General features: G+C 55.4%; 3 protein-coding genes across 10 annotated transcripts in view; 1 reads left to right on the forward strand and 2 right to left on the reverse strand.

The window, feature by feature from the left end:
- Positions 1-5420: 5420 nt before the first annotated feature.
- RIPOR1 (RHO family interacting cell polarization regulator 1) lies at positions 5421-38473 on the reverse strand. 8 transcript variants are annotated; one of them, XM_080638570.1, is made up of 24 exons: positions 38390-38473; positions 37319-37659; positions 18268-18394; positions 16036-16185; positions 15630-15708; positions 15335-15358; positions 14796-14849; positions 14541-14693; positions 14393-14456; positions 14268-14311; positions 13932-14057; positions 13576-13724; positions 13223-13352; positions 12897-13043; positions 11315-12103; positions 10616-10755; positions 9660-9834; positions 9393-9528; positions 9147-9308; positions 8857-9015; positions 8206-8402; positions 8029-8112; positions 7653-7743; positions 5820-6264 (listed from the first exon to the last, which is right to left on the reverse strand). In XM_080638570.1, the coding sequence occupies exons 3-24, from the start codon at positions 18366-18368 to the stop codon at positions 6167-6169; spliced, it is 3252 nt and encodes a 1083-aa protein (XP_080494696.1). In that variant the 5' UTR covers positions 18369-18394; positions 37319-37659; positions 38390-38473; the 3' UTR covers positions 5820-6166. The 8 variants fall into 8 exon arrangements, 7 of the variants coding, with proteins under 7 accessions (XP_080494699.1, XP_080494701.1, XP_080494698.1 ...); XM_080638569.1 differs by lacking the exons at positions 37319-37659; positions 38390-38473 and adding an exon at positions 23920-24057; XM_080638573.1 differs by lacking the exons at positions 12897-13043; positions 37319-37659; positions 38390-38473 and adding an exon at positions 23920-24057 and having other exon boundaries at positions 5421-5949; positions 9660-9831.
- Positions 38474-41998: 3525 nt separating this feature from the next.
- On the reverse strand, positions 41999-49742 carry LOC308232408 (C-signal-like; the record flags this gene model as incomplete). Its single annotated transcript, XM_080638597.1, has 6 exons — positions 41999-42248; positions 45353-45463; positions 45729-45887; positions 46762-46952; positions 47776-47827; positions 49605-49742. The coding sequence occupies 6 exons, from the start codon at positions 49740-49742 to the stop codon at positions 42135-42137; spliced, it is 765 nt and encodes a 254-aa protein (XP_080494723.1). The 3' UTR covers positions 41999-42134.
- Positions 49743-59516: 9774 nt separating this feature from the next.
- LOC308232409 (C-signal-like) overlaps positions 59517-59569 on the forward strand; it is a gene marked incomplete at both ends in the record, with an annotated part of 2103 nt that continues 2050 nt past the window's right edge. The window contains one exon of the mRNA XM_080638598.1: positions 59517-59569. This exon is cut by the window's right edge and continues 94 nt beyond it. Within this exon, the coding sequence (XP_080494724.1) occupies positions 59517-59569 (53 nt within the window).

The raw sequence follows: 59569 nt of genomic DNA on the forward strand, positions 1-59569 counted from the left end.
AGCAATTTTACAAATACCAACAAGTTTCTGGAATTAGGCAGTGTTTGCCTGGTGGTTTTAAAGGACCTTCGACTTGCCAAGCTTGTAATCTAGTGAAACAAACTGCTCAAGTTTCAGTGCTGCAGGAAGGGTGAATGCGGTGCCAGGGATTTAGTGGGGAGCTTCTAAGGAAGCGAAAAGCCCATCAGAAGTTTGACTCCACAGCATTTTCTGCCTGTCCGCAACTTTCCCCTCTACGTTCCAAAGGTGAAACCAGCCACAGCATACAGTGTGAATTCGTATGAGAAAGCACAGCGGCTGTCTTTAATTTTCTGCAATTTCTTTCTGGGCTTAACATACTTTCTCATCTCTGGTAGTGTTGTTGCAGACCCATAGCTGATTGACAGGCAAGCTGAGGGGAGGAAAGAATTCAGTGAGCTCGTCTGCATCCTCTTTATATCCTCTTGCCATAAAAACATGTGAAATGGAGTTTGAGTGATGGGTTAAAATATTAGTGGTTCAAAAATAAGATGCATTGGAGAGCTGTGGTTTTTACTCACCTATCAGTCCCTAGGGGACAATAAGGCCAGGGATTCAGAGAGAGGACTAAACATAAAGAAACCTCAACACAAACCCATGCTAGTAGAACTGACAAGTTATAAGGCTGTTACAGTTGAAATCGGTATGAACAATCTTGCCCCAAATTTTTTCATCTTGAGATGTCACTGCAGGGCAGAGTAAAAGCTTTTCAGCAGCCTAGGCTTTACCCCAGCCTGCTTAGCAAGCGACAAAGCCACCAGGCAAAAGTAGCATACATTAGCATGTGTAACCTGGCCCCTAAATCCTATTCTGAATAATGTTTATGTTGAATAATCCTTATGTTGAGCTGCATCATGGAGAGGAGAAGTGTCTGCCGTGCTGCTGATCTGTGAGGATGGAGTTGGGCTGAGAGGTGGTGACGAGCAAGAAGGTCCAGATTCTGACCCTGCTTTACAGGTTTCTTCTACCAAAGCTCTCCTGGTCCTTGCAAAAAAACAGAGCACGGTTGGCAGTGCTGCGGGCTGCATTCTGAGTACCGATACTCCTGTTGGGGCTGTTGACATCTGAGACCAAGTTCCCTTCTGAGGGTTGTGACACCAGGCTGAGCCCATTAATTTGTTGCAGTGGGGAGCTATAGCTTGAGAGCGGCCAGAGGGGGTGAGCTGTTTTGAGTCCCAAGGATGTAGCTCTGTTTCTGCAGCCTTGGCTGAAGGAGTGAAAAATGAGTTACACAGCAATGGCAAAAAGTGGCCGTTAATTTTGGTAGGTGACAGGGTGTAGCTCATGGCATAACCCCTGGGGTCTTCCTTGCATGAGAGATCTGAATCACAGAAATAGAATATCCAGAATTGGAAGGAACCCACAAGGATCTTGGAGTCCAACTCCTGTTGGCCTATCAAAAGCTTTGTTAAAATCCCAAAATACCCCACACCCATTGCCTTCCCTTCGTTGCTGTAAAAGGAAATTAAGTCAGTACAGAATGAAGAACATTTCTGTGGAAATGAGATTCTGCAGTGTGAATTCTTTCAAAATCAGTTACATTTATTCTAAACTGTCAACCCATCAATCTGTGTGCTATAATGCTTGGGAGAGTAGCACATCTTTTATGTGTAGCCATGAATCCTGCTTTAAGCTCAAGACTTAGTTCAGGCACAGCTCAGAGTGGGAGGGAGCACTGGTTATATGTAAAATTGTTTCTTATGCTCCTTTAAAAACTCACCCAGGGCTGAGAGTAAATGGGTGCTAATGATCCCTCTGCCTTTTGTTTGCAGCCGTCTTATGACAAATGGTCACTTGTCTTTTGTAGTAGTAGTGTTGCCCTTTAGGAAACAGAAGCTGTATTGGCAAATACCTATTCCTGGACTTCTTCTGCCAGAAGTGTCCCTAACTATCTCTACTAGCATGTGCTGTGGGTCTGACATATCCTGGTTTATCACTTGAAGTTTTTTTTGAAGCTGATTTGCGGATGATTCAAGCCCCAGCTTCAATCTTAATTGTAGATGCTCCTGAAAATCGGCCTCCAAGCCTGTCCAAACTACACACCCAGAGGCAGATGCTCCTTCTGGAAAAGCTGCCCGAGTGAGATCTTTCCCATAGACCCCTTGCCCATGAGCAGAATGGCAATAACTGAAGCCAAGGAGCTCCTGACTGCCTCACTGAGGCCCCAGAGTGAGCTCACCCACCTCTTTCCCTGCTTTTCTTAGCGCTGTGCTTCCATCACGCTGTACAAGCCCTCAGGAGTCTCCTCACTCAGCTCTAAAGAAGACTGTTGTAGTCAAGTTTGAGAGCAGCATTAAGTCTTGGAGATCGCCTGGAGCACATGAAATGTGCAGAATGAAATGAGGCCCCAGTTTTCACCTGTTAGTGATCCTTGAAGAACAAGCCTGTACGTATGTGCCAGACAGCCCTGTGAGGAACATGTCAGTGATCATGAGGAGGTAGCTGTTCAGCACAGAGTACTTAGCTGTTGGAATCATTTCTAAGCGCCCTAGTGAATGCCTTGGGATTTCATGATTTCATACAAGCCTGGGATGAGATGAGACGTCCAACACTGAGGCTGCTCACACCAGACATTCCCAAACTACAACCCTCTAAAAGTGATTTTGCATCAAGAGTTAAGTTTTTTCTTGCCCAATGGCTGGCCAGAGCTTATGGCGTTTCAAAGTGGCAGTAGCACTTTGGGGTGATTCTGGCTTGTGGCTGCTGTTGGTATCGTCACAACAGCACCAGCCCTGATGCTGTTCAAGAGGAGGGTGTGTTGATTCATCAGTTATTTTGTGTTGATGATCTGCAGGGGCTCCTCAGGATGCAGGTACAAACTGATACCCCAGAGTGCTCCAGAATCCGGCTGCACCCCTGTGATTAAAAGAAAACCAGCAGTAAGTGGGGCAAAGGAACATCTTTCCAAAGTCAGAGCATGTGGGTAATGCAGGCGTGACACAAACACCCTCCCACAGGCTGCAGCTCCTACAAGAAGAGCAAGTAGCTGCTGAGCACCAGCACGTCAGTACGAGAGGGAGATGGTTTAAGCACTGACAGAGATTTGGCTGACAAACGTGGTGCTGGCACACTGTCTCCTTTGAAACAGCAAACACGCTGCTGCAAAATCCCTCTGTGGTGCTGTGTGTGTCCCTGTGTGCTGTGGGAGTGGCTCCCAGGGACTTCACCCCGTGCAGCGCTGCAATTCCTGCGCAATGGCTGGACAAGATGTCAAGTCTCAGAGGGAAAAGTTGAGTCCCCTGCCTGCTTTGAAACAGCTGGCTCATGTGATGCTTGTCCTACTTCTTCCCAGCCCTAAAAGAACCCCAAACGAAGCAGGATGCAAACTGCAGTGAATGTTTTCATTGAGTGCTGTCCAAAAACCAAGTATTTTTGGAGTTTATTCCAGTTAAAATGGCAATCCTGCAATTCCAGGTGACCTGGCAATGTCCATGGGGCAGAGGTCTTTGGTGATGCAGGCATAGACCCATTCAGAGCAAAGGGCTGGGCAATAGATTCCTAAATTAATCTGTTTTGTTCTTTTCTTCACCACCACTCCCGATGTTCTTAAAGGCACATAAATAATGAGATTATTCCTTGCAGTTCCAGGAGCAGAGATACTTTGTCCTGACCTGCAGCTCCCTGCCTGCCCTGACAGAAGGCTGCTTTCCTGCTTCTGTCTCTACAGCCAAGGAGTAGCTTATCTGAAAAGATGGAATTGTGCTGCAGGGATGGGGCTAGGTTTTGGTAGGGTGAGGAGGACACACACATAGGCGAGTTAATTGAATTTGTGGCTCTGGCCACTGGAGTCCTGGGCTGGTTTTATGTCCAGGAGTTATTCAGGGGAAAACAAACCGAAACAGGCTCAGGAGAAACCTTAGAGCAGCTTCCAATACCTAAAGGGGCCAACAAAACATCTGGAGAGGGACTTTTGACAAGGGCCTCTAGGGACAGGACAAGGGCTTTAACCTGACAGAGGGGACACTGAGATGAGATCTTAGGCAGAAGTTCTTCCCTGTGAGGGTGGTGAGGCCCTGGCACAGGTTGCCCAGAGAAGCTGTGGCTGCCCCATCCCTGGCAGTGTTCAAGGCCGGGTTGGATGGGGCTTGGAGCAACCTGGTCTAGTGGAAGGTGTCCCTGCCCATGGCAGGAGTTGGAACTGAATGAGCTTTAAGGTCCCTTCCAACCCAAACCATTCTATGATTCTGTGACATAAAATGGCTGGGGCACTTTCCACCTCTCAGGGGCTCTTGTCCATAGTTGTATGTGCCAGCTGCGACCCACATCCCAGATCTCTTGCTGCCTGCAGCAGACAGTGTGATGCAGTGCTTTGGGAGAAACTCTGATTCCCTGCTGGGGCTTGTCCAGCCTTCAAACCAGGTGGAAGAAGGCTTAGCAAGCAGTGATGCAGTAAAGTGTCCCCTTATTACACCCTTCCTGCAATCCCATCTGCAGATAAAACCACATCCCGAAGTGGTTACTCCATGCACCAGGACATGCTTTGCAGCCCGCTCCAGCATGGGTAGCTGATGGTGCCATTGGGGTCCCTGCCCTTGCTGCCGTTTGGGGTGTCTTTGCTGCTCTAACTCCCCTCCCAGGACCATAAGATGATTAAGGGATTGGAGCAGCTGCCATGTAAGAAGAGGCTGAGGGAGATGGGACTGTTTAGCTTGAAAAAAAGAAGGCTCGGGTGGGTTCTTATCCATGGCTGGTGGGGGGTGACAAAAGGAGAGGCTGATGCTCCTCAGTGGTGCCCAGTGAAAGACCAAGTGCAAAGTAAAGCTGAAATACAGATTAAACTTCAGAGAAGCTTCCTCGGTGAGGGTAGTTAAGCACTGGCAGGTTGGCCAGAGAAGTTCAGGCATCTCCATCCTCGGAGATACTCAAAATCCAACCAGATGTGGTCCCAGGCTCTAGCTGACCCTGCTTTCAGCAGCAGGGAGTAGATGAAAGATGAGCATTTCTAAAGGTCCCTTCCCACCTTAACTATTCTGTGAGGCTTTGATCTGTGTGCCTCAATGATGAGATGAGCACCAAGAGGTGCCAGCTCTTTATGGGAGGGCTTTTGAAAACCCAGTTTAGTTGTGTGAGGTCTGTCCCCACTGGATCCCTGCTTGGGCGCTGTGGTGTTTTCCCACTGCAGGTACAGAAGACAGAAGAAACCACGGCTGCCTGTGCCGAGCAGCCCAACCAGTTAGCCTCAGTGTAGCCACCTAGTGTCACCTAGGATGGTGCTTCTAATACCCAGCACCCAAATTTTGGCAACACTTGGCTGAGCTGTGGGGCAGGGATGCACCCGGGCGATGTCAGAAATCAGTTATACCCCATGAGACCCACCACCACCCTCAAGCCTGCTGCACTGACCCCCAGCTTCCTCTGCCCCCGGGCAGTGGGGGCAAAGAAACACCTGCACAACGATGCCATCACTTATTAAAGGTTTGGTTTTATTTCTGGTTTAAATCAAAATTAGTTGCTCTCTGTAATTACATTATATATAGATTTATAGAGACATTATAGAAAAGGATTTTTTGCTTTTTTTCTGAAAAAATCTGTAAATAAAAAATAAACCAATCAAACAAAAACAAAAGGTCGCAGCTTCTGACCGTGGGTCTGGCCATCCTTCTGCTGCTCCTCCTGCCCCTGCCCTCCACGGCGCTTCCCAGCAGATCAGGAAAGGCTCTGGGCTGGGGCCACATCTCACTAACATTCCCTACAGCCACAGGCGGGGAGGGACAGGAGCGTGTGGAGCTGGAAAGAAGAAACGCCAGCAGAATATATTAATATCTCATATCTCATTTTATTGAAGTCCTGGGGACTCCGGGTGGCAAAGAGCGGCAATCCCCATGGCCCAGGCAAAACAAACAGCTTGGTTTCCCCAAAGTGCAGCTCCAGAAATCCGGTAGTCTCCATGCTGCTCCAGCAGCCAATGAGGGGGGCAGGACGGGTGGGTGCCTGGTGTGGTTTAAATAGCAATCAGAGGGTGGGATGTGCAGCGAGTACTCCCCTGCCATGGGTGCTCCATTAGTGTGCGGCTGCAGCAAGCTGCCGTGCGGGTGATGCTGTGGTGCGCTGCCGGGAGCGACATGGGCCAGGCAGCCCCAGCTTGTGCCAGGCTGGTGCCCAGCAGTGCCTTGGCCCTCAAGGGGTGGCAGAGGGGTTGCATGGTGTCTCAGAAAGCTGTGCTGGCCATGCTGGCTGGGGCAAAGATCCGCGGGAGGCTGTCTAGGGTCTCCTCCAGCCGCCGGTGAGCTGATTTGCCATCTTCCCCTGGAAGCACATGCTGTGATCAGGGAAGCGAGCTCTGGAAGCATTGTCCTGTTCCCATACCCAGCCACCTTCCTTGGCCTTTCCAGGGAAATGTGGCTAATGCCAGGCAGAGCTGAGCCTGCATGCTAAAAGCCCACAGAGTGGAGAACTCCCTTGTCCTCCTTAGTACACTCTTGGGCAAATCCCAGCTGGGATCTGGCTCAAAAAGCCCCCAGAGCTGATGAGGATGTTGTACATCCTGTTCTTCAGCTGCCTGCCCTACCCCTGCCCACACAGAGGAGGGATTAGGGATCACCCATGTTTGGGCTGCAGGAGAGCCTGGCTTGGGGGAAAGGGGCCAGGGCTTGGAGCTCTGCCAGCTCCAGCATCTCAGATGGCTATGCACATCTGCATACATCTTGTAGGCCCCTTCCAATACCTAAAGGAGCTACAAGAAATCTGCAGAGGGGCTTTGGACAAGGGCCTGTAGGGACAGGACAAGGGGGAATGGCTTTAACCTGACAGAGGGGAGATTGAGATGAGCTCTTAGGCAGAAGTTCTTCCCTATGAGGGTGCTGAGGCCCTGACACAGGTTGCCCAGAGAAGCTGTGGCTGCCCCATCCCTGGCAGTGTTCAAGGCCAGGTTGGACGGGGCTTGGAGCAACCTGATCTAGTGGAAGGTGTCCCTGCCCATGGCAGGGGGTTGGAACTGAGTGAGCTTTAAGGTCCCTTCCAACCCAAACCAGGCTGTGATTCTGTGATTCACTGGACCAGGGATCCCAAGGGCTTCCCCGGGATCCCAAGGGCTTCCCCAGGACCCCAGGCACACACAGGGATACATCCATCCATCCATGCTACAAGCTGGCTGTAGTCAGCACCCCCACCCACAGCAGCCATCCCCAGCAAGGTGTGGTGACATGGACAATCTGCTGGGACATGGGACACCCGTCTTCTATATGTGCTGGGTGCCAGGGGGATGGGCTTTATGAACAACCAAGACACACAAAATCCAAACATGACATGGCTGACAGGCTCTAAGACGGAGACATTCGTGAGCAAAGCGGCCAGAGCGGGGACAGGGAATGAGGACAGCTCACGTGTCCCAACCTGTGCAGCAGCTGCCGCGCCCTGGAGGCCTAGAAACCCACTCAGATGGTTCTCTCAGTGCCATCTAGCAAATAACAAATGACAACCAGGCTTAGTGCTCCATGGCCGCAGGAGCTTGGCCCTCACTGCCCACTGCCATCTTGCTGTTGCCTGACAGAACTTGGGGCACGATGAGCCAGGATGTGTGGGATAGGCAGCGACCAGCCCAAGACCCCCATCTCCCACGGGCTCTGCTGGCACCAGGAGATTCCATTTGGGATAACGTGTGGGAAGGGAGCAGGGAGGAGCAGCGGGACACTCACCACACAGCATCAGGCTCTGCTTGGCTGCCTCCCGCACAGGCTCCTTGTCGGTTTGGCACAAGTAAACCAGCTGCTCGATGCTTTCCTTGGCCTGCAGGAAAAGAGACAAGGGGTTCAGTGTAGCTGGCAGCAGGGACATAGCAGAGGGGAAGGCAGCACAGGGAGTTGCAGCCCCATGGTGCAGGAAAATCCTTGTCCTGTTCCTTCCCTCCTCACTTCCCTTCCTGCCCTGCCCCTGCTTGCTGCTCCAGCATATGTGGGGCACCCCCAGCTCCTCTTATCAAGGGAGCTGGTGTGTCTGGAGCCACCGGCCACATACAGTTCCTCTTGCTCTGGGGGATGCAGCTCTGCTGTCTGCTTCCCACATCACTCTCACCTTCAGGCAGCCCAGCGCTGCACACCCTGCCACGCGTGTCTGCACCTCCTCATCCTCCAGCTGCTCCAGGTAGCACACAAGGGCCTGGGGGAGAACGTGGGGGTCAGTGTCACCACCCTGCAGAGCCAGGGGTCAGCACCCACATCCCACCTCATCCTTGGCTACCCCAGCACATACCCGTTGTCGGAAGTGGGGGTTTTCTGCCAGGCTGCGGAGGTGGGCCGACACGGCGCTCACCACCTTGCTGTTGCCCTCCACAATGAGCAGGCTCAGCGCTTTCAGTCCCTCCTTCTTGAGGCGGCCTTCAGGCATGCGCTTCAGGGCACGCAGCACCACGTCCTGGTCGTCCGAGTTGAGGTTCTGTGCCAGCATCACTGTGGGGAACCATGGGCTGAGCCGGGGTGTGGGGAGCCCAGCTGCACTGCCCTTCTGCCACAGGGAACCCAGCTCGGGCACCCTGCACCCGTGCCTGGTAGAGCTGGCCCCACACAGGCTGCCAATGCATGGGGGCACCCAAGCCAAGGTGCTGCAGATCTACAGCAAGGACCTAAGGTGATCAGGAAGGCAGCATGGGTGTGGGATGTGCACTGGATCAGAACAACTTGTCCACCCCAAGGATGGCAGAGCCTCTGGGGGATGCCCCAAGGCCATCATGGTGGTAGTGCAGGGTGATCCCCTGTGGTGATGCTCCAGCACCCCATAGAATTATGGGATAGTTCAAGTTGGAAGGGACCTTCAAAGCTCATCTAGTCCAACCCCCCCTGCAGTGAGCAGTGACATCTTCAACACCCTCATACCAGGGTTTAGGGAGCGTGAGAGGGCACCCACCTTCCTCTGCCAGCTCCATCATGTAGGTGTCGAGCACCAGAGCGCCAAGTGACTCAAAGTGGCTCCAGTACTGGAAGATAGTGACCTGCTCGCCCTGGGCACTGCCGGGCCGCCGGGGCAGCCGCCGATTCAGCACATCCTCCACCAGTTTCACACAAACTGCAGGAAAGGGCTGAGCTCAGGATGTGCAGCAGCCACGGCCGCCCCTCTGCGGGGCTCCTGGCACCCATAGGCCCTCACACATGGTCACTGTGTGGGGCTGGTAACTCTCCAAACATCTCTGTGCTCACCAGCATCAGCCAGGCCAGGGTGCTGCTCACTGATGGGTGCTGCGTACTGTGTGCTGAGCACCTGCAGGAACCGCTCCACGGGGCAGGAGTAGACGTTGGGGGCCTCCACACAGCAGTCCCAGAGGGGCAGCACACCCTCCTTTCGCGTCGAGAACTGCACCACTGCAGGGACAGGCACTGTCAAACACCCGGGGACACCATGCCACGTGCAGCCCCAGTGCGGTCCCCTTGGCTGTGTGGCTTTACCTTCGGTGGCAGAGGTAGCTGCTCCCGCTCGTTCCTCTGTGAGCTGGCACACGATCTCCAGAACCTGCGCCTCCCGCAGCAGCCTGTCCAGGGCATACATCTCCTGGCACCGCAGGGGACCGAAGGTGCCCAGTTTCTGCAAGGCACAGCCAAAACAGACACCTCAGAGACAGAGCTCACCACATGCTGCAGCAAGACACCCCTCAAAGGGGAACTCACAGCTCACCCCAAATCTTCCATCCCCAGCACATCTGCCCCTGTCCTCACCAGCAGCAAGCGATTGCAGTTGTTGAGGTGAAGCACCAGGGCCTTATCCAGGAACTCATTGCCAGTGCTCAGGGGGTCAGTGCTGGCCTCAGAGCCACTGCACATGCCGGTGTCATCTGCACCAGTCTCGCCAGCGCTGGGGTCCTTGCTGCCACGCTGCGGTCTGCCAGACCTTCTGCAAGCCAGGGAGAAATGGAGACAGAGATCAGAATGGGAAACCTGGGCCTGGACATTCCCCATGGGAATTCTGAAGGACCTACAGTATCACAGCATGAGGGCTGGGCAAACGAGCAGGTCCCAGAGGCGTAAGGCATGGGGGCTGCCTCGCAGCCCAGCACCCATGGAGAGATGCAGGGTGGCACTGTGCCACCAGAATCAGAGAACCACAGACTGGTTTGGGTTGGAAAGGACCTTAAGATCATCTAGTTCCACCCCCCTGCCATGATGTGGGGGATGCCTCACACTATACTGTATCATACAAAGCCCTGTACAACCTGGCCTTAAACACTGCCAAGCATAGAGTATTCACAGGCTCCTTGTGCAGCCTGTTCCAGGGCCTCACCACCCTCACAGTAAAAAACTTTTTCCTTACATCCAACCTGAATCTCACCCTGTTTCAGTTTAAACCCATCACCCCTTGTCCTACCACTACAGTCCCTAATGAAGGGCCCCTCTCCAGCATCCTGTAGGCCCCCTTCAGATACTGGAAGGCTGCTACGAAGTCTCTACACAGCTTCTCCACCAGGCTGAACAGCCCCAACTTTCTTAGCTTGTCTTCATATGGGAGGTGCTCTAGAAGGGCCAGATCCTGTTGCTTCTCAACCTGGACCTGCCCTGGCCTATGATGGGATGTTCTAAATGTGTTTGGCCAGTCTCGCAAAGCTGGGCATCCCCCATCCCAACTGCACCAGGGCTGCATCCTGCCCTGCGCCGCATCCCATGACCCTGCTGTGCACCTCTCTTCTTGGAGAGGCTCTTCCTCAGAGCCCTCGGAGTCCTCCATGTCCGAGGTGTTGAGGAAGCTGAAGCTCTCCAGCGCGTGCTCCACTGTCAGGCTGATGCTGGAGGCCCGGCTGAGGAAGACACCTTGCTTCTGCTGCAGAGGAAAGCATGGTGGGGTCAGATTCTGGCTCATCAGCCAGACATCCCCACCTTCCGCATCCCCATGCATCGCCATCAGGAATCATGGAATCACAGCCAGGTTTAGGTTGGAAGGGATCTTAAAGCTGATCCAGCTCCAGCCCCCTGCCATGGGCAGGGACACCTTCCACTAGACCAGGTCGCTCCAAGCCCCATCCAACCTGGCTTTGAACACTGCCAGGGATGGGGCAGCCACAGCTTCTCTGGGCAACCTGTGCCAGGGCCTCAGCACCCTCACAGGGAAGAACTTCTGCCTAAGGCCTCATCTCAATCTCCCCTCTGTCAGGTTAAAGCCATTCCCCCTTGTCCTGTCCCTACAGGCCCTCGTCCAAAGCCCCTCTGCAGCTTTCTGACAGCAAAATGGCCCCGTCCCTGTTATCCCTTGGCACTGCCATCAGAGGTGGCTCCATCACCCTTGTCCCCAGGCACAGCCAGCCCTGTCTCCACAGTCCCCAGGCACTGCAAGCCAGGACAAGCCTATCCCCCTTGTCCAGGTGCTGCAGGGAGCTCCTCACCAGCAGCATCTCCTCCAGGTGCTTGAGCTCCCGTTCAAGGGGATGCAGCTCTGGGAACTGCCCCCGATAGTCATCCAAGGCCGAGCCCAGGAGGCTGATGGCCTCCTCCAGACCCGAATCCACCATCTTCCCCTGGGGCACCTCAGGAACACTGATGGGCAGCGGTGTGGTTGTCACCGGGCTCTCATCTGTGGACGCTTGTGCTGGTGCCATGAGGACACCAGTGCTGCAGCCGCCCCGTGACGGTGCCTGGCTCTGCACTGGCTCGGCCTCACTGAAGGTGGCCCATGCCACAGAGGCACAAGGCTTGGCCTTGACACTCCTATCATGTGCTGGTGCCACTGCTGCCACTGAGGTGCCAGGGACGGGGTCCATGTCCTGCTCGGCAGTCCCTGTGTCCTGTGGGCTAGGCCCAAGCTCCCAGGGGCTCTCTGCAGCCTTGGCCTCCATTGTGGCATCCACGCTGGCCTCGCTGATGTGGCTCAGAGTCCGGGAGTAGGGCACGTGCCCATTGGCCACCACTTCCTTCTTGCGGCTGCCTGGCTCCTCTGGCTGGCTCTCAGCAGTGGGAATGCTGGCCCCAGTGCCGGGCTCAGCCTCCTGCGGCTGCTGGGAGAAGGAGATCTCGATGGCAGGTGCTGAGGCCTGCAGCTCCGGCTGTACTATGGGCTTGTGCACAGCATGGCGGGCACTGCCGGGCAGCTGTGGGCTGGAGGAGTCGTCTGAGGACTCGGAGGAGATGGACCAGGCCGTGCCGTTCTCCAGCTCCTCCTGGCGCCGCAGCATGTTCTAGGGAGGGAGAAAATGGTGTAAGGCAAGACCTTTCTGATCCTCCGTCTGCCTTCCCTTCAACCGCAGGCACTCTGGCTCTGCCAGCATGGCAGGATGGCAGACCACGGCTGCCTCTTCCAGCCCTGCATCTCACCACACACCAGCTGTGACTCCAGCTCCACACACCCAGCCACATACCCCATTGAGCCCCGGGGTGCCAGTGGCTTCCCGGCATGGTGAGCAGCTCCAGTATGGCCATGATGGGATGAAACACTTGGAGCCAAGGCCACTACCAACCATGGCTGCAAGGATGGCGACCGATGCAGCAGCAGCTCATGGGGGGCAGCACTGGCATCACGCCAATGTCATGCCAGTGATCACAGAATCATAGCATCAACTAGGTTGGAAAACAGCTTTAAGATCGTCAAGTCCACCATCACTGAACCAGTGCCACGCCAACGGCATGTTAGCATCACACAAGTACCATGACAGCATCATGCCAGTGCCACGCCAGCACTGTCACACCAGCACCATTACACCAGCACCACAGCACACCAATGCCACCAGTGCAGGGACATGGACAAGCCTTCTACTCTCAAGTGCATGGAGACTGAAACAGGGCCAGCCTGTGCAGCCCAGGCTCCCCTAACTTGGGGACTGTCTCCCTTGGGACAGCCAGAGCCCATCCTGGCAGGATCAGGTCTCTGGGCATCAGTGAAGGCTGGTGAGTAGGAGATAAGGAGCAGCTACAGCTACTACAGGATGGGCACAGTGCTGGCTATGCTACAGGCCGGCTCCAGCCCTCACTTACGTGGCCCTGCTGCGGCCATCTCCCGAGCTCGCCTGAGGAGACATCGCCGCAGGAGCAGCTTTGAGACAGCTTCTCGAAGAGTGTCTCCCGAAAGATGTCCAGCAAAGACCAACCATGCTTGTCGGCCGCCCACTCAGGGCTCTCGAGCTGAGAGAAGAGGAGCTGTGAACACGGGAGGAGCAGGCACTGGTGCTGGGGTGCCCTGTCTGGATCGCTGGAGAGGAGCTGCCCACCTCTGTATCACCCACTGGGACTTAGCCTTGTCACATCCCTGTGCAGACCCCTCCATGGGCACCTCACTGAGCAGCCCTCAGCACTACACTTACATAGAAAGCCTGTTCCCGCAGGGATGGCGTGTCAGGTGGGCTCTGGTTGTAGGTGGAGAACCTCTTGTTCACTGTGGAGGCCTTGTTCACGGTGCTGGCCGCTGAGGGCTGGTCGTCCTTGTCGAAGGGGCTGGGGAGGAGATCAAGGAGGTGAGGGTTGTGTGCCATCCTTGGTGAGCCTGCTCTACAGCAAGCAGTCCTCCAGGACCCCATCCAGCCCACCTCTGATTTTCCATAATTGCAGCCCAGTTTTGGTATGGGAGAGAGCCCGTGGCAGGCCACCTCTTTTCATACCGTGCCAGGCATCCCAAAGCCTGCCACATGCCACCAGCAATGCCTGCTGAGATACTCACTTCCAGGTCACCTCCAGGCTGAGTTTGAGGGTGCCCAAGTCATTGATATCCACAGCCACTACCTGGGGTAGAGCTGCAAAGAGGTCCTTGGTCTCACAGGACACATTGCCCACCACAACATGGTTGGCCAGGCTCTTTAGCTCCGTCACCTGGAGAAGGAAAGGGAGGAGAGGAAGAGATGAAGCCATGGGCTCTGGTTTATACATGCTGTTTGCACCCATGTGTTGTGCCAGGATTCACCACCACCAGATGTCCTCCTCCCACCCCAGAGGGGCTGAGGTTGAGGTGAGGTCCTGGAGGGAAGCCCTGCAGGGTATAGCTGGCCCACATCATCCTTGCCCCCTTCTGCACTATACCTTGATGGAGAGGAACTCGGTGACAAGGGGCAAGAAAACCATTTCCTCGCTGTCCCACACCTGCTTGCTGTTCACCTCAATGCGGCCACGCAGCTTCCACCGCTGCCGTCCATACTTCATGAAGATCTGGGAGTGCAGGGACATAAGAATGGGGGAGACACATCACTGGGGTGATGGGTGCTCTCTGTCTGTCCCCAGGCATGGTCAGAGAGCCATGCCACCCAGCAATGCCCTGCAATATGCCCTCCACACCAGCGCCCACCTATGCCCCCCCAGGCATCCCAAAGACCACAGGGAAAGAGAAGAGCAGATCCCAACCCATACAGTCCCACCAACCTCATACTGGTCACCAGCACAAAGCCGGGCAAAGCCTGCCAGTCCTGCAAGAGAAGGTAGAGGTGCATGAGAAGGCAGCAGCAGGCAGGCAGGCAGTGGGCCAGGAATGGAGTGGGGCACATTACCTTTCATCCGGACATGGAACTCGCCCAGCTGGCTCTCCAGCTCATTCTCCAACAGACACATGTTCTGGAGACAGAAGGATAGGCAGCACCCATCAGCAGCCACCCATGGGACCCAGCACCCTGCCAGCCCAGCCCAGCACTGCCTTACCTCCGTGTACTCCTTGTAGCCCTTGCTGGCCTCGGCCAGGCTCTCGCGCGCCTCCCGGCTGCCCGGTGAGCCAGTGCTGTAAGCCTTGACCATGTTGTGGGCTCCATCACGGAGCCGCCGTTTGATGCAATAAGCCTCATAGAGCTCATCTATCTGCAAGGACAAGTCCGAGGTGTGGTGATGGGCAGGGCAGAGGGACAGCATTTATGGCCATCCCAGTGCTGAACCGAGGTGATCCTGGTCCCCAGCTCTCACCTTGCTAGCATGAAACTCCAGGCGACGCAGGAAGCGCTCGATTGACTTCACTTGCTGGAAAAGCAGAGGAGATGGTGTGAGCAGCAGCACAACCCCTCCACAGAGGAGCTGCAGATCAGGATGTGCCCTGCTGCCTGTGTTGTAGCTGGGACAGGTCCTGGCCTCCTGCCCTGCCTGGGAGGTGCAGGGTGGCAGTGGCGGTGAGCAGAGTCTGTGCTTGCACCCATGTGCTACAGCATCCTCCAGCCTTCTCTACTCCAGAGGGTCCCCCAGGAGACAAGCCAGGCTCCAGGGTGCTCTTCTCCCATCTTCAGAGCTAACCCAGGCTCAGCACTCACCAGCAACAACTTCTGCTTGCAAGAAGCAGGTTACAAGCTGCTGCCTGCCTCTGCTCCATCCCTGCCCAGACCCACCTTGCCCACAGAGCCCCATCACACCCCACAGGCCAAAGGGCAGTGCAAGCAGAGAGGGGCTGGCAGTAGCACATCGCGGCTCTTGGATGGGGGAGACAAAGGGGAGGGGATACTGATCCCTCTTACCTTATCCAGATCGTAGAGAAAGCCCTGGAGGAGAGAGGAGAGGGATAAGACGCAGCACAAAGCCAGTTCTGCCCATCCAAGGAGACGCAGCACATTGCACCCACCACCCATAGCATGTCCAGCACCCAGCCAGGGCTGGAGAGTGCTTGACAGTAGGACAGCCCAACACCAGAGCCCAGACTGGCCCCTAACATCTCCACAGAAGGGATACAGATGGACCATGAGCTGCCTTGCCTATGTCCATCATCTGCCCAAAGCAGCATCCCCTATAAGGGTCTTCCCAAGCAACACTCACCAGGCGTGAATTCCTCTTGGACTCACGGATCTGGGTGCTGAGCTTCTCCAGTTCCAGCTGGTGCACCTCCAGGTAGGCTCTGGGGCAACCACACCATGGGGTCATGCTGGGGCACCATGTTCAGGGCTCCTGTCACCCACTGCACACACCAACCCACCATGCCTGGCCCTGCATCCTCACTCCCTGCTGCAGCAGCCAGGCAAGGGAGCCCATGTGTGCCGCTACATGGGATGTGGTGGGATGTGGGACCCCACACAGCTCTGGGACTGCACCCAAAAGACCTGGCACGTCTCTGCCTGGTGAGAGTAGAGAGCTGCCAACCCCAAGTCACATGGCAGGCTGTCCCCCTGCTCCTCAGGAGCTCCCTGCCTCCCACCACCCAGCCATGGGGAGCCGCAGCACTTACGTCAGGCCCTTCTTGAGAGCTTCGTACACCTCGTCCAGGCGGTTGGGCTGAGGCACCTTGGGTGGTGGGGATTTGTGAGACATTGAGAACATCCTACTGACCCTGGAGCCAGTCTTGCGGGAGATAGTAGGGGTGAAGGGCGAGAGATTCCTGAGAAGAGAGGCAGGCAAATGGGGGTGGCTGGGGTCAGCACACAGCACCGGGGTCCTCCTTCATGCCCCAGCCTGCTGAGCACCCTGTCTCAAGACAAGAAGGATGTTTGGGATGGAGGCCAGGTCGCTCAGATCTGCCTGCCTCTCCCAGGACTCCCAGTCTAACCAGTGGGACTGGGTGAGACAGGGCCGTAAGGCTGGGCAGTGCTGCCTGCACCGCATGCCTGCAACCCTCCCAGTGCATTGGCTGCCCCAAAGCCATGGAAGGACAAGGAGAAATCCCACAAAAAAGCTGGCAATGGTGAAGAGCGGGGAGGTCAGACTGTCCCAGCAGGGTCCAAGAGGACGGCTATGGGGTAGCCTCTGAGAGGTGTGGGGGTCCCAGGTTGGGGGGAGCAAAAGCAAATGGAGCTGGCGTCAGCTGGAGCCAGGCTGTGTGCCCGGAATGCCTGTGGAGACACCTCCAGCCCTGGCCACCCTCTGAAGCGGCCATGTTCTGCTCCATCCCAGCACTCCAGGTTGCCAGGCCCATGCAGATGTTCCCTGCAGTGCGGGCACTGTGGCAGGGTGACACATGCCACCATCAGCTTGCTGGCCTGCTACCACGGGCTCCCAGGGACAGGCAAGGATTCCAGTGGGTGGCAGCACAGGAGCATCCTGCAGACAGGCGGCCCTGCCACCCCATCACACAGTGCGTGACGTGGGGCAGGGATATCCTCATGGATGCTAAACCTCTGCAGATGTCACCAAACTCGCAGCACAGAGCTGCCCACTGAAGGATGCCGACCCAGCACTGGGCCCCTAACACCACCCTTCCTGCCTTGTGCAATGGAGTCGCTCCCAGCCCAGCAAGCAACACCCCGCTCTGACCGACTCTTCCCTTCCTCCTCCCAGCGCACGGGTGCCCAGGAGACACCATGGACTCTTCAGCTCCCAGCCCCAGACTGGACCTCCCCTCCTGTGCTGCTCTTCCCAGGAGGAGCCAAAAGACTTCCCCAAATCATTGGTGGCGGGAAATGAATGTCTTGGCTTCTTCCCAAGCTAGAGCAATGGGGAAGTGCTTGATTTCCACCATCTCTCCCCATTTCTGTCCTCCAGGGCTCCAAAGGCATCACCCATAAGCATCTGCCCACTAGCCACTTGGTTTTGAGCATCCAAAATTAATCCCTCTTCCCTGTCCCCAAGCAGGCCTCTCTGGCAGCTACAGATCTAGTGATGTGCTGGTGGTCTGGAAAGTGTCACTTGGCCCTGAGGCTGGACAGAACCTGGGGACGAGAGCCAAGCAGGACTGGAAGTCTGCTCCTAGGCATGGGGAGGCCAGTGAAGGTGCCCATAGGCTGGTAAGGTAAAGAGGTAGGTAAAGAGGCATTTGCACTGGGAGGTAGAGGCAGGCTGGGTGCTAGGAGAAGGGATTAAAGGCATTAAAATGCCACAGTCCTGCAACCCAAAGCCCTGGAACACCCCTGTCCCAAGAACCACTGCAAGAGGGTAGCCAGGAGCTTGGGATGGTGCAGAGGAGGGTGGTGGGGATGAGCAGTGTGTGGGATGATTCTCACCGATGTGAGGTTCAGCAGAGAGGAGGAGGAGGAAGGGGATGGTGGGACCGTAACACTGCCAGTGGCCAGACGGGATGAGCAGGGACGGGCTGCTCCTCGCAATGCAGCTGATGGGCAGCCAATAAAACCTTTCAGCAACAGGTTTGAAATGACCTGGAGGAACCTCTGATTCCCACCAGCACTCAGACCCCAACCCAGCCACCACAGGATGTCCAGGCCATCAAGACACAATGCTTCAAAGCCACCTCAGCTCCTTCACTGCATCATTAAACATGACCAGCCTGGGACACAGTAAAGCGGAGGATTCGGGTGTTGGGCTCTCCTTCCTGTTTGACCTCGATGCTCGTTGCAGCCCCCACCATGCAACATCCCCTGGGTATCACAAGGGTCCCTTGAGGGAGATGCCAGGACAGCAGGTTGGGAAGGTGCCTTGGGGTGTACAGCAGGTCCCACCACCTACCCCTGCCCACGCCTATCCCCATCTCTATCCCTCATGGCAGGCAGTATGAGCATCCATCTCCTACCTGAAGGGCCGGTCAGCTGTTGAGTTCACTCCAGCGAAGGACTGGCTCCTATTAATCTTGGTGACGAGGACTCGGCGCTGGGGGCGCACAGACAGTGACATCGTTGAGTGTGACCTGGAGGGCCTCCCTGGGGGCACAAGAGAGGAGTGTCACCATCAGCAGAGTGGGGAAGCACACACAGGCACCCATGGGCTGGGAGCCCTCCCTCCTGCTCAGCCCAGGGACCCTGCTGGTGGCACTGGCAGGACTTTACTGTCCCTAAGTGACGCTACGGGTGCCCTGCCTTGGGTAAAGCAGGGCTGTGAACACTGTGAGCACTCAGCAAGGACAGACAGGGCCCTGCACAACATGGTCTAGTGTGAGGCACCCCTGCCTGTGGTAAGGGGTTGGAACTAGATTATCTTCAGGTTCTTTCCAACACAAACCATTCTGTGATTCTATGATTCTGTGTCCCAGCTTGGCCCCATGGGAGCCACAGGAAGGCTGATGCCTAATGCCTTCCATGGCCCTTCCCAGACATAAACATGGCAAACCCTCTGCTGTGCCCCTGCCAAACCCCCGCCTGCTAGACACCTTGTCCCATGTCCCGCTGTCGCCTGTGCCACCCGCAGCAGGAGCAGGAAGGGTGCGGGGCTGGCTCCGCCTGCCCAGCCCTTCGCTGCCTCCACTCTCAAGGAGGGAAGCCCATGGAAAACAAAGCGCTTTGGAAAGTCCCCAGCCTTGCCAGGAGCTCTGTGTCGGGAAGGAAACGCCAAGCCATTCCCTGCCAGACCCTGGAAAGGCCGTGCGGGCAGCACGTGTCCAGGCCCATAGCTGCTGCAGCCCTGCCCTCTGCTCCTGGCGCTGCCAGAGACCCAGCCAGGAGCCCTGCAGTGGCCAAGATCCAGTAGATTTCTGAGCCTTGGGGCCTGCACCTGGCTGCCACCACATCAGGACAAGCAAGGGGATTCTCCCCTTCTGCTCCTCTCTGGGGAGACCCCCCTGCAGCCCTGCATCCAGCTCTGGGGCAACAACACAAGAAGGATGTGGAGCTGTTGGAGTGAGTCCAGAGGAGGACATGGCGATGCTGCAAGGGCTGGAGCAGCTCTGCTCTGGAGACAGGCTGAGAGAGCTGGGCTGGTTCAGCCTGGAGAAGAGAAGGCTCCTTAAGGGGAGACCTTAGAGCAGCTCCGGTGCCTAAAACGGCTACAAGAAACCTGGAGAGGGGCTTTGGACAAGAGCCTGTAGGGACAGGGCAAGGGGGAATGGCTTTAACCTGACAGAGGGGACACTGAGATGAGATCTTAGGAAGTTCTTCCCTGTGAGGGTGCTGAGGCCCTGGCACAGGTTGCCCAGAGAATCTGTGGCTGCCCCATCCCTGGCAGTGTTCAAGGCCAGGTTGGATGGGGCTTTGAGCAACCTGGTCTAGTGGAAGGTGTCCCTGCCTGTGGCAGGGGGTTGGAACTGGGTGAGCTTTAAGGTCCCCTTCCACACAAAACCAGGCTGTGATTCTGTGATCACAGGGAGCATTGCTGCAGGCCAAAGCCCAAGGCAAGAGCAGGGCGATCGGGGCTCCTCCTGGCCCTGCCACCCCCAGCAATGCCAGCTGGGCACATGGAGGAGTCCAGCCCGCAGGGCTTGACACCAACTCAGTCCCTTTGTCCCTGCCAACCTTCTAAAGCCGAGTTGCAGGCCTGGGAGCCAGGAGCTGACAGGTGTGATCCCACACTGTGCCCAGCAGTCACACACATTGCCAGGGAAGTCCAGGCAGAGTCCTCAGACACACAGCGTCCCAGCTGCCCACTCCAGCGTGGCCAGCAGTGAGCCCCAGCCCTAGCAGCAGAAGGGACCTCACAGGGATGCAGGCACTGCCCTGGATCCCGCTGCTATCTCCATTCCTTCCCCTGGCACAACAGGAATAATCCCAACTCGAACCAGCACAGGCTTGCTCAGCTGCCAGTGGGTACTGCTCCGGTGCTCTGCTACTCAGTGTCCTGCAGCCATGCTGTCACCTCCCTGCACACCAGCCTGGGAGAGGCATTCACAGCATCAGGTATGAGCCAGGGGTCCAGAGTCAAAGCCAATCACCACAAAGAACCTCTATCCCAGCAGAGCCAGGATTCAGCAGATCCATCTGGTTCCCCCTTGGCACTCGAGTCCTAGCACGGCACCAAGGAGCTGCTCGGTATGTACCGCCGCCTTGGTGTTATCCTGGTGCTAGTCCATCTAGTTTCCAGGACAACACTGTCCCAATTAAGCTCATTAGGAGAAGCTGTAATCCCTGGCAGCCAGGCTGACCTGCAGGGCCTGGGCAGATTACCCTCTGCAAGGCTCTTTAATCTGCTCCCCACTGAGCGAGCAAGGCCCGTGGCACCGGTGCTTGCTGCCCCAGATGGGCATTACAGCCAACATCTATAGGGAAAGGAAATCACCCACCACCCCCGAGACCCTGCTCTCCACAAGTGGAGGAGGTCAGAGCTCCTACGGGGTGAGCACAGCCCTGCCAGCCTGTCATCCTTCAATCCATGTCACTGTCTGGGGACACAGAGGGAGCCCACACAGGACAAAAGGATATGACAGCATCACAGGGTATCTCAGGGGGACAAGGATGCTGGAGGAGCTGCAAGGGACCAATGCCCCTGCACAGCTTCACAGGAGAGCCAGAGCAATCCCCAGCCACACACTCAGGCACCTTGGAGGCTGGGTTGTGCTCCAAGGCCTCCGGGGCCCCTGGGCTGGCACAGGGAGCAGTGCCATGAGCCTGCTCACAGGACCCCACTCTCCCCCAAACAACACCCCTCAAACCCAAACAGCAGCCGGTGGATGCAGACCTGAGTCAGCAGCAAGAGATGGCGCAGCCCAGTGCCAGGTCCTGCCAGCACCAGCCCATCTCCACAGCACCCTGCAACCCCAGGTCAGCACTCTGCAGCTCACCCCCTGCATGAGAACCCCGAAGCCCCTTCCAGAAGGAGAACACAGGCAGGCAGGAGCTGGGTGACAGAGGACAGCGCTGCCTGCATGAGGCAGGGCATGCAGGGTGTGGGGTCTCCACTCCTGGCACGCTGGGCTCACAGTGGAGGGAAAAACCCCGGCGTGGTGCATTCCTGACATTACCAAGATAAGAGGCACCTGGTACGGGCAGCACAGTCATCCCCCATGGTAAGCAGAGCCTGGGGCACGCTTGAAAGTGGCTGCTGACCACCACATCTCACCCAGGCTTACCGGGAAGCTGGCACTGGGCACAACACTGGCACACTCATGTCCCTGCCATGTGCTGAGCCCCAAGCACATCCCTCCCTCTCCTGAGAAGGAGCTGCATAGGTCTTGCCCCAAATGTCCAGTCCCTGCTGCCCTCACCACCCTCTGCCCTTAATTAGGACCTTGGTGCTAACACAGCTGCCTCCCGACCAAGCTTTTCACCTTGCCGTGCCTGCGCTGCAATTCCAGGAGTTGGTCTGTCCGTGCGTGCTCAGCCAGCACTGCCTGTGGGCACTGGCCAGGAGGGCAGAGCAGGACCCAGATGTGGGCAGCTGGATGGGCAGCACGGCGCAGGGTGCTGGAGCCCACCCCGGGGCTCCCCAAGCCCGGCTGCTGGCTCCCTCCTCTCTCCTACTCCTGGTTCTCTGGAGATGATTGGGATCCCAAGAATGCTGGTCTGAGCGGTGGAGGGGGCAGTCCGACCGGCTGGGTTGGTCTCAGCTGGTTTCTGTTTCTGACACTCAGACACCAGCCTCAGGTCGCTCTGGCGGGTTTATCAACACTGCCCTGGTCAGAGACGCCCCAGACTGGCTCCCCCTGAGCCCCCGGCCTTAGCCCTGGGACCAGCATCTCCAGTAATGTCACTTACCGGAGGACAACAACGCATGGGGTGGCTAACCCAGCACCCCTGACCCCGGGAAGGGGCACCCACAACCGGCCAGCAGCACTCCAAGGAGGGGCTGGGCTGTTGTTCCCACACTGGTGGCCCTGTGGCCACCTCCCCAGGCACAGTGGGGTAGCAGTGGCCCCAGTGAGGACACGGCACAGCTGCCATGGGGTGGTCCATCCTGCCTGTGGTGTCTGTGTCAAGCTGGGCTCCCACCACCCCACACCAGCAGCATGACCCTTAAGCACACGGTCGGGATGGCCTCAGGAGCCTGTGAACTTGTCCTGTGGCACAGTCCGGCCACCGCATCCATGTTTGCACAGCGGTGTCCCCACCACCCTGACACAGGCCCCTGCCAGCCCCTTCCGGCCCTGGGACAGTGCTTGGCCAGCTCTTGGCGTGGGCTGGAGCGGCTCTTCCCTTCCACCACCTCTCATCCCTCTCCAGCACACAGGACACAAGCACCCAGGGACACACGCCATGGTCACAGAGAGCCTGGGAGCCGCCTTTTCCCTGACCTCCTCACGCTCTGCCTCTCCTCCAGGCAGACATCCCCCAGTGCCGGGTGAGGAAAGGGACTGGGGATTTTTGGGAATGGTATGAGTCAGTGAAGGGAATCCCAGCTCCTTGTTACTCACCCGGGAGAGAAACTCCCGGCCATAAAGTTGCAGCCCCAACCAAAGCAGGGGATGGTGGTCTGGGGGTGGACGGGTGCTGAGGCCATGGCAGCAGAATCCACCCTCACAGCTGTGGGAGGCCACTGGCTCCTTGGGCCAAGTGGGAGGGCAGCAGGAAAGGGAAGGAGCTGCGAATGGGAAGAATTGGAGGAAGTGCTTATTTACCCACGGAGTATCCCTGAGGAAGGGCAGGGCATGGCACAGGCAGACACTTACAGCCGCCTCCCACCCCACCACTCATTCCGTGGGATCCCAGTAACAGTCAGAGCAGTCTGCAAGCCCCAAACTGGGACCCAAGGATGTGGCCACTGCTGGAGCTGGGGGGTTCCCCAGTGCCTTGTTGAGCTCAAGCCCTGTTTTCCAGGACAGCTCCTGAGAACCAACCCAGGACCACCATGGTCCTAGTGAAATGGGTCCCCCACCACCAAAGGCACAGATCAAGCACCCAGCCAGGATCCCAATGGCTTTGGAGGCCCTACTAGATGGGACTGCAGCCTCACACGGAGGGCAAGACCCTGCTCCTGAGTGGGCTGCGACCCGTCTCATAGGTGCTGAGATCATCTGGAAGGATCCTGGGGTTGGCGTAACCTTGCGAAGGTCCCACATGCCACCTTCACCCCTGCCTGCTCATCTCAAGGTGCTCTGCTGGGTACCAGTAGCTTCCCCTCCACAAATTCTACCTGGGCAACTTGGTCCTCATGTATGAAGGCAGTCCCAGGACCGCCCATTCTGCCCAGTTTCCCTGGGAATACCATGCTGGGGATGCTCAACATGGAGCCAGGCTGTTTGTCTTTATTAGCATGTCCACACATAGGACATAGGAGCACTAGGGAGAGAAAACTGATTTGGTACTGTGGCATTGGAGGTGCTTTGCCCAGGCATCCATGGCCCCTCTCCTGCCTTGAGATGCAGAGCCTGGGCCCTACCCTGCCATGGACACCCCTTCACTGCATCCTGCAGTGACAACTGTGTCCCTTGCAGGTGGCGGGTACCCACATCCTTGGTGCCCCTGGCTGGGAGAACTCTCCTCCTGGGGGAAGCCGGTCACCCTAAAAAGCCGCCCCCCCCAAGCCCAGCTGTGTCACAACCGGGGGTCCCCAGGTGCCCCGCGCTTGCTAGGAAGCTCCGTACCTTTGGGTTTGCCATTCATAGCGGGCTGCGGCAGCAGGTCCCTCTCGGACTGGGGTCAGCGTCCCGGCCTGCGTCTCTCTCATGCCGTCCGTCCGTCCATCCGCCCGTGTGCGGGACCGCCCTGGGCTGTCTCCTCCCACACTTCCCCTGCCCAATGGCTGACATCACTGCCAAGCGCCGTAACTCCAGACGGGAATCAGGGATGGGAGGACAGAGGACGGGAAGGATGGAGGGATGTTTGCCTGTCCGCCTTGGAGGGAGGGGGCTCCACTGGCACTGGCTGCTCCAGAAAAGTGGCACCCCTTGGTTCCCCATCCATCCCTTCCCACCGCCCCACTGGGGAAACTGAGGCACGGGGGCAAGGCTGGGGAGCACCCTGTAGGTCACTGCGGTGCAAACTTCCCCCCAGCCCCTCTCCAGGTTGCTTTAAAGCAGAGTGAAGAGCAGGGCTGCTGTCAGACCCCGGGATGGGAAGATACAAGCCTGCCAATGCTCAACGGCATTGCATCCCCCTGGCATGCCAATGGGAACCCTGCAACACTGGGAAAAGGGTTTCCTTGCTCAGATGTCCCCAGTTTGTGTCATCAGGGTCTCCAAAGCCTTGGAGGGGCTGGCTTCAGCCAGGGCTTTCTCGCAGGGCTCTTCAAAATGCTGAGTGCCATTCCCACAAGGATGTTACACTCCCCAGGGGGTGCAGCTCACATGAGGCAGCATGGCAAAGCCACCTGCCCTCCATGCCAATTCATCAGCACCTCCCAGCCCCACAGCTCCCTGTTTAGGGCACAGAGATGCCCTAAACAACCAGGGGACTTTGTGGCACAGATGTCACCGCCCTCCAACGCTATCGGTCCCCGCACAGGTCCCAGTCCTGGGGTACCCAGGCCTGGCACCCCCTCCAGCTCAGATGCAGGAGGCTGAAGCAGCCAACTCCATGCAAGCTGGAACCAGCTGCCGTCACCACGTCACTGGAGCAGGAAGAGCCACCTCCCTCCATGCTCCTTTCCTGTTTGCTGCTGCTTTTAGAGCGAGGTCAGGCCAGGTTCAGGAGGAAAAGCACTGCGGCAGAGGCTTGGAGGTGCTCACAGAGATGGGGTGCTCCCAGACACAGTTACCCCCCTGCCTAGAGGGTGAAACAGCCGTGCCGCTGCTCCTCCAGCCCAGAGCTGGTTCACTCCTCACTGGTCCGTGTAAAGGATGGGCCCAGCACACTGCAGGGGAGGAGTTGTGGCTGGGGTCCCTTGTAGGGTGACATGGCTTTCCTGCCATGGGCACCCATGCATAGCCAGCCACAGTCAGGCTTGCCACCTGACACCACACCAGTGGTGTTCCCAGGACACCCTCTCTCCTGGTGCCTGGGTGGTGCCTCAGTAGGTGCCCACATGGGTGCACAGCACCAGCCTCGTTGGGAAAGCACTGGGGAAGAGCTGGTGAGCAGCATCCAAGGAAAAAACATCCCAGCACTGGCAAATGGCGGCATCTAGTCACCCACCTGCCTGCAGCCTCCATGCCAGTATCATAGAATCACAGACCAGTTTGGGTTGGAAGGGACCATAAAGTTCCAACCCCGTGCCACGGGCAGGGACTCCTTCCACTAGATCAGGCTGCTTCAAGGCCTGCCCAAGCTGGACTGTGTGTCATGGAGGGGAGCCAGAAGCCCAGCACACTGCAAAGCATGTTGTGGGGGAGGACCCATCTCCACCCCAGCCTTCAAGAACTTACATGAAGACCATGTCTCCTCCCTTGCCTGGTCAGGATGCATTCCCCTGCCTCTCTCCACCGATGGGAAGACTCCCAACCCAGTGGCTGCCATGGGCAGGGAATCACCACCCGGTTTTCCACCTCTTGCTGCTTCTCCCATGGAAAAACATTGCTCCTGGCACTGACCAGCCTTCTGCAAAACCTCTGCCGCAGCGTCAGCCCATGCCAGCTCATTTGTTCTCATTAAAGGTTAACAAGAAAGCCCCGCTAAAGCTGCCAGAGCCACAGCAGAGCTGTTCCTCGGTGCCACGAAGGGATGTCCAGGCTTCCCTACCAGAGGGGAGGCAGCTCAGGGGGACTGCCTCTCCATAGCCCTGCCTGCAGCCCCAGTGCAGGCAGTGCAGGCAAGCTGCATGGCACAGCACCATCATGGGCATCACCCATGGGGAGACCACCAGGAGCAGGCAGGAGGTGAGGGTTGTGTATTCAAAAGGTACAGAGTGCTGGAGGAGGACATGGGTATGTAGCACTCCGAAGCACCCTGCAGGGCCCTTGACTGGGACACCCTGCCAAGGGAGGACACAGGAAGGGCACGAGCTGTGACAGCATTGCCAGGGCCTGGGCAGTAATCAAGTTAAATGAATATCCGTGGCCTGGCTGGAGACAGGGAATGGATGAAGGGAAGGGGACAACTGGGTGCCAGTCACTCTCTCAGCTGAGAGGACTTCTCTGGATGGTCACCACCTCTGGTGGCTGCCTCCACCTGTCCCATGCAGCAGAGATGTGGGTATAACACCCCAAGCACACATTTTTTATGGTGTCCATGTCATGCCCTCCTCTCACCAGGCCTGGGGCGCTGCCCCAAGCATCCCAACCATGACAGCGGAACATGCAAACAAAAACCTCCATGGGCAGCCATGCTTGGATATGCATGTTCCAGCCATGCAGAAGGAATATCCAGGCACCCCAGGAGGACATTCCCACTTCTCTGCCCTCGCTGGGGTTCAGGACTTGTGTCTCTGAGACCCCACATCCTGCCAGCACTGAGTTGTGGGTAGGTTCCCCAACACCTCCCTGGTGGCCCCAGGACCACCAGCATCAAGGCTGTGCTCACCCACACCGGGGAGAAGCCACCACCTGCCCCAGGAGTACACTGCCCTGATGGCACCAGCACCAAAGACCAAGGTGATCTGGAAGCTAATTCAGGCTGTTCATGGACATGCACAACACACACATGCATGTGTGACTGGGAATGTCACTGCAGCTGGGAATGTGGCATGGTGGGGCACAGGCAGCCTCAGCAGGTGCGCAGTGGGCAGGAGTCACTGTTGGCCAAAAGTGGCTGGGGAGGTGAGTGCCAGCACATGGGCATCAGGCTGGTGAGGGGCCAAAGACCTCTTGGCCAAGGCAGAGACCTAGGAGAGGGCACAAGGTGACAATTCTGTCAAGAGGGCAGAATCCCAGACTGGTTTGGGTTGGAAGGGACCTTAAAGCTCCAGTTCCAACCCCTGCCACAGACAGGGACACCTTCCACTAGACCAGGTTGCCCAGACCCATGCGCAGCCTGGCCTGGGATGTCTCCAGAGATGAGGCATCCACCACCTCTCTGGGCGACCTGGGTCAGTGTTTTACCACCCCAAATGTACAAAATTTCTGCCTCACCTCCAGCCTGAATCTCCCTCTATCAGTTTAACCTGTCATCCTCATCCTGTCGCAACAGGCCCTGCTATAATGTCTCCCCTGAAAAAGACCTACCCGCCGTGGCTTGAAGGAGAACCACTGTGAATGACTAAGTGACTTGTGGCCAGGCAAGAGCCATTCATGGTCTGGGAAAGCCAGGTCCTAGAGCTGCAGTTGTTCATCCTGCACCACAGGGCTGCAGCTGACCTCTCTGACTTTAATTTTTGCAGAAACCAGCAAAGCAGCTCCAAAACCCCCCAGCAGCCCAATGCCGTAGATCCTGTGTGGAGTTCTATCCACAGGGTTGATGCCCCGAGGGCTGGAGAAGGACCAGCCCTTGTGCCAAGTCAGGTTCAATCCCAAGGCAGCTGGCAGCATCCCTTGCCATCCAGGCACCGGGGCCGCAGCAGCCTCCAGCCCTCCCCCCTCATAGCGTCCCCACACGGCAGCAGAAATAGAAGCAATATAAATGGCAGCCCTATAAATAACCCCAAGCACGAGGCAGTGAGCTCGTCCCAGCCCTGCAATGGCCTCAACCCACGCTGAGCCGGGCCTTGGGCTGCCTGTGCTGTTCCCTGGGGACCCCAAACACCAGCTCCCTGCACATGATGGGTCTGCCAGGTCCTGTCCTTTAAGTCAGAACCATGGCAGGAGCGCCAGTGCCCACCTAGCCATGGCCTCTTGTGCAGGCTGGAGCCCAGCGTGGTGGCATCCCTGGGAGATGTCTCTGTGCCACTGCTCAGCTCTTCTTGGGGTAGCAGCAGGCACTGGAAGATGCTTGACTCAGGCACCTCACAGCAACCCGGACTACAAAGCTCCTGAGTGCTGGCCAGGAGCCTCAGGCAGGGTCTGGGAACAGATACCCCCACCCTGACCACTGTCCCTGCTGCAGATTAACAGTTATCCCCCCGGTTGCAGCCTAACACCTGCCTCATTGTTGCCCATCCCAGCACCCCCGTCCCTGCCCTGCCCATGGCTGCCACATTCCCACTTTAGCCCCATCATGTTGTGTCCTCCTTCGGAGCTCACCTGCCACCCTGCCAGCTCCCACCACGGCTCCGGGGGGCTGTGGTGATGCACTGGGGACCTCCACCCACCGAGAACCGGCAACGTGGCTGCCCACCAGCCCTGCAGTGCCTGATTTTGCGTGGCGCCATAGCCTGACGCCTCAGCCCTGCTTGGGTACACAGCAAGGCTGCTCTTCAGTTGCCAGCCAGGAGCTAGGTCCTTGGCCAACACAGGGTTTATAGGAAGGCCACGTTTTCCCAGCGGCTCCTGTAGTCTCCTTTGGGAATCTGTCAAAGCTAAACCCTGCTGAGGCTGTTTGCAAGCCCTGGGATAGCCGGAGGTGCAGCAGGGAAGGAGTTAATGGTGTGAGGCCTTCCCAAGCACTTCTTGGCAGGCTGGGGAGGGCTGGGAGATAGGAGGATCGGGCCAGCAACAAAGCGAGATCTGTCTCATTAATTCCTCTGAGCATTCCTCTCTATGTCACCCAGGAGGAGGAGGCAGCATGCAGCTGACATGGAGCACCCAGGTCCCTCAGGAGACCGCCACCCCGGGGTCCTGTCACTCCGCAGGGGCGATGGGGGGGAGATGCCTGCAGCCTCTCCCCCGCGACTTATGGCTCTGGCGTCTGGCAGACGCTCGGGCACGGCCCTACATGGACACGGGCAGCTTCCCCCCTGCCCAGCATTCCGGAGCATACGAGGAGGGCAGGGCACGGCTCCTCTGCAAACAACCGGCCCCGTCCCAAACCCATGAGCAAAGCAGTGCCCCCCGGACAGGGGCCAGGGGCGACACGGGGTGACACTGGGCGTGGAATTGGGGGACGCTGGGTGGGGGACGCTAGCCCCGATATCCCGGTTCCTTCTCCGGGTGCCTCCGGGTCCTGCCGCAGGGTGCGGAGCTGCCCTTGAAGCCTCAGGACGACAGGTCGGAGCAGCGGAAAGCCTTGGCCACGTTCCTGTCCCCACTCGCCCGCTGTCACCGAGCTGTGGGTGCGCACCCGGGGCTGGTGGCAGGCGGCGGCGGTGGCAGGCGACGACGTGGTTCCCCCACCCCCGGGGTGTAACCCCGCTAAAGCAACTAGCCTCGCTCCCCACTGACCCCCGTGTGACCGGTGTCCCCCACGAGGCGCGGAGGTGCGGGTGTCACTCACATGTCCCAGGAGAGGCGGGGGACGAGGCGCGGGGCGAGAGCGGTCCTGGCTCGGTGCATCCCCTTTGTTCCACTCCCATGGACGGGGAACAAGCGGGGAGTTCGTGCAGGCTCTTGGCAGCGCCCACCCCGGCTCTCTCCATGGAAACGCAGGAGCCATGTGATTTCGGCAGGAAACCACGGCGCAGCCAGCGCCAACAGCGGCTGCATGGCCAGGAGCGCCTCCCTCCCGAGGAGACACGGCCGATACTGCCATTGACGACATCGACATCGCCGATATCGATATCGCCGACATCGACATCGCCGACACCGCCATTGCTGATACTGCCATTGCTGACATCGCCACCGCCATGGCCATGCAGGGGTCCCGTCCCCTCCAGCCCAGCCCGCCGCTCTGTCCTTACCCCCCCCAGGGGTCCACCAACCCCACCGCATGCCGTTGCCAGCGAGAACCCTCTTTGCAATGGGAAGTGGGACTCGGGTGCTTGCCCTCCTGTCACGAAAGCAATGGCTGGAGCGCCACCACCACCCCTCCCACCGCAGCCTCCCAGGCTCCAGTTCTCCCTGAAAGACTCCGGGCAGCTTGCATAGCCCTCTGACAGGGAAACGGCAGTGAAGTGACAGGACCAAGGCTGTCCAGTGGCAGAGGCAGAAGCAGCCCCCAAGCATCCTTTCTCCCATCTCTGCAGTACCCAGCGCCCCACACTGCTTCCCTCTCACTTCCCAACCCTGACTGTAGAAAGCAGGAGCTGTGCTAAGTACTCTGTTGAGCAGCAGGTCCACCCTGGGAGAATAAAGCACAGGCACCAATCCATGTTTCTCATTCCCATCAGCCACCAGCCACCATAGGGAAAAAGCAGAGGAGCGCTTCCAGCATCCACAGCTAAGGGACTGAGATGAGCAGACACCCCTACAGATGCTATGGTTACACAGTGCTTCCTTATGGACCATCATGGCTTCTGTGGGTCAGCGGATCAGACCCCATCCTGCCAGACCAGGTCATAAATCCTGACACCTCTGAGCATCCCTGGAGGTGGAAGGGAGGGAGGAAGCCACCCTTCCCCAGCACCATGCCTGTTAGGGGGATGCACCATGCCCCTCTCCTTTCTTCCAAGCTCATCTTTCTCCCAGATCTGTCCTAGATCATACAGAATCAACCCAGTTTTAAATAGGACCGATGCTTTTGCAGCCCCAGTGAGACATCCTCCACACAAGGACAGGACAACACAGTGCTCCAGCCAGCCCTGTGGTGCAAAAGCACTAATTAGATCATCACCAGGTCTCAGAGCTCAGTAGAGTAGGGCAATATCAGTGATGAGGAAATCATTGCACCACTGTTGCTCTCCTGAGGCCACACCAAGGAGCAGAATGCTGCTGCCAAGGACACCCGGCGAGAACCAGAGTGTCTCAGCTTCTGGCCTCGTTACAGGGAAGGAGAAGTGATACAAAGGTGGGAGAGAGGACATCAGGTCCTGTGGCCACCAAGCAAAGCCAAACCAAAGGGCCAACACAGACAGGCAGAGAGGGATCCATCAAGCCAGCTGGTCCCAGTGCCACATGGTCCCTGTCCCATCAGGATGACCTGCTACATGCCTGGAGTGGTTAGCACCACTGAGCCGTGCTTGATCCAATGTCCCATGTGGATCAAGGTGGGCTGGATCCCATCCACACCCTGTGGATGGTGTCACCACCTTGCTCACCCCCAAAGCTCTCCAAGGGCAGCCAGGTCATGCTGCACGGTCAGAGGAAACCTCATCTAGTAACACCACTGGACAGGTTGTGTATGGTCAAAGTCCAAGTAGAAGTGCTGTGCTGAGCTCTTGGGCCTTGCCCCATGAAGGTGTTCTGCCAACATCCCTGCAGGGCTTCCACTGAGAGAACAGGGAGGAAGCTGGTCCCATGCAGCACTCAAAGGAAGCTCTTGGTGAACAGAGTTGCTTGAGTCACCCTCACCCAGTCCTTGCAGCAATACCAAGGGTCAGCACTTGGGCCCACCAACACAACATCTCTGCAGGGTCACTGCCAACCTGCCACCACACCACCAAGGTGACCATGGGGACCGCAAAGCGGACCCACCCACCCACCCTGCTCTGCACATGTGCATCCCATCCTCCTTGTGCCCCCAGCCTGCAGGTGAATGGCTGCCCAGTGCCCACCACAGCTTGTCTGGGCTCACCCTTCACAACTGAAGACACCAAGCTGACTGTACTTGCTCCCTCACAGCAAGGTGGATCTTCAGATACTGAGCATTTAGGATGGAATGGAATCCCAGAATGGTTTGGGTTGGAAGGGACCTTAAAGCTCATCCAGTTCCAACCCCCTGCCACAGGCAGGGACACCTTCCACTAGAGCAGGTTGCTTCAAGCTCCGTCCAACCTGGCCTTGAACACTGCCAGGGATGAGGCAGCCACAGCTTCTCTGGGCAACCTGTGCCAGGGCCTCAGCACCCTCACAGAGAAGAACTTCTGCCTTTTATCTAACCTGAACTTTCCCTGTTTCAGTTTAAACCCATCAACCCTTTGTCCTATTGCTACATTTCCTGATGAAGAGTCCCTCTCCAGCATCCTTGTAGGCCCCCCTTCAGATACCAGAAGGCTGCTATGAGGTCTCCACGCAGCCTTCTCTTCTCCAGGCTGAACAGCCCCAACTTTCTCAGCTTGTCTCCATGTGTGAGCTGCTCTAGCCCCTCATCATCCTTGTGGCCTCTTCTGCACTTGCTCCAGCAGCTCCATGTACTTCTTAGGTTGGGGACACCAGAACTGTACACGGTACTCCAGTAGAATGGAACAGGATAGCATGGCATGGCATGGCATGATGTAGCATAGCATAACATAGCATATTTCTGGTTGGAAGGGACCTTCAACAGTCTTGCCCAATTGCCTGACCACTTCAGGGGTGAGCAAAAGTTAAAGCATGTTATTAAGGACTTTGTCCAATGCCCCTTCAATACTGACAGGCTTAGGCCACCAACCACCTCTCCAGGAAGCCTGTGCCAGGGTTTGAACACCCTCTTGGTAAAGGTCTGGCATGCCTGGAACTGGTCTGAGCCACCCCACCACTATTCAAGGTAAAACAGCATTCCCAGCTGCCAGTGGGATGGGGAGCAGCTCCATCCCTGTGCCGCCCTCAGTAGGGGGGACCACAGAGAGGCTGGGGCTGCCTGCAGCTCTCCTCCCCTCAGCCACTGCCTGCCTGCCCTGCCAGACTGGGAACGTTGAGCTACCACCAGTGCCAAGGCTAGGGCTGGCACACTGCATGGGCTATTCCTGGTCACTGGGAGCTTGCCGGGCACAGGCCAGCTTTGCAAACAAAAGCAAGGACAGGCTTGACACCCTGCAGCACCCTCAGCCTGCCTGCTCCCCAGAGTGTCCTCCTGGGAAGGGTTAACCTTCCAGCATGGGTACTGACACTCTTGGAACACAGTCACCAGAGGAGGCTTCCCGGGAGTCCCTGCCCATGCTGGGAAGCTGGGTGCTGGTGCAGGCTGCAGCTCCGGTGCACAAGGGCTCCCTGTCTGAGCACCGTCTGGCATCACCCAGCACCTCGCTGGAGTCTGGTGACCCAGCAGCACTCAGAGCACATTCCCCGCTCCCTGCCAGCTGCCTGCTGTGATGCAGAGGAAGGCCTGAGCCATCAGCACAGCCCCGCACTAAGGGTCTCTGACCAATTTGCTCTTCTCATTGCTGGCTAGGCCTGGAGCCACGTCTTCCTCTCGCCTCTCCCCGGAGGGCAGGAGGCCAGCCCTTGGCTGCAGGCCTGCCTCGCTCCACAGCTGCCCTGGCGCTGCTGCGTGCTCAGCATTCCTGCTCAGCGCTGGAGCAAGGCAGCAAGTTCAGGCCAGAGCTTCCAGCCTTGCGTCAGGACAGCCACATGTGTGCTGGGCACACTCAGAGCATGAATGTCATCCCCATGGGCCTCAGCTCAGCGGAGCCTGGAGTTGAACATCCGGCATCCCCGCAATGGGCTCCTCAACCCTCCGGCTGTGTGATTTTGGGGAACACAGCCTGGGAAAAGCTAAGGGAGCCAGGTGGTGCAGTGTCAGCAATGTGAGCCATGGCTCCAGCTGACTCACCAGGGCACAGCCATGCTCAGAAGCTGGCGGCAGCAGGGAAAGGCTGTGCCAGCAGGTCCGGTCCTCTGAGCTCTGCTGTAAAGCCTTCCCTAGTGTTCTTGGAGCCAGCTCGCAGCATCAGCGGGCTGGGACACGGCCCTGGCCCAGCCCATCCCTCTCCATGGGGCAGAGCTTCCTATCCCAGCACTTTGCCTGCCCATGGGGCTGGGCCAAAGGAGGTGAGGACATCCTTGGAGGGATCACATGAAGTGACAAGAGGTGCCAGTCAGCTTGCCCAGACTCTGGCCAGCAAGCAGACAACCAACTCAGGGCTTAGTAGCAAAGCCAGAACGTCCAGATTGCGACTGCAGCAGATGCAGTCCCAAAGCAGGCCAAGGAGGGCAAGGAGCTGCAGAAAGGCACCATGGGCTAGTCCACGCTCTCCAGCCACCAGCCTGCTGTCCCCTCTCCAAACTCCCTTCTCCACTCTGGCCCTGTGGCAGGCAGCCTGTCCAGCCCCTTCTCCAGCTCAGCCTAGGGGCTGGGTGTCCTCTAGGACCACCTTACCTCCCATGAGCTGGCAGCCATCCCCACCTCAGCACAGGAGAAGCCATCTCATGCACACCCTGGAGGAATCACTCCACAAGCATTCATGACTCACAAGATTCCCTTGGGGACTGTCCGGACATGGAGCAGGAAAGCTGAGGTCATGCACAAGCCCAGCAACCAGCCCAGCTCAGCACACACATGGCAGGGAGGTGACACGGCCAGACCATGGCATCACTGAGGATTCCGCACCAGCCATGGGGTTGGCATTCCTTGCCCCAAAGCTGGCCCAGGCCAGGCATGCCAGTGCCATAGGGGATGCAAGAGAAGAAGGCAATTTGGAACACAGGTTGCTTTGGCAGAGCTGTTTGCAAATACATGCAGACATGGTGCTCCCTGAGCAGCGCAGGGGTCTCCATGTGTACCCTGATCTGCTCTGTGGTGGTCTCAGGCCACCACCGAGGTGAGGCCCCCATCCCCTCATGAGCAGCACTCACTGCACCCAAAAGCAGAGCTGATCCATGCAGGGGTAGCCAGGGGACATCTGCGTTGGTCTGGAGTGCGAAAGCACTCCCTGCAGCAAGCACCAGCCTGCAGCTAAGGATCCGTCCCCTCCAAACAAAACAACAAAGGAAATGCTAGGCTGGGGATTAAGGAAACTAAACCGGCTGCACAGGGTAAGCAAGGATAGGAAGTGGCTGTAATCAGCTCCTCTCCCCGCTGGCTTGCAGCTCTTCCAGCCCGCATCCTGCAGCAAGGCACATATAAACCCAAGGGGAAATAATGTGCTGGAGGGCACATCAGCCAGCCAGGAGGCCTTCTGTCCCTGCTCATGGGATGGGAACTGGTTGAGCTTCCATGCTCTGAGCCTGGCCCTTCCATGCTCAGTACATCCCTGCAGAAAAGAAGGTGCAGGGAGACCTCCTGACACCACAAGCTGCACTCTGCTCCTGAAGCTGGCACCACAAAATGGCTTCTCAGGAGCTTTGCCCTCATCTTGTACCTCTTCTGCCTATCCTGAGCTGCTGGTCCAAACTGGTACCTGCTGGGAAGCGTGTCTGTGGAGGAAAGCAGTGGCAGCCAAACAGGCAGACATGGGGTAAATTTGGTTCCTAAAAGACACCGGTGGGATAGGGGTAGCAGGGGGAGGACATGCCGATAGCACAAATCCTGCCACATCCTCCCCTGAGCTTTAGGATGAGACAGGAGCTCCCCTCATACGCCTCTATACCTCATACACCATCTAACATGGATGCCACTAGCCTCAGGCCATGGCTCCAGCCGCTATCTCCTGTACCTGTCACATGCCCTGGTGCTGGGGCCAGCTCTGTTGACATGTGCAAGCCCCATCTACTGCTGGCTTGAGTCAGGGCTTCCCTCTGATACCAGCATCGTTTGCTGACCCACCACCCTGCACAGAGCAGGGGGATCCAGGCTGAGGAAAGCCAGGGAAGGGCTCACACAGCCTCACACAGAATGTGAAGTTCTGAGCTTCCCATCCCACTCAGAGCCATCTGCAGCAGCACAGGAAGGCTGGAGCACGCTGCCAGGAAGCTCTCCCTGGCTCAGCTCCACCAGGCTTCCTTCCTCTCTACCCTACAGGCACGTCATGGCTCAGTGCGGGCGGGGTCAAGCCCTAAGCAAGCCCCCAGCCCCCTCCAGAGGGTCTAGCATGGATAGGATGGCCATGGCGCTGCTGAGGAATGCCAATGTCTCCATGTCTTGGGGTGCTGGGGTATCCCCTGGGGTGATAGCTCACAGGAGAATGGGGTGCCCTGGGTTTTGGACCACCAGGGAGAGATGCTGGAGCTTGAAGGAGAAGCCAGCCCTCTTTCTGGCTGTGCATCACCCAGAGATGCTGAGCTGGTGCTGGACTCTAAGGGTGGGGAGACGGATGCCAGCCACATGCCATCACCCAGCCCATGCACAGCAGTTTCCTCAGTGGGAACCAGTGGTCTGCCTCCTCAAGAGGGTCTCTAGCTGAGCCACAATGGTGACAGCACCCCTGGTTCTTCTCCAGTGGGGACCACAGACATTCCCAGGTACCCCAGCCACATCCAGCTCCCCCTGCTCTTCCATTGCTCCAGCTGTTGCTTTCTGCTCCTTCTTTCCCAGAGACAGAAGAGCTCCTCCTCTCTGGAAAGAGGTTATTTTCCCTTTGCTTCCAGCTTTCCCAGGGTGGGAAAAGAGCCTCCAGGCTCCTTGTTGGATCCTTTTTGGATGCTCATCTGCATCCCCCTCCCAGGGCTGCAAGCGGGCTGGCTCTCTGTGAGCATGGTGACAAGTGTGTTGGAGCCGTTGGGAAGGAGTGATGTTCCCGGACAGCATGCAGCCCTGACAGCACTGGCTCTGCTTTAAAGGGTAACTTTATCCTGGAATAACAAACAAGAGGAGCCAAGTTCCTCCCCAGCTTCACTTCCCTGGCTCCAAGGAGAGCGACATGGGGCAGAGAACTCATCAAAATGAGCTTGGATCCTTGTTCTTACCATCAGTGGGTTTCAGTCCACTCCCTAGAGCCAACAACAGGGAAGGACGCTCCAGGGAAGCAGGGCTGGGAGCTGAGTGACATCCTGGCCATGCCACTCAGCATGGCAAGCAAAGGCTGGGACACAAACCATGTATAGCTGCAGAGGATGGGATGGGAACCTGGGGTCTCCAGGGACATCCCTGAAGTCTCTGTGCCATTCACTGCATTTCATAGATGCATTTGGGTGCTGATATGCTGTGGACCGATGGGACAACCCCTCTGGTGTGCTTCACCCCCTCCACCATCCCCGCAGCCCCCATGAAGGCTCCTGGCACAGGACAGACACACCAGCAGCTCGGCTCCATGCCAGCTCCCAGTGTTAGCTCCTGTGAACTTGTTCTGCAAGAGCTGGAAATTCAGGCCCAGTCGGTACCAGGGGACAGGCGGGGAGAGGCTGACCTGCTCCAAACCCTTGGCAGGATCCTATGGCCAAGGCAGGATCACCCCTTTTGTGGGTACAGGCATGGGCAGAAACCCAGCTCTGATTGGAAGCCATGTTCCTGCGCCAAGTTCAGGTGACAGCACAGCTTGCAGTGCTCCCAGACAGGCTTTTCTTGGCAGATCCATGTGTGTGGCTGTATTAAAGCCCCAGGGCATGGAGCAGGCTGGCCCAGGAGAACTGCTGGTTTATGCTGCAGGTGTACATGGGCACCTTGGTGTGTGATGGGGTGATGGGCACGTCAGCATATGAGGTGTATTTGCAAGAGATCTCTGCGTCACCAGCAGGCTGGCTGACCTACCTGTGATCCTGCATGGACACTGGTGCTCAGGGAAGGCATCCCATGGTGGTCATCGCCTTGGAGGATGCAGCCCCAGCCTGAGAAGCAGTTCAGCAGAGTTCAGGTGTTCAGGTGTGGGAGAAGATGACAGTCTGGAGAAGGCTGCTGAAATGTCCAGCTGATTTCCACTTCCCAAAGGAGCAGCAGGAGCACCTCCGGAGACCAGTTAAACCCCAACCAAAGCCAGTGAAGTGCTGCAATTGTCTTCCATAAGACGGATTTCCTTAGGTATTTGGGCTAAAACTGTGCAAAACTTCCACCTCCATGGTCCCACCTTTGCAGACCAGGGGGAATCCCACCAACTAAAAGGAGGAAGAGAGAGCAAGGAGGGAATCATCAGCACCTAGAAGCCTTCACAACCTTTTCTCCACACTGAGAGATGGCAATGCCAGCATCCATCCTTTGCAAGAGTGGGTGTGGGAGACCAATGGGAGACAACATGGCTTGGGAGAGACCTTCTGGAGGTGCTACTGGTCCCCAGAAGAGAGCTAAAGCCTACAGGAAGGTCCCAGTACCAAGCCGTTCTCCCAGACCAGCTGTGGAACCCTCCCAGCTAAAGCAGACTGGAGCAGAGAGCAGCAGCAGGGGCAGCAGTGGGTTAAAAGCTTGAGGTGGGACTTGTTGAGCTGCTTCCTCCTAGCTAACAATAACAGAGCAGAGGGAGAAGGGATGCACCAGGCTCTGCAGGGGGCAGATAGCGATGGGGCAACCCAGCCCTGCAGCTGCTGGAGGAAGCCTCGGCACATTATCTGCTGGCTGCACGTCTTCCTTGGCAGCCCTTGTGCTGCAGGTTCTGGGATGAGCTTCCTCCTGAGCCCTATTTCTCATGCACCCAGGCTGATTCCTGGTACTTTGGTGGCAGCCCTGGACCCCACCACCCCACATAGAGCTGCAGTTCTCTGACAAAATAGCCTTCTCAACATCAGTGTGCCCCATTGCCGGTGGCTCTGGGAATGGTCACCTGGGGCCAAGATGTCTCCGCTGTGAGCACCCTGCTGCCCCGTCCCCCTGTGCCATGGACGGTGTCCTCACCTTTCAAAATGAAGAGGTGTTTTTGGCTGGAAGAAGGCTTCTGCCCAGGGGATCCCCAGGTCCTGGCTGAGGTCCCTGCAGTCCTGGTTGCCTCTGCTCCTGGTCCTTCCCTGGCTGGTGTAGGGCTGCTGCACCAGGGCTGCTGTGGCCACCCTGGCCACACTGGCTGATGTCCCGGTGCTTCCTTGTGTGCTGGCTGTTTGTGACCTGCCTCCTGCTCCACCTCCTCAGTCACATCTGTGTCACAGGAGCAGCCCTTTTCCGTGCCCAGCCTCCTCTCCTGGCCCTCTCCTGGAGCAGGCTTTGCCTCCCACCAGGGCTCTGCCTGCTGCTGTTTGCCATGGGAGGTTGCTTTTCAGAATGGATCTTGTCCTGGTTCTGCCCAGTCCTGCCAGGACTCCTCATGTCATCCCCACTCCTGTCCTGACCCATGGACCTGCCTGATCTCAAATGCTGGTGCAAAAGTCTTTGCCTGTGGCTATTGGTCTGAAAGAAAGCAGCTGGTGGAAGACCATGGAAAATACGGGCCCTTCCCAGCCCTGAAGTCAATCCCTGGAGTGCTGCTGGGCACTCCAGAGAAGATACATGTTTGCCCACAGTGCTACTATGGCTCCACAGGGGTTGGTAAGAGGCAGTCGGAGAAGCTCTGGGTGACAACCTCCCCACTCATTGTCCCTGGAAGTCCCCAGACATGTTCCCAAGCCCTTGTGCAGCCCCTGCGTGAAAGGCCCCCGAGGGGTTGTCCAGATTTCCCTATTGATGGGCCCAGCAGCGTCCTGCACCAATGTGCTGGTCCAGCTGGCACCTCTCCTCCAGCTTCAGAACAGAGATGCTAAAGCCATCTGCTAAAGGCAGATGGGTCCTAAATCATCCTTGCCCTATCCCAGCTTGCCCATGCTCCCAGAGTGGAGCTGGCATTCCAAGTGTCTTCTGGGCATGGTGCTGCAGCCCAGTGAAAGGACATGGCATGTTGCCATCACGGTGTTCAGGGGTGACACTGAGGTCTGACAGTGCCCAGAACCAGGAGATAAGCCTGACACAAAGGGCAAAGCCTGCAGAAGGCAGTGAGTGAGGCAGGAAACATCAGGCAGGAGAGGAAATGGGGAGATAATGAGCTGCATGAGCACAAACACACGGAACTTACGCAAAGGAAAAGCGAACACCACTTGGCAAGTGTTTGAGCAGGAGACCTGCCCATCTGGCCTCTTGATGAGGCTTCTTCAGGAACACATGTCCTGGAGCACCTTGAAGAGCTTGGGCATCCCTAACCTCCAAGTTACCATGACAGGCACCGTCCCTGTTCCAGTGTGTGCCCCCTGGGATAAGCCTTGTCTTGGAGGATGGAAGGATGGGCTCCTGGGGAGCCACTGACCTCCACTGGTCTGGCAAAGCTCTCACCAAGGGCAATTCCCAGTCACAGAGGTCCAAGCTGGGTCATCCTGCACCACTCTGCTGTTGGCTTGAAAAATGGGATTGACCCACCCGCTGCCAATTTGCTCCACACAGTAATTATCCTGCTGTCCAAAGGAAAGACCACTGCACAGGCTTCCTACAGGATGATGCTCACAGTGCTTCAACATCCAGCAGCCCTTTGAGGTCTGTTCTCATCCCCACAGCTGGGCTTCTAGTAATGCCAGAGTTATTTACCTGCAGAGCTTCCCCTTCCTCCTCGCACCGCCGGGGGCACACAAGGGCTGCCCACATCCTGGGGCACTTGCCCATGCTGTGATGTCCCCATTCCCAGAGGGCTGGAGGAAGATGCTCACATATTTATCAGCCTCCTGAGCTCAGTCAAAACCTCATTGCCACAGTAGGTGGGTAACGATCCTGTGTCCTAGCTTTGCACACCACCAGCCAAGCTGATGGAGCTTTTTCCAGCTTTCAGCAGTCTGCTTTTCTCTCTGTGTTCCCAGAAGAGCAGCTGCATCCATCTTGTGGGGCTGGCAGTGGTCATGGTGAGAGCTGTAAACCACCTGCAAGCAGTGCTGGGATGCTTGGCACATCTCCCAGGATCCAGCACATGGCATGGGGGAGAAGGGAGGCACACAGAGAAATATGGACATGGACCCTACCTGTAGTGATCGGACAGGCTCCAGCTTGCTTGTGTGGAGCAACTGGAGAAGGAGAACCTCTGCCAAGTGGCAGGAAGGGCACTCAGTGGAGGCTTGGCAGTGTCACACAGCCACACAGAAGCAGGATCAGGCCATGGCTTCCTCTGGCACAGCCGGTGGGGGCTGGCATCACCCCCATGCCAGGGATGGGGCAGCAAAATCCCAGCTCCAAGAGAACAGCAGGACCCAGGCTGGTACCAAGTAGTTCCTGCAATCACTTCAGAAAGGATCTGCCCATTCATTATGGAAAATGTCTGTGGAGAAAAGGACATCTTCTCCATGTGGGTATGCTCCCAGCACCCCTGAACTTCACAGGGGCATTTGCCTCTGCTATCCCTGGCTGGGCATTTGTGTTGTGCTGCTTGGGACCACCAAGAAGGTGGTACAAGTAGTCAGGGGTTCAAACTCACAAGCTCAGGCAGCCACCTCCACCCGCAGGCACCTTGTCCCTGAGCCCAGGTTGGTGGCCAGGCTGCAGATGCTCCCTGCTGTCCCCTTCCTTTCAAAAGTCTTGGCTACCAAAATGCCACTGGCTTGGGAGGAACTGGAACAGGTGAGGAAGAAAAAGTCACCAGTACCTGTGATTTACCAGGCTGTGGGTGCCAGGACTTGCCTCAGTGGGACAGAAACATGGCCCAAGCCCAGCGGCCTGCCTGATGCTCTGTCTTGTCTGGGGCAGGGGGTGAAGCCTGGGGTGGGGGGCCCACAGCATTTGTGCTCCGGGCTGGGAAATGCTCCTGTGCAGACCAGTGCATGGCCTCAAGATTCCCAGCAAAGCTGGTACTGCCAGGCAAGGCCCTGGTTCAGGGAGAGGTATGACCCCAGAAAGGGCCAGTTCCAGAAGGAATGAAGGGCTTCTGCAGATCTTCCAGGTGAGAACGAAGAGGTGGTGACCTCTGAGGGAAGGAGCAGTGGGTTTGCCTCCCATACGAGCCAGGCTGCTCTGCCCACCTGAGACTAGGTTTGGTTTTACAGGAGCCCTGTCTCCTTTTCCACATGCTCCTCAAAGAGAACCTCTATCCAGAAGAAGCAGAACCTTCCTGAGAAAACCCAGCACCACCCCAAAGTCCTTTTCTCTGAGGCTGTTATCACCTCCTGGGCAAACCCATGCAGTCCAGTGCTGCCCAGCCCATCTTATTAAGGTTCTCAGCTTCTCCCTCCCACAAAGGTGCCATTTCCCTGCTGTGCTCCACAATAGACCAGATTTCTCCCACCTAGGGGTACCATGCCCCGCTGGGCCTCCAATATGGGAAGAGTTGGCTGTGTGAGACTGCATAACTAGACTGTGGTGCTTGGCCCTTCCATTCCAGCCTCAAGACTGCTCCCAAGGACACCATGTCCAGCACCAAGTCCCCTCCAGGAAATCTGTAGCAAAGACACCATGCTTTGGTGATGCGTTTTTTGCAGGGGCCAGCTCCAGGTCAGGAGCAGAGACAGTCTCATGGAGCATTGCTAGGAGAAGGCACAGGGACTAATTAACTTTATTGGCAGAGTGAAGGCAGGATCACAGGCTGCCCTGCCTGTCTGGTGAAGTCCCAAACAGATCCCTTTAAGGTCATGGACAACTAAGCATCCCGCTGCTCCAGGGCACCCAGGGAGTCCTTACTGCAGGGTCCCTCACTGGGACAGAGAGATCACCAAGGAATAGCTTCACCTTCCCAGCTGAGCAGAGTCCCATGGTGTTTCTCAGAGAGGATCGGCAGTACAGACAGCAGCCCCTGCACGCTTGTGTCCACCGTCAGGTCAGCCTGCAATGGGCGTAAGTGAGGAGCAGGACTGAGACAACACTGTAATTCTCAGAGTCACAGACTACTCTGGGTTGGAAGGGAATTTAGAGCTCAACCAGTTCCAACCCCTGCCACAGGCAGGGACACCTTCCACTAGACCAGGTTGCTCCAAGCCCCATCCAACCTGGCCTTGAACACTGCCAGGGATGGGGCAGCCACAGCTTCTCTGCGCAACCTGTGCCAGGGCCTCAGCACCCTCACTGGGAAGAACTTCTGCCTAAGATCTCATCTCAATCTCTCCTCTGTCAGGTTAAAGCCATTCCCCCTTGTCCTGTCCTTACAGGCCCTTGTCCAAAGCCCCTCTCCAGGCATGTTGTAGCCCCTTTAGGCACTGGAGCTGCTCTAAGGTCACTGCCTTGGCTGTAGCGATCATGAGACAGTAGAGTTTGAGATCCTCAGGACAGTGAGAAGAGCGTGCAGCAAGCTCACTGCCCTGGACTTCAAGAGAACAGGCCTTGGCCTCTTCAGGAACCTGCTTACTAAGGCAGCATGGGATACAGCCCTAGAGGGCGAAGGGACACAAGAATGTTTGCTGATATTCAAGGGTGACCTGCTCCAAACTCAGAAGCATTGTGTCCTGACAAGAAGCAAATGGGGCAGGAAGGCCAGGAGACCTCCGTGGATGGATAAGGAGCTGCTGAGAAAACTTAGGGGGGAAAAAAGAAGCTTATAAAAGGTGGAAGTGAGGACAGGCAGCCTGGGAAGAATACAGGGATATTGTCCGGGAAGCTAGGGACCAGGTTAGGAAAGCTAAGGCCCAGTTAGAATTGAACTTGGCTAGGGATGTTAAGGATAACAGGAAGGGATTCTATAGGTACGTAGTGAATAAAAGGCAGACTAGGGACAACACAGGCCCTCTCCGGAAGCTATCAGGAGAACTGGCTACCCTGGATGTGGAGAAGGCTGAGGTTCTTAATGACTTCTTTGCCTCGGTCGTCACTGGCAAATGCTCTGAGCACACCACCCAAGTCTTGGAGGGCAGACACAGGGACTATGAGAATGAAGACCTTGGGCCTACTGTAAGAGAGGATGCTACTCTATAAAGCAAAGTGCAAGCTCCTGCCTGTCGCGGAATGGACTCAGTCGGAGATCAATGTGATCAGACAAAAGCCATTTATTATAGAAAACTAACTCTTCATATACTATTTCTTAAAGTTTTTTGCACTAACTTGGCCCATTGTGATTGGATACGTATCTGTGAGGCCATTAACAACTAACATATAATTGGTTAAGCACAGGTGTGAGAACCTGACCGTCAAAGTTTTCCAACAGTCCTCAATGTAGCAACTCAGCAAATTCCAGCTCCTTCTCATCTTGCTGGGATTCTCACTCCCAGTGCCTCGCTCCCATCCTCCTTCACCTTTTGTTGTCCCTTGGTTCATGTCGAACTCCACGTAGGCACTTGCTGATCTGGGTACATGGCCGTTCTTTGCCAGAAAGTCATCCACACTCACCCCTGGGTCGGGGCAATCCCAGGCACAGCTACAGGTTGGGCAGAGAAGAGATTCAGAGCAGCCCTGCAGAGAAGGACTTGGGAGTGCTGGCTGATGAGAAACTGAACATGAGCCGGCTTCAGTTTCCACTTGAGCCCAGAAACAAGGGCTATATCCCCAGCAGCATGACCAGCAGGTCGAAGGAGGTGATCCTGCACCTCTGCTCTCAAGAGACCTCACTTGCGAGTATTCTGTACAGTTCTGGTGTCCTCAACATAAAAAGGACATGGAACTGTTGGAACAAGTCCAGAGGAGGGCCACGAGGATGATCAGGGGACTGGAGCACCTCCCGTATGAAGACAGGCTGAGAAAGTTGGGGCTGTTCATCCTGGAGAAGAGAAGGCTGCGTGGGGACCTCATAGCAGCCTTCCAGTATCTGAAGGGGGCCTACAAGGATGCTGTAGAAGGACTCTCCATTAGGGACTGCAGCAACAGGACAAGGGGTGATGGGCTTAAGCTTAAACAGGAGAAGTTCAGGTTAGATAAAAGGAAGAAGTTCTTTACTGTGAGGGTGGTGAGGAACTGGCACAGGTTGCCCAAAGTAGTGGTGTATGCTCCATCCCTGGCGGTGTTCAAGGCCAGGTTGAAAGGGCCTTGGGCGACATGGTCTAGGGTCAGCCTTCCCTGCCCGCGTAAGCGGGGTTGGAACTGGATGATCTTTCCAACCCAAACCATTCTATGATTCTATGACACAGGGGGGGTTCTGGGTTCCAGCAAACACTGCCAGGTCATGGGGAGCTCCTCATTAATCGACACCCAAAGTCCTTCTCTTCAGGACTGCTCCATGCAGTCTCCCCAAGCCTGTGCTTGCGCTTGGGATTGCCCAGGGGCAGGACCTTGCACTTGGCCTTGTTGAACTCCATGAGGTTCACACGGTCCCATCTCTCCAGCCTGACAAGGTCTCTCTGGATCCCATCCCTTTATTCCCAGCCATCCACGAGCACCCACTCAGCTCATGCCCATCATCAGCAAGGGTCCTTCCACCCAAACCACGCAGAGCCACAGGAGGTGGGAAGAGTCTGTTACATGGGAGGATGGCTGGGTATCTGCATGCTTTCTGGTGGCTTGGATGATGGTGGCTTGGGCTGGGAAGCCAACTGCAGGTTTAACTCAACAGGACGCATAACTTGCATCCCTGCTGCAAGTGGGATGCTACGTGCAGCTTTCTCAGGATCCCAGTGTTGCAGGAGCCACCCCCACCCCAAAACAGGGATCCTGCAGGATGAGAGAAGATGTCATGGACCTGCAGCTCTTTGGGGAAGGGGACACAGGATGGGATGGTGCTGCTTCTCCTCTCCCTGCTCAGTCAGATTCAGGTTCTCTGCACATCTCCAGGCTGCAAAAACCCCTTATCCCCCTAAACATCCTCCTGCTCACCGTGGACGTGTACTGATGCTATTTCCCAGGGAGCACAGACACAGGGAACCAGGAGCCAAGAGGCAGCTCATTCTCACATGGACCCCTGCTCCTGAGAGCCATCCATCTCAGCCCACCCCAGGCACCCCTGTGCAAGTTTGTAGGCTTGTGTACCACCCATGGGTGCCCCTCTCAACCTGCTCAGCCAGGACCCACCTCCTGGCCACCCATGTCGGTTTTCACCCAGCCAGGGTGAAGTGCCACGCAGAGGATCCCAGCTTCCCTGTAGGTCAGAGCCTGGCACCTGGTAAGCATGTTGAGGGCAGCCTGGGGGAGGAAAGAATCATCAGCCACGGGCAGTAGAAAGCTCCATGCACAAGGCTCCCCTCCCATGGGAGGAAGAAAAGGCAATGCCAGGTCTTCAAGAGACAGTGTGTTCTGCCCTAGGAGGGCAGCAACTGGGCATGTGGATGCCCAGGAAGCTTGGGCAGTGATCAGCATGGATCAGTCCCTCCATCTCATCATCTCAGGTGCTTCACTGACATCAGGCAGCTCTGACTTCCACCGAGCTCATGATTCCCAGTTTCCATACCTTGCTGCAGCGGTAGGAGATGACAGGCTTGAAGAAGCACTGGGGAGTCTTCGCAATGGACCCCAGCATGGTAGAGATGTTGATGATGGCTGCCCTGCTGCAGCTCAGCCCCTTTTCTGTGCTCTCCTGGGCAGCCTTCTTCAGTAGGGGCAGGAACGCCTGGGGAGAAGCAACCTTGTGGGAACCTGTGCCCTGAGTCAGCCTCACTTAGGGCAGCTGCACCCCAGCCTGGCTACAGCAGGCTGGAGGAGGAAGAACAATGGGAAGCCAAGAGAGCTGGGTGTTTGCTGCAGTGCTCCCAGTTAGCTCAACACTAAACAAGGGATACAGAGGGCCTGGGCTAGGAGCACAGCCCCAGCACTACCGCATCCCTCCTGCAGCCCTGGGAAATGTGGCAAAGCCCTCTGAAATCTCCATCACAGAATCACAGAATCTTTTCCAAATAAGGTTGGAAAAGACCTTCAAGATCATCAAGTCCAACTGCTCCCCAGCACTGCCAAGGCCACCACTGAACCATGGCACTAAGGGCCCCATCTATACAGCTTGTGAACACTTCCAGGGACGGTCATTCCACCACTGCCCTGGGCAGCCTGTTCCAATGCCTGAACACCCTTTGGGGAAGAAATTGTCCCTAATCTCCAGTCTAAACCTCCTCTGGTGCAGCCTGAGGCTGCTTCCTCTTGTCCTATCCGTTGTTCTTTGGGAGCAGAGACCAGCCATGTCCTGGCTCCATCCTTTTGCCAGGCAGTTGTAGAGAGCGATAAGGTCCCCCCTGAGCCTCTTCTTCTCCAGACTAAACCCCCCAGTTCCCTCAGCCATTCCCCATCACACTTGGGCTCCAGCCCCTTCACCAGCTCTGTTGCTCTTCTCTGGACCAGCCCCAGCACCTCAGTGTCTCTCTTGTAGTGAGGGGCCCAGAGCTGAACACAGGATTCGAGGTGCAGCCTCATGACCATAGTCAGCCCCGGCTACCCTCCAGCTGGGTCAAATCCCCACTCTATGGTAAGCATTATCCCCAGAGCTTCATCCATACCTGGGCCATGAGCAGTGGCCCCACCGCGTTGGTCTTGTACATTCTTATCATCTCCTCAGCATCCACTGTCTCCAGCAATGCCTCTGGGTTGTAGATGCCAGCGTTGTTTATCAGCAGGTTCAAGCCCACGCCATTCAGCTTCTCCTCCACGATCTTCACTGCCTTAGTAATGGTGGAGGGATCTGTAACATCTGCAGTGGAAGAGAGGAGGGTTTGAGACCCACAGGGTCCATCCGGGAAGAGAAGGGAGGTTTATGATGCTGAATAACATCCATGCACACCGACCTGTGTGGTCTTCCATCTGTGGGCACCAGATGGTGCTGTGCAACCAGCTCAGCACACCCTGGCACCCACAAGCCCCAGCTCACCCCAAAACTGCCTTCTTCACCCCACTGTCAGCAGCTAAAGGACCCTGCCCTGGGGCAGCGCATGGGGCAAAGCCACCTGGGGACAATCCACTGTGGCAAAGCACTGCTGGGACTCCCATGCTGTGTCAGCCTCTGCCAGTGCACAGAGTCCATGACTGAGCAAGCTCTGGAGAACCCACGGCAGCCTCAGGAGGTTGCAGGGACACGGTCTCTATAGGGGCTGCTCTGTGACCTGCTGTGGGATGACTCTGACAGGTCCTACAGCTCCTGCCCAGGCTCCGGGCCGATCTCACAGTGTTTCCACAGGAGCTGCCTTCCTGGTCTCACCTGGGATCAAGGCAGCTCAGCTGTATGGCAGAGCAAGGATGCAGCCACTCACCTGGAGGAGCTGGAGGCTGCCAAAGACAGGTTTTAAGATCCTCCTGGTCCTGTGGCCACGGGGCAAGGAGGGTTCAGGGAACATGGTACTAGGGCTGAGAGAGGTCTGGAGAAGCTGAGCTTTTGCCAGCAGGACTTGAAGCAGCTCTGAAGAGCTGGATCCCCACATAGAGCCTGAAGGCAGGTAGGGAGGGAAGAAGAAAGGGGGCAAGTGTGGCCCCATTTTACCAGCTACAAATTTACCAACTCAGAGGCAAAGCACACCTACCCAGCTTCACAAGAACCAAGTTTGAGTGTTTGGATGCCAGATCTCTCAGCTCCTACAAAAAGAGACATGGAAACAATCAGCACGAGGCAGAGGCAATGCAAAGTACCATGCTGGAGCACCAGCAATGGTCCCACCCTGAGGGAAACATCTTCCAAATGTTACTCAGTGCTTGTGAACAGCTGGGCTGGGCCTGCTGAGGTTCTCAGGCTTCTGCTAGGCTCCACAAAGCAATGTCCATGTGCTCAGAGCACGACATGGCCAAAACTGCAAGGTACTGTGGCCACTCTTCCCAAGGGTTTATGTCCATAACCCAGCCAGAGCCACAGCAAAGAGCGAGAGCAGCTACTAAGGACCAGCTCCCTGGGGAAGTAATGCAAACTGGCCAGGGATATAGCCAGAAGTGTCTCCCAGTGGCTGCTGCAAGTGAGATGGAGGAGGAATGGCTGTGATTGCCAAGTCTGAGGAAGTCACACCTGGATCCCAATAGCCCAATCCCATCCACTCCACCCTGGATACTCCATCTCCCCCCTCCCCCAAGAAAAATGAACCACTTCTTTGCGTGTTTTTATTATTTGCACCAAACATGGAGGATTCAGAAGCCCTTTCCAAAAAGGCAACTTTCAACCACAGAGCTGTACAAGGCTTAGAGAAGCATCCCTCAGTGGAAAGCAATGTGCATGGACTACTCTGGAGGACACTGGCTCCAGTCCAGCCCTGCAGAAAGTCCTCTGAGCTCATCATTGCCACAGTCCAGAAAGTTGTGGGGGGGAAGAAGAAGGCCTACAAGAAACCTGGAGAGGGGCTTTGGACAAGGGCCTGTAGGGACAGGACAAGGGGGAATGGCTTTAACCTGACAGAGGGGAGATTGAGATGAGCTCTTAGGCAGAAGTTCTTCCCTGTGAGGGTGCTGAGGCCCTGGCACAGGTTGCCCAGAGAAGCTGTGGCTGCCCCATCCCTGGCAGTGTTCAAGGCCAGCTTGGACGGGGCTTGGAGCAACCTGCTCTAGTGGAAGGTGTCCCTGCCTGTTGCAGGGGGCTGGAACTGGATGAGCTTTAAGGTCCCTTCCAACCCAGAAATCTGAGCTAGTTCTGACCCTCTGAACTTGGGCGGCAGCAGCAGGAGCTGGGCACCACAAGCTGGCAGCAGGGTGAGTTCTCACTGCACAAGCTGGAGTAACACCAGCGCGCATATAAAGAGCATCCCAAGGGCTTCCTAAGGCACACACCACACTGTACGGCAAGCTGTGGTGGGTCACAGTAGGCAGAAGAAAACCAAAGCTGGAGCTAAGGAAAGATGGAGCTGTGTTGGTGCTTTGCTCCTGTGATTCCTCACGTATGAGTCTCTCCCATTTCAGTGCAGTGCAAAGCAGGAAAAGGAAGATCCCAGAGCTCCACGGGGCACCAGTTAACGACTCCCCGTATTTTGGAAAGCGGTGACACGCTGTAGAACCAGCCGGAGGAGAAACACTGAGGTTCACACCAGCCTGACCCTTCCTCAGCCCCAACCCCGCGCAAGGCGGCGCTGTGCCACAGCCCGTGAGCAAAGGTTTGGCACGGGAAGGCCGGCTGGGACAGAGCCAGGGTGATCGCAAATAGCCCGGCAGCGCGGTTGTCAGGGGGTGACATGGATGATCCTTCGCCTTAAGCACAACAGACAAGCAGAGGACTGTCACACCGTGTACAACATGGCACACCGAGAGCTCTGCTGTGACCGCAGTGCTCCTCTCGCACGGGCAAAGTTCACCGAGCGCGCTAATGCCGGCCCCCACTTGCACCCATGGCTGCTGCCGGCACCCCCGAGGCGAAACCCCAGCCCTTCCCCGCGCTGACCTGGGCCCGCGGCCCCGCAGGGTCCCGGCAGGTCGCGAAGATCCAGGCGGGTGGTCGCGGTGTCCGCAGGAGCTGCTTCACCAGCCCCAACCCGATGCCGCGGTTGGCGCCAGTCAGCAACACCCCCACCGCCGCCATCCCTAAGGCTCCGGGGCGGGGCGCGCCAGGCACCGCCTCCCGACCCTGCCACGGGGTGAGCGTGCGGGTGTATTCCTTCCTTTCAATCTAACGTCCAGTATAAACACACCAACCACAGCCCGATCCGGCCGTCCTTGCCTGCCCGGCATCCCCGACAGCGCATGCTCTGGAAGGGTACAGAGAACGACCTATCTCTTCCCAAGGCTGGGGTGCAGGGAAGGCTTACAGCATTACTGGCGAACTCCACCCAGTTTCTATGTCAAGCATGATGTTCCAGTGTTTGGAATATCCCGTTATATATTATACGTTCAGGTCACGTATCGCGTCTCTACTTCCTCTTGGCTTCTCGTGCCTCTCCTCACTGGCATGAGACTGAATATAGAGTAAGCACTAACCAATTACCAAAGCGTCAGTGTGTTGTTAGCATTATTCTCATCCTAAAGTCCAAACACAGCACTGCACCAGCTACTAGGAAGAGAATCAACTATCCCAGATGAAACCAGGACAATCAAGAAGGTATCAAACACTTCACAACTGTTTTTATTGCCTGCCCAGAAATGCACCCGATTTGGTTCTCGCCATGACAATCAAATGCAATGAACTGGGAAAGTAGGTTGTGGTGTGGGGATGAGGGTGCCTGGGGGGATTCTTCTTGTTGGTTTTTGTTGACAGGTGTCAGGTACCTCGTTCAACAGACCAAACAAAGGTGTGTAAAGGAGTAAAGTAAGAAAAATAATTGATGGCGTCTAAGGGTGGGAAAACTGGGTGTTAGGGAAACCATAAGCATAAGCTGGAGGGGACTTCCATGTACCAGCTCTGCTGCCTGCCATGAGGTGGGTATTGATGTATTATTTTCAGCTATTACATACAAAACCATATGCACAAACAACATTAAAATCCCAATACAGTGAGCACACAACCTGGAGCTCAACAGTGAAGTAACGGCTGAGCAGCTCTGATTTATATAAGCATTGTTATTTATTTTACTTATTTTCATTTGGGTTGAAAAACCCTAAACAAAACATCTCTGATAACAAGAATTAAATAGAGTCATAGAATCACAGATTGATTTGGGTTGGAAAGAACTTTAAGAACATATACTTCCAAGCCCTCTGACATAGGCAGGGACACCTCACACTAGACCATGTTGCCCAAGGCTCTGTCAGACCTGGCCTTGAACACTGCCAAGGATGGAGTATTTACCACTTCTTTAGGTACCTGTGCTAGTGCCTCACCACCCTTACAGGGAAAAACTGCTTCCTTATATCCAACATAAACTTCCCCTTTTTCAGTTTTTCATCCATTGACCACAACTCTGCTTGCGGCCATCCAGCCAACTCCTTATCCACTGAGTGGTCCACCCATCAAACTGATGTCTCTCCAGTTTAGAGACAAGGACGTCATGTGGGACAGTGTCAAACGCTTTGCACAAATCCAGGTAGATGATGTCAACTGCCCTACCCCTGTCCATCAGTTTCGTAGCCCCACCACGGAAGGCCACCAAATTGGTCAGGCAGGATTTGCCCTTAGTGAAGCCATGCTGGCTGTCACCAAGCACCTTGTTGTTTTTCATGTGCCTTAGCATGCCTTCCAGGAGAATCTGCTCCAAGATTTTGCCAGGCACAGAGGTGAGACTGACTGGTCTGTAATTCCCTGGGTCATCCATTTTCCCCTTCTTGAAACTGGGGGTTATATTTCCCTTCTTCCAGTCGTCAGGAATTTCACCTGACTGCCATGATTTTTCAAATATGATGGACAGTGGCTTAGCAACTTCATTTGCTAGCTCCTTCGGGACCCGCGGATGGATTTCATCAGGTCCCATGGACTTGTGCACAGTCAGGTTCTTAAGATGGTCTTGAACCAAATCCTCTCCTACAGTGGGCCTAGGGTCTTCATTCTCATAGTCCCTGTGTCTGCCCTCCAAGACTTGGGTGGTGTGCTCAGAGCATTTGCCAGTGATGACCGAGGCAAAGAAGTCATTAAGAACCTCAGCCTTCTCCACATCCAGGGTAGCCAGTTCTCCTGATAGCTTCCGGAGAGGGCCTGTGTTGTCCCTAGTCTGCCTTTTACTCGCTACGTACCTATAGAATCCCTTCCTGTTATCCTTAACATCCCTAGCCAAGTTCAATTCTAACTGGGCCTTAGCTTTCCTAACCTGGTCCCTAGCTTCCCGGACAATATCCCTGTATTCTTCCCAGGCTGCCTGTCCTCACTTCCACCTTTTATAAGCTTCTTTTTTCCCCCCTAAGTTTTCTCAGCAGCTCCTTATCCATCCACGGAGGTCTCCTGGCCTTCCTGCCCCATTTGCTTCTTGTCAGGACACAATGCTTCTGAGTTTGGAGCAGGTCACCCTTGAATATCAGCAAACATTCTTGTGTCCCTTCGCCCTCTAGGGCTGTATCCCATGCTGCCTTAGTAAGCAGGTTCCTGAAGAGGCCAAGGCCTGTTCTCTTGAAGTCCAGGGCAGTGAGCTTGCTGCACGCTCTTCTCACTGTCCTGAGGATCTCAAACTCTACTGTCTCATGATCACTACCGCCAAGGCTGCCCTGGAGCGTCACATTTCCAGCAGCCCCTACCTGTTGGTGAGCAGGGGGTCAAGCATGGCACCTCTCCTTGTTGGCTCCTCTATCACTTGCAAGAGGAAGTTGTCTTCCACACAACTGAGGAGACTCCTGGATTCAGAATCAAATCAGAAACTACTCGATGATATTAATCTGCTGATAGCATCAGGTGATTTGTTCTAATTTTATTGTGCTCCACTGCAGTTCTGCTGCACTGAGCCTCTGCTCCCCAATTTCCTTTGGGATATTGTGGAAGGTACAAAGCCCTGACAAGTGAGAAAGTTGGGTCCTGAGCCTATGGGGGCTACATGGCCATACCTCACCACAGCTCAGACAGGACCAGGGTATGAATGGAGCCCTGCCAGATAGCCATTTGGAGTCGGTCCTCCTTGGAGACTCCTAGAGATTGAAAGCCCACCCATTACCAAGTGTGTGATCGCGCACTTTGAATCACTGGCCATAAAGTTTAAGAATTCAGTGATGAATCTATGTGACTTCCTGAAGCTGTAGTTGATGTTGTTGGAGTTTGAAACTTTAATTGAGTTTGAACTATAGAGTTCATTTAGCCTCAATTTGCTAGTTCCATGACAGATATAAAAATGCTTTGAGAACATTTTTTATTTGAACAATGACATAGAAATTGGAATTTACTAGACATTAATTATACTATAAACACTAAGAAGCAGAAACCCTCCTTATAGCATATATTTGAAATAAAGGCCCCATTCTCCTTTTCCTGCCTTATTCTGTGCTCAGGCCATTTATTAGGTGATTGGTCATCAGAATGCTGCTCTATCTGTGGCAGAGATTGGCAGGTAGGTAGCAAGTAAGGATAGAGTGGTAGAAACACACAAGCATAGAATCCCAGGCTGGTTTGGGTTGGAAGAGACCTTAAAGCTCATCCAGTTCCAACCCCTGCCATGGGCAAGGACACCTTCCACTAGAGCAGGTTGCTCCAAGCCCCATCCAACCTGGCCTTGAACACTGCCAGGGATGGGGCAGCCACAGCTTCTCTGGGCAACCTGTGCCAGGGCCTCAGCACCCTCACAGGGAAGAACTTCTTTCTATCTAAACTGAACTTTCTCTGCTTCAGTTTAAACCCATCACCCCTTGTCCTATCACTACAGTTATGGTGACGCATGCTGAGGAGTGGGGTTTTGACCACCTCTTCCACAAAGATCCTGCCTACTCCAGGCGAACATTACATTAACGAACTCTTCCTAGGGTCTTGTCTCCAAAACCCTTGGATACAAGGATGCCCTGTGATCTGCTCTGCAGGAAGAGTTCATGTTCAGCCACAGCTGAGGTCAGTAGGAGCCTGTTCTGAATATAAATGTAAACTGTGAAAAAAAAGCAGGCTCTAAGCAGCTGTTAATTGAATTCTTTTCAGTGTGGACATTGCATCATCTGCTTTTATGCTTCAGTTCCCCAAGTCCAAATAAAAGAATATTAATTCCTTGAAAATTTTGTTAGTTAAATATTGTGAGGTTTCCAAGAAGGTAATAAAGAGAAATGCAACAACAACAAAAAAAACCCCACAAAGTGCTCTAGTCTCTCTGTGAGAGGCCTTGGTATCTCCCTGCTGTCTGGAAAAGCCAGATTCTGATGTCACTGGATTTTGGAGCACTTGAGAGTATAAATATGAGCACGTTTCACCTGTTTGGGGACTTGTTGCTGATCTCTGCAGAGTCCTCACTGTCCACCATAACAGCCATCTCTATGCCACAGTGATGGACCATGGGGTGGTTCATCTGACCCTGATGACTGATGTTCTGTTCTGCTGCATCCCATAACTTGAAGCTGAGATGTTTCTGACAGAAGAACAAGTACCACTGCTGGCTTAAGAATTTTTCCTATGTCTTTGGTGTGTGAATTAGGGCACCAGTCAAATGTCCAGGTCACACTGGTTGAGAGGCTTGGGTCTCATTGTGGAGCAGCTGGTATGAACTTGGAGGTAGCACAGTTCCATAGAATCATAGAAAGGTTTGGGTTGGAAAAGACCTTAAGATTATCTAGTTCCAGCCCCCTGGCATGGGCAGGGACACTTCACACTAAACCAGGTTGCTCAAGACCCTGTCCAATCTGGCCTTTAGGAGGAAGGTCATGTATTTTGTCTTTAACAAAGAAGAGGGGCTGGAAAGAAGTTGTTGGTTCCTGCTACGCATCAGGTGATAAAATGCTCTTTTTATCCCTGCCTCTTTCTCTCACTCCAGCACATGGATGTCAAACCAAGCCATGCACAAGCTGATCATTTAGCCTGTGCCTTAGTGTTTCTGAGATGGGCATATTTCTGAGTCACATATGACAGCCCATTTTCCTGCATCCTTGATAACAAATATCATAGAGAGAAACCACATTTGTCTTGCCTGGTGGTTTTGAGGTCACCCTTCATGGCATCATGCAAAAGCATGAAGGATAACCCACCCAACTGCCTGCAGACGGTGGCAGAAAAGAGGTTAGAGGGGATATGAGGTGTTCCCATGGGTCCCAGCAATGCGGCTCTGTTCCCGTGGACAACTACCAGAGCTGCCAGCACTGCTTCAGCTGGGGAGCTGAGGCATCTTGACTGCTCTTGTGAGAGGAATATCCCCAGAAAAGTGGTTCTGATCCTGGTCTGAGGCCGCTAGCTGGTGTTGAGTCCAAATGCTGTGGCCCAAGTTAGGTTGTGTGAAGAGTTGGAGTGTTTTACATGTCCTGGGAAAGATTTACTTGGGAAAAAAGTCCTTTTGCTGAGGTTCAACAGGGGTTCAAGGCTCTGCATTTGAAGTGGGCTCTCTGTTATGCTCGATACCCCTCAGACCTGGGCATTAGACCAGGTGGCAGTTGTGTCCAGGAGACTTCTCAGGCTGCATGGGGAGAATCCAGTAGACAACAGGGCTCTGTGGACTCTGCAAGCTCAAGGCAGAATCAACAGCACCCAAACCACCTTTGCTTTCATTTCTCCTCCCTTGCAACAAGACACCAGCTCCTGTGAAACCAGTGTGCAGAGACCTGGCTGGAGCCATCTCTTTAAAGAGATGCTAATAGAGACTTTGCAGGGAAGCCTCTTTCTCCACACTTTCTCCATGTACCTTTCCTGACAGTCCTAAAACGGCACCATTACAGTCCAGTACCTTAGAAGAATTCCACAGTCATTCAGCCAGTGTCTGTCTTCGGGCAACTGAATCAAGCTCTGAAATTCAATTCACATCTGTTGTTTTCTTGGACTATGGATAATTCGTTGGTCAACGTTTTTTGCTTCCACCACCAGCTCAGCTATGATAGGGATTTCTGTTCTGGGCAGAAGGTGGTTGTGCCCCTCTACCCTTCCCAAGACCAGCAGCATTGAAGAAAAACTGGCTCATCTGTGCTCTATCCCACAGGTAGAGTCCCCCCATCCTGCTCTACCCACTTGTCCTTTGGTCTCCTGAACGAGTGTGGGGAGTGAAGGTCTTCTCTGCACTTTTTGCCACTCTTGGCATCATGTTCAATTCCCGCGAGCACTAATTATCCAGCCCAGCTCCCATCTAAGCCTCTGTGCCTGCTATTTCTAATGAGCTGGTTTAAGGTCTTTAGGAAAGCTTTGCTTAGAGGAAAACCCTGGCCCAGGGGCTTTGGTGGGATTCTCTGGAGTTTGGACCAGAGAAGCTGGCATAAGCTTGGGAAAGGAGGAATGTCTTTACTCCCTGCCTGAAGTAGCCACAAGTGGCATGTGGTTCCCCACAGATTGATTTAGATCCTGTAAAACCCAACAGTTCCTGTACCTGTCTTCTGCACTGGGCAGAGGCTGCTTGGAAATCTGCCTCAGCCTTGTCTTCTTATGTTAAGACACCAGTGCTCTGCCAGGGTCCTGAGTGCTTTGCATCTGTCCTCAGCAGTTTGGGCTCCTGGGCTCAAAGAATATACAATGATACAATGCAGATATAACCCAGATCAGTCTACAGGGAGCTCTGAAACAGTGCCATGAGAAGACTTTCTTGGGACCTCCTGGCTCTGATGGGGAGTGACGGCTCCTACTTACATGCAAATGGAAGCTTGCATTTAAGCTCAGGCTCTCGCCGTTAGTGCCAGCGTGATCCCTTCCCAATGGGGTGTCACCAGTCCTCTTCAGCCAAAAAGAAAATGAGTCAGGTAGGGTGTGTGTGCCCATGTTCAAGCAGTTGCAGAGGTGGGTCGTTTGCACCCCACCCCTTGATTAGTAGTTCATTAATCTCTATTGATTCTTCAGCAAGTGACTAATAGGCGATGACAAGGCTCCAAACACCTTGAATACACCCTGAGGCAAATAGGCTTGATAAGTAGCAACGAGTTTATTCTTATTTACATGGCAGATTAAATTTCCTGAAGATAATCATGCCAAGCACACATCCCACTGCTTAAGCAAATAAAAACACGTTTTGCAATACTTCTGTAAGGAGGAGTGTCATTGTGCAAACACTGAGGGGAGCGTGAGCACACTGGAGCTTTCAGCATCTGAAAGTGGAGAAGGTGTGACTGCACCTTGGAAAGCTGTTTCTGATCCTTCCTGGTGTGCTGAGATGGAAAGCATCCGTATAAGAAACACAGCTTTCGGAGGGGTATGGGAAAGGAGTGTGCAGACAGTTATGCTCAGCTTAAGGTTTAGACCACGCAAGAATGTTTCAGACCAAAAGAACCATGTGAATCCCTTCTTTGGAGCTGGTCCAAGGTCCCTTCCAGTAGCCTGGGGACAGCAGCAGCACTTGGGAAGAGACTGGGTCATGAGCCAAACAAGTCTGGTTGCTTTCTCCTCTGCCTCTTGGCATCAGGTTGGACTCAGCTCCTGAAGAAGCAGTGCTCGTTTCAACTCAACAAGGCAGCACAGGGCCCCAAAGTCAGTGTTACGAACTTATGACTCCAGAACAGTATAAGGCTACAAAATGGTGGTGACAAAGCAAAAACGGGAGATTTTAAGAGGTTGATTCTTTCATTTCTGACACTGTCTGGTTCTGAGGCACTGTGGAGGTTTATAACAGACCATGGATGATGCCTCGTCCTCCACCTAGCAGAAGAAAACCTTGGAGGAGCAGAGCTCTTGTGCAAATGCAATATACTGGCAAGCATAGCTGTGCTCTTTGGTCATAAAGAAGTGACAATATAGACAAGGCAATTGAAGTGACTTATGAGAGCCTCAAAGCCAGTCCTGTGGTCTGGGAGGTGTGCTGAGGTGGAGAGGCTTGTGGAGGTCCTTGGTGAGAGACCAGCCTGAGACAGACAGCTGAAGACCCTGATCTCTGCACTGATTCTCTACCACTATATGTGGTAGGAATTCACAAGACAAAAGAAGTCTCTCAACCCAATATGGAGAATTAGAAAAGCACAGGGAGGTGTGATGGGCCTCAGGAAGGAAATGAAAAATGAAGGGAAAAATGAAGCATGTAAAGCTTAAGGAAAGGCTGTGATTTGACAGGGTGAAGGAAGGGGGAAGATCTGGGATCACCTCCCACATGCAAGCTGCAGATGCACAGGAGGGAAGCAGATGATTACTGCTGTCATGTTCTCACAGAGGAATACTTCATAGACAGCCCAGCACTAGACAGCCATGGCAGCAAGAGTGGTTCATGGGATGCTGGTGCAGAAAGTACCACTGAAACACAAAAAGGGGCATTTCCACCAAAGGAAAGCTACAGGAGGTAGAAGGGAGGAGAGATGAAACCACAGTCTTGATTACCATGAAGTTGTCCAAGTGAGTGAAATATGTGAGTGTTTAATGTGCTGATGTTGTACCTGCAGGCAAAGTCTGAATATCAGCAGAGAAACTAAATGAAGATGTAGAGGGAATGTTTCCCACAGGTTCCAGAAGGGGGAAAATTGGCTGTCACCTGCCAAATAAAGATTATGTTTCCTTTGTTGTGCCAGAAATCCATGTGTGTTTGTGTGCATTTCAGACACATGCTCTGAACTTTATCTCAGGATTCACACTAAGCAAACAAAATAGTAAATTTTACTCCAAGAGTGTGAGAGCAAATGAACATCCTCTGAAAAGCTCGCTATGGGAGCAGAGGAAGGGTGGGGCTGTTCCAGAGTACAGGGGGAATTGCAAAACCCGTTCAAGCTGGAGAAGGGTTTGCATACCAGGTCAACTTGGTAGAGCAGGTGTATCAAGGGGATTTAGCTTCTCATGCTGAATGTGCAAAATCCAGTTCTCTCTCAAACAGTTACATGGTGATGATAGTTAAACACCAACATGCAGAAACGGCAAATTTCTGTGTTAAAAGGCTGTTTTCCCTTCTGATTTGTGTTATGTCTCTACTTGCAAAACCTCCCTATAAACCACTGCTATTTGGTAAACACGCTTTTTGGGAAAGGAACAGATTTGTATATATTTAATTTGTTTTTAAAATATCTGGGAAAGGACTCATTGCTATTTATGAGAACATTTCTCACAGTCATGACGTTCCAGATCTAGATGTAGTCTGTGCTGGTTTGATAAAAAACACTGACCCATCCTGTGCTGAGTCAATGCGCACTGTGACCACCCGAGCCATGACCTGGGGAGGGCAGGTAGGGATGGAAGGCTTGATCCCTCATGCAGATGGAACATAGAATCATATCACAGAATGTTTGAGGTTGGAGTTCACCCAGTTCCAACCCCTGCCACAGGCAGGGACACCTTCCACTAAAGTAGGCAGCTCCAAGCCCAGTCCAGCCTGGCCTTGAACACTGCCAGGGATGGGGCAGCCACAGCTTCTCTGGGCAACCTGTGCCAGGGCCTCAGCACCCTCACTGGGAAGAACTTCTGCCTAAGAGCTCATCTCAATCTCCTCTCTGTCAGGTTAAAGCCATTCCCCCTTGTCCTGTCCCTACAGGCCCTTGTCCAAAGCCCCTCTCCAGGCATGTTGTAGCCCCTTTAGGCACTGGAGCTGCTCTAAGGTCTCCCCTTAAGGAGCCTTCTCTTCTCCAGGCTGAACCAGCCCAGCTCTCTCAGCCTGTCTCCAGAGCAGAGCTGCTCCAGCCCTCGCAGCATCTCCATGGCCTCCTCTGGACTCAGTCCCCCAGGTCCACAACCCTTCCATCACCAAGTGATTTTTGCCCTTTGATAACAGAGACTGGCTCCCAGCCTGGAAATAGGGCCTGGAGAGTTCAAGGAGCTAAAGAGGTTGTACCTGGAGCCAAGAGATTGTGCAAACTCATAGTGGGAGGGGTGGAACACGGTATAAAGCAGCATGAGTGAGCTGAGTAAACAGTGCAGCTGGAGCAGAAGAGGAGAAGCAGCATGGCAGGGCTTCGGATCCACTCGGTGCTGGTGACTGGGGCCAACCGGGGCAT

This window comes from Psittacula echo (assembly GCF_963264785.1).
Source record: "Psittacula echo genome assembly, chromosome: Z".
Taxonomy (NCBI): Eukaryota; Metazoa; Chordata; class Aves; order Psittaciformes; family Psittacidae; genus Psittacula; species Psittacula echo.

Bases quoted from the DNA above. Each gene is read 5' to 3' on its own strand.
- RIPOR1 (XM_080638569.1), bottom strand. The intron at 13,725-13,931 runs GTATAGTGCAGA...TTCCTTCTCCAG, and splicing joins CCGAGTTCCTCTCCATCAAG to GTGACGGAGCTAAAGAGCCT. The intron at 13,353-13,575 runs GTGAGTATCTCA...TCTCCTCCCCAG, and splicing joins AGCCTGGAGGTGACCTGGAA to CCCCTTCGACAAGGACGACC.